This window comes from Pavona decussata, unplaced genomic scaffold (assembly GCF_977016875.1).
Source record: "Pavona decussata unplaced genomic scaffold, jaPavDecu1.1 SCAFFOLD_78, whole genome shotgun sequence".
Classification (NCBI taxonomy): Eukaryota; Metazoa; Cnidaria; class Anthozoa; order Scleractinia; family Agariciidae; genus Pavona; species Pavona decussata.
In genome coordinates, this window is record NW_028145496.1 from 2494883 (window position 1) to 2550000 (window position 55118).

General features: G+C 38.4%; 6 protein-coding genes across 11 annotated transcripts in view; 5 read left to right on the plus strand and 1 right to left on the minus strand.

The window, feature by feature from the left end:
- Positions 1–1454: 1454 nt before the first annotated feature.
- LOC146476329 (uncharacterized) lies at positions 1455–7284 on the minus strand. 3 transcript variants are annotated; one of them, XM_085114914.1, is made up of 4 exons: positions 7213–7284; positions 5873–6447; positions 3043–3869; positions 1455–2319 (listed from the first exon to the last, which is right to left on the minus strand). In XM_085114914.1, exons 2-4 carry the CDS (start codon positions 6429–6431, stop codon positions 2116–2118), a joined length of 1590 nt encoding a protein of 529 aa, XP_084971040.1. In that variant the 5' UTR covers positions 6432–6447; positions 7213–7284; the 3' UTR covers positions 1455–2115. The 3 variants fall into 3 exon arrangements, with proteins under 3 accessions (XP_084971040.1, XP_084971038.1, XP_084971039.1); XM_085114912.1 differs by having other exon boundaries at positions 5873–6451; positions 6969–7281; XM_085114913.1 differs by having other exon boundaries at positions 6965–7281.
- A 75-nt stretch (positions 7285–7359) lies between these two features.
- LOC146476330 (uncharacterized) lies at positions 7360–16907 on the plus strand. 2 transcript variants are annotated; one of them, XM_085114907.1, is made up of 4 exons: positions 7360–8177; positions 10007–10157; positions 11995–13298; positions 14485–16907. In XM_085114907.1, the coding sequence occupies exons 1-4, from the start codon at positions 7704–7706 to the stop codon at positions 14692–14694; spliced, it is 2139 nt and encodes a 712-aa protein (XP_084971033.1). In that variant the 5' UTR covers positions 7360–7703; the 3' UTR covers positions 14695–16907. The 2 variants fall into 2 exon arrangements, with proteins under 2 accessions (XP_084971033.1, XP_084971032.1); XM_085114906.1 differs by having other exon boundaries at positions 7362–8177; positions 11992–13298.
- A 9079-nt stretch (positions 16908–25986) lies between these two features.
- On the plus strand, positions 25987–27847 carry LOC146476331 (uncharacterized). The gene is made up of 2 exons (XM_085114925.1): positions 25987–27310; positions 27763–27847. Exons 1-2 carry the CDS (start codon positions 26647–26649, stop codon positions 27831–27833), a joined length of 735 nt encoding a protein of 244 aa, XP_084971051.1. The 5' UTR covers positions 25987–26646; the 3' UTR covers positions 27834–27847.
- Positions 27848–28736: 889 nt separating this feature from the next.
- LOC146476332 (uncharacterized) lies at positions 28737–32071 on the plus strand. Its single transcript, XM_085114678.1, has 11 exons — positions 28737–28910; positions 28987–29034; positions 29143–29232; positions 29376–29444; positions 29568–29656; positions 29819–29945; positions 30079–30123; positions 30460–30533; positions 30876–31032; positions 31127–31191; positions 31792–32071. Exons 1-11 carry the CDS (start codon positions 28737–28739, stop codon positions 32069–32071), a joined length of 1218 nt encoding a protein of 405 aa, XP_084970804.1.
- A 14237-nt stretch (positions 32072–46308) lies between these two features.
- LOC146476333 (uncharacterized) overlaps positions 46309–55118 on the plus strand; it is a 38107-nt gene continuing 29297 nt past the window's right edge. The window contains exon 1 of one of the 3 annotated variants that reach the window (XM_085114918.1): positions 46309–46464. The gene's annotated coding sequence lies outside the window, so the exon portion shown is untranslated. The other 2 variants (XM_085114919.1, XM_085114920.1) reach the window with 2 other exon arrangements.
- The window catches only part of LOC146476334 (uncharacterized), a 7816-nt gene continuing 4977 nt past the window's right edge, over positions 52280–55118 (plus strand). The window contains exons 1-3 of the mRNA XM_085114679.1: positions 52280–52390; positions 53269–53451; positions 53650–53827. Of these exons, the coding sequence (XP_084970805.1) occupies positions 52280–52390; positions 53269–53451; positions 53650–53827 (472 nt within the window). The remainder of the gene's footprint in view (positions 52391–53268; positions 53452–53649; positions 53828–55118) is intronic.

Genomic DNA, 55118 nt, shown 5'->3' on the forward strand with positions numbered 1-55118 from the left:
ACATCATCACTTAAATCTCTTTAAGGACGTTTTTGTTACTGCGCATACGCTTTGCGCATCTCAAGATACTCGGGTTTCCTGTGGCTGGTGCCTACTAATACAGGGATATTTTTGCGCTGTTTAAAACTATGCGGAGAAAACAGAACTTAGCAAGTGCGCTTAGTATCCAAAAGAAAATGGGGGGTAACCATGCATTTTTCAGAGATAATCAAGTTTCAATTTGGAAAACAAATGCCATACTTTGCTTTGTATTTTACTGCTTTTTAGAATAATTGTTGCTTAATTATCTCTAAAAAATGTGTGGTTACCCCCAATTTTCTCTTGAATTCCAATAGCCCTTGCTAAGATCTGCTTTTCCCGCAGTCATAAACCGCACAAAAATACTGTGGTATTAGTAGGCACCCCCTTAGGGTGGCCAAATTACCTTTTATAGTTAGCAAACCAATAATTGGCTCAATTATTGAAACATTCATTTCCACTCTCCCACCAACACAGCACCACAGGTCCTTTGGGAACTATAAACCCTCTTATCTACTGTAGCTATTGGTACTCAAAGCACCAGAAAAATTGGGGCCTGGGGAGAGCGTTGGTCATGATCCCTCCTTTCCAGTGCCCCTCTTTCTCTGTCTGAGTTGCGCAGTTGCAAAAGGACGCAGCATCCTTAATCAAATCATTGATAATAAAACCCTTTGGACATGTCCTTTTTGTATGAACAATTGCTGGTCAATTTTTGCCTTCAGGGTTTACATGATATTGTATAATAATAATTATTATTAGTATTCTAAAGGAACAGTATTATTTAACTCTTGATACTTGTTCAATAGGAGAGTTCCTTTGTAATCAACCACTGTCATCACCAGCGAAGGTAATACCCATTGTTAACCAAAGATGATCACTTTTGAGAGATTCTTAAAACACAAGATTTAAATATGAGAGTTGATCCTTTAAAGATTTCTTGAGATGGTCTTCTCAGAGAGATGGTTGACAACATACTTCTTCAGCTGACCCAGATTACAATGTTGGTGCTTGTAACATCATTATACCAGACTATATACCATCCAACTGTGGTCCAATAAAATTCATGCTCACTAATCCTGTTTCATCATTCCTAAAACAGTCCTTTTAAATATCCTGGAAAAAATAGATGAACTTACATTAATTAGTTCACTGCTCAGGCACCAAGGAACCTGACACAACCAACTATAACTACATACCTCTTACTAAAGAAAAAAAAAACAGAGTTTGAGAGACCGAGAACTCCTAGAGTGCTTTGAATTTCTTCAATATGGCGCATACAATTTTTCCAGTATGAATTTCCAAGAGTTTGTAGGAACTGGCCATCAAATGGCGCACTCCATTTACCAACTAACTATTCTGGCCGGCTAGTTCTTACAGATGGGAATCGCCCTTAGTGGCACATATCCGATTTAAATCTTATCAAAGCTTTACTCTACCAGATTTTGAGTATTTAATACGTTTTATTTACAGCCTACATTATAACATATTAAAATGCACATCACTTTTGAATTTCTAGTTGTTATCATTCTATTTATTATTATCAGTTTCCCTGATTAGTTGACCAGTGCCACTGAAATGGTCCTCTACAACAACAACCTTTATTTGGACCCTTTCCTTGTGTGAAGTTCATTGCAAAAATATAAGAAATAAAATTAGAGTACTGGCTGCCTGGAATAACCGTAGGGGCTAGCAGAGCCAGGCAGCCAGTTGACATCAGCATTAAATGAAAATAAATTACAGGTCAGACTTGACACTTTAATTAAGTTGTTGCTGTTTTTGTTAAAAAGCATGAAGGACCTATAACTATTACTTCTTCCTCAGGTTTGGATGCCAGGTCCTGTGACGAGTGTCCTTGCATTTTGTCGTGCTGGGAACCCACATAGAGCTGGAGAGAGATATAATGCCCATCTGTATGAATAGTTCAGGTTACTCCTTACACAGTCGCTGTTCGAATCATTGCCCAGAAACACTGAATAATAATCCTGGGCTAAGACTTTTGCACAATCGTGGCCATCTCCGAGAATAACTGGGTCACTCTATAAGGAATGGAAAGGAGAGAGACCCTGGGAATGAGCAGTGGTTTTCAAACGTTCTTTATTATTTGATGAAGTCTGAATCCAAATCACCAATGATGTCTTCCACGTTTGGTCTAGCCAAAGGATCTGATTGAAGACAGCGCCGTATGAGGGTCCGAAACTTGTGACTTGCTACCAAGGCAACTTGTTCTGCACGCTGTTTGGGATCTGGCAGTTCCCGGATGCACATCTCACAGAGGAGGACGCCAAAACTGTAAACATCAATCTATCAGACAGCAATAAATTAATTTCTATAAAACACCAATTTATTGTCTCTGCAGTATGGATACAGTTGAATCTCTTTTTACATTCCTTAAGGTCATTTACACAGGCCATTTTGGCTGCAATGGTTGTTGTACTTTTTAATACCACTTTTCTTATCCTTAAGCTTATGATTAAAAGTGACAAGTGTAAACTAAATAATTAAAATCACTTTATTTAACTGTAGAGTACTAATTGGGGACACTTTCCTGATCGAATTGGAATTTGGAGATCAGATGGTTTTTGAACATGAGTGGTCTTCTGGAACAAAAGTGAGAAAGCATCTTGAACAAAACTAATCGCAGCTGAGGAGATATTTTGAGCTTAATATCATAATTTTTGTTAAATAGAGTTCTGAGGGGAGTGGGGTTCCAGTGACAGAAAGCAAGTTAGCCTCTTAACCCTCTAAGACCTAACTGTGATCAGCATCAAATTTCTCCTTGTGATATCAATGCTTATTCAACCCCTGGGGTCATGGGAATTAAATATATAATCACTCAAGGTAAATGTAAATAACAACTTCTCCCCAGTACTTTTATCAACCTCCTTCCCAGGGTCTCTCCACTTCACACCCAAGGAAAGAGGTTGTAATTTTATAACAAAAGTATGGGGACAAGACAGGAGAATTTGTTCTTTGATATCAGAGGTTAAAATGTTAATTTTGTACTTTAGGATAACATCAACCTACCTTGACAGTTTGATTTGATGTTAGCGCTTCAGGTGCACTGTAGATCATAGCTCCAGGAGCCACTGTCATGGTCTGCTGCATGAAATTAGCAGTGCCGTAATCTGACACTTTGCCTCTCCATTGGTCACCCTGTTGCCATAGCAAAACATTAGCACTGCTGATGTCACGGTGAATGATGGGAGGTTCATTCTTGTGTAAGTAATTCAGTGCCAGAGCTACATCCAGAGAAATGATGGAGATTTCAGTTTCATGGAGTTTCCTCCGCTCTAACAATGCCCGTAAACTAGTTTCCATGAGCTCAGTGACAAACAAAGGGCTACCCTCGTCATTTGTTGCTCCAATGAATTGCAATAAACAAGGATGACGGCATCTTGAAGCAATGTTCATCTCTCTCTCAAACAAACGTCTGTTATGAGGTGAGAGAATAAGTTCATGAATTTGTTTCACCGCTACTTTGCAGCCTCTAAATCTACCCAGGATAACTGTTCCCCACCCTCCCACCCCTAGACATTTATCAGTCATTTGAACTTCATCTCGGCAAATGACCCAATCACAAGGTTCTTTGTGTCGATACTCCTCCAATGCTTGTCGAGCTGTGGACAGAGTTGTTTCAAGTTCACGCACATGCTCTTCCTGAGCTCTCAACTCTGTCCGTAAGCTGACCATTTGCCGTTCGACTTCCTCCTTAGCTTGCTGGACCTGCTCCAGTTCTTCTTCAAGATATTCTTGTTGTGAGAGTAAATCACTTTGCTCTTTCTGCCACTTAAACTGTTCAAGTTTTAATGTTTTAATTTCATCTCTTAGCTTCTGCACATCTAAGGATACATCTGTAAAGAAATTATTGCAATTTAGCTCAGTCAGCATTGACAGTAGCATCCGAAGCAGACGTTCTTTGGCTCAGCACATCATGCACTCGAGCTAAAGAATGTCTGTGTAGAAGGCTACATTGACATATCCTCCAGATTGCCTGCCATTAGCTTTCTGCCTCCTTCGACAAATTATGGAGGTAAAATAATAAAATATCTAAGAACACTGTGTTGGCCCTAATTTACAGCTAGGGTGGTCAACTGACCTTCTTTTCCCTAAAATTAACATTTTATAACAGTTTGAATGATTATATTATTGAAAACATTGATTCATGTGCAAACACAACTAATTTTCTTTTGTAGTGAGGTTCAAAACAATTCAGAAAAGTTCATCCACAGACCCATGCCAACCAAAGATTAGAACAATCTTGTACAGCACACTCAACAGTAGTAATAATGATGAAATCAAAAATATCACAGGCCAGTAGCACAACTTAGTAGCTTTTAATTCAATGGTTACAGTTTAGATTCTATTCATGAGTTCAAAAATTAGAGCCACCTTGTTCAGCAAAACAAACCAGGGTCTGAAATTAACTTTTTCCTAAGTGAGCTAACTGGCAACTAACCTAAAAATTTTGGTCGCCAGATGGAAGGGTTTGGTCACCAAAAGCGAGTGTTATTGTTTTTTTTTGGTTTCTTGCTTGCCACGCCACAATCGCCGCTTCGCCTCTTAATTTGCCACAAACTAAAGAAACCAATCTTTCTGGCCAGGGTATAATTTACCTTAATTTATAGTAAAGCACAAAATTAAACCTTTCAAGAAAATGTTATCATTTAACACAACAAACATACAGCTATAAAAGCAGACTCACAAAAGCCGTGTAACGGTAACAGAGTCTTACAGCTCAAAAAGCATGTTTGCCAATGTTCTTGCGAAGGCTTGGATTTCTTTCTCTTATTATTTCCATTTAGTTGGAAGTATGCTGGTATCCTATTAAGTTCTATGTTCAACACATGGGGGCCCTCTTTCTATACCTAGACTCAACTAAGAGTGCAATTAACGTATCAGTTATTTATTCTGTTCTTCGCCGAATGCAACGACGATCAATAAGCTAGTGCCAGACCCTCACACTTTTTCTGTTGCTCAAGCCAGTCCGCACCGCGCAGGCCTGTCACTATTGATAAAATAAGGATTACGCGCCAATGCTTTTGATCTTGCCGGATCTCGCCAGGTCATGTTTTCGCCCGCGATATCCGTATTGGGACAAGCCGCTAAAACAATATGGCGCCAGGTAAATATGGCGATCGTAAAATCGTCACTTCGTTTTACTACAACTGTCCACCGGAGCTTTTTATTTTTTCTTTTAGAAAGAGTCCTTTTACCTTGGAGTGTCAAATGCCGATGGGACGAAAGATTAGTTGCCTGCTGGCGACCAGTTCTAAATTTCTGGTCACCAACACCTAATTTTTGGTCGCATTGGCGACCAGTCAGTTGCAATTTCGGACCCTGCAAACGAACTGCTCAATAACTCCATAGTTCACAGTTATTGAGCCACATGTATAATTTAGTTTAGTTTCCAATGAAAGTTACCAGGTAACTAACAAATCTCTGTGCCTTATAAGTGGGGCATAGGACCTCATTGTAGTGTAAATGTATCATACTGGTTGAATTTTCTCAAGTTCACCTCATAAAATTAATGTTGTATGAAAAAGCCCCAATCATTACAAACAAAACCAGTTCAATGACTATGCATGATCACAATAACAACAACAATATGTTTTTCCACTGAGCCCATTCTTCTTACTGTAAGTTCAGTGGAGCAGTATACAAATAATGGAAAGATGTAATAAAAAGGGCAAGGCAATGCAAGTCACTGCTTCCAGTGGTCCATTATCACTAAAGAGTGAGATGTTATAAAATTAGTATGATTGATCCTGTGCAGATTTTCTAAACTGAATTTTGGCTATATATTATACAGCAGTCATTTCATTGAGTGGCTAATGTAAAATAATCCAATACAAACCTGAGTTCAAATCTTGCATCAGCTTTTCAGCATCTTGTTTGTTTAATAACTGCATCCACTGTGGCACAGATGTGGGTGATGTAATTGGACCTGTCACACCAACCGTACCAGTCATACCAAGAAATGGAAGCAGAGACAATGTTTTCATGCTATTAGAGTTTGTCACTTTATTGTATGCATTTGAAGAGTCACTTGGAGTAAATGATGAATAACATGAGACACGTTCAGCACTGTTTGTTGAATTTGCTTCTGGCTGTATATTTCCCATAAGCGAATAAAGTGTACCATTATGACCACTGCTGCTGCTGCTTACTAAAGATTCTGTTTCATTTGTTAATTTAGCTTCCAAACCTTCATTTTGTACTGGTGGAAACTTTGAACTTTTCATGGTTTCACTAACCATTGCCTGTTCAAAAATACTATCATGGGAAGAAACCGATGACAAATTGGATTCTTTGTCCCATTCTCTCCTTCTCCACATGTGTCCAGGTTTTTGCCGTCGCCCTCTCTGGGAATCTGCTGTTTCTGGCTTTTGCATCTCTCGCCACCCTCTCGGCATCGTTTCTGTGATGTTTCTGCCTGTTTGACAAGTTCACAAAAAAAAAATACAGGAATTTGATAATTAGATCAAGTATAGAAATTACCAGTTGCATGGTAACCTACCAGCAGTCAGCAGTCACCTACTTGTGATTTCAGGTGAATGCAGAACCAATGTTGGTTAAAATAGTTACCTGCTCATGACTCAGAAACTAAGAACATTAGCCGTTTTCACACTAGAGACGGATAATCCATCTATAAAACGGATAACCCGTCTGATGCATTTCCCGTCTAGGTGTGAATTCGAAGACGAATTATCCGTCTTTAAATAGACGAATAATTCGTCTTCAAAATCCGTCTATATAGACGGATAATCAGACGGATGAAATCAGACGGATTATCCGTCCAAATTGAGGACCGTCCCGTTTTCACATCAAGACGGATTATCCGTCTCTAGTGTGAAAACGGCCATTGAGAATGAAAAGAAGATTGTTATTGAGGATGAGCATATATATAGCTTGAAAGAAAGTGTAGGGAATGGGTAGATCATCACACTTACCGGTATAAAGTTTTACATTCTGTGTGGCTAGCAAGGTCTACCTTGCGAACAGTGTTTCTCCGATCTTCGTAGAATCATTAGTACGAGGAAGGGATTCTTCCCAATTTTTCTCGGAAAATCGAAGACTCTGCTCCCAGCCTGAAGGCGTTACTGTGATTATTTCTATCGTGCAAATATTCTCAGCTTCACAGCATGTGTTAAGGGACGAGCCAACAGATATAAATTATAACCACAAAACTTCTACCAGCCGCTTAAGATGAATAAAAGTGAATAAACAGTTTGGTATGTTGACAAACCAGCGCCATCTTGTACAAGGAGCAAGTAGGTTGTGTCCAGGGCCTTCTCTGATAAGGCTGGACTTAGGTTGTTGTCCTCAGTCTTCTCGCGGTTAATTTATTCATTATGGCGGAAGGAGTGGCCAAGATGGATGTGCACTGGGTTTGTACTTTTTTCGCACGCGTATCACGTCAAATGCTCAAGGTTCATTCTTAATTTTTTTTTTAACTAAAGGAGATTGCAAGTGGAGAGATCTTGAGGTTTACTAAAAACAATTGCTAAACATTTCCAATACTGCATCCATGCCAAACACTACGATTTCGCTATGTCATCATCATCATTGGCAGTTTTGTGGCTCATGGGCGACGGTGTCCGCCTAAATTCATAGTGATACATTTATATAATCAGGGCGTGGTAAGTTATTTTCACCTTGCAAGCGTTTAACGTCTCGTCCAAGCGATGGAAAAGAAAACTTATTACATACTTCTTCGCGATTTAGAAGACCCTTTGACTCAAGGGTCCGGTATGTTATGGGGAATGCTGTCCAATTACGTATACGGGACGCTACCACCTTTAGCTCTTAAAGGTGAACTCTTTGAGGTTCTTCCTGCAGATGAACAACCCACTGGAATCGAAGAAAAGCTTGCCCTACGAGGGCTAAAACAAAAGGGTCTGCGCGTAGAATGTCCAAAAGAAGATTTGCAAATCATCAGCGACAAAGATGCTTACATGTTGTTGGCTGTTCAGTCTTATCAGGAGAGGTGTAGGATGATAAAGGATAAACAAAGTCTTCTCAGCTGGAGTGTGACGGAGAATGAAGGATGTCAAGTGTTTGTATGGATGGATGATTTGAAGAAAGATGTTGCCGCTGTTCTTCATTACAAGGGAGCTGTGCCGCCTTATGATGGCGTCATGTTTGGTGTTGAGATTGTGGTATGTACAAAAAATTTTATAGAAGATACCTACGCCACAAGAAGTGGTTTAAAGCTAAAATACAATGTGTTAATTTTACAGTTAAATCTTGACATCCTTAACCTTGCTTAACACTATCAGATTTTCTGTCAACTCCAAAATTTTGTGCAGAGCTTGTTTTTAATAGGTGAATAAAAATGACTAAAGATGTCTTAAGCATGCGACACACTAGGCAATTTAATTAGCCAATCACAGCAAATTTGATCACCTACCGATTGATGCAGACACACTTGGCAATTTAATTAGCTGATCACAGCGAGTTTGATCACCTACCGATTGATGCAGACACACTTGGCAATTGTTTTCGCTGACTGTGGTGATGTGGCACTTCAAGCATGTTCCCAGTTTTCACCTTATCGCTGCTATCCACCATTTTGAAAAGTAATCTGATTGATAAAATAGCCCATCCTGATTGATTGGCGATTTGCAGCGATGAGTGTAGAAAATTGTAGGAATGGGCACACTTGGCGAATGCTGGCAAATTCAATCTAACATGCCAGATATTGGTGATTTTATACGCTGATTGCGGGGATTGGTAAAAATCGCAACCTTGCACTGAGGGCACACCTGCCGATTTTCGCCAATCGCAGCGATCAGTGTATAAAATTGCCAGGTGTGTCACCGGCTTAAGATGTCAGGCAGGATCAAGGCAATTTAGAAGGTGGTGAGGGTTGTTCTTGTCATGAGTTTCTATGTACGGGGAAGGGAGGGGGGGGGGCGTGGTTTGTCACACCAGAAATTTTTGAAAATGTAGGTTGTGAAGTGATTTCTGCAGAACTTTTCATTTTCTGATTGTGAGGATTGCAATGCCCTCAGTCTTTCCTCTTTCCATGGTTGACCAACCAGAGCCAGTGTGCTTCAGGTCCAGACAGTTTGACAGCACTTGCAGCGCATGACTGGCAACCAATAACAATCATTAACATAGTTATATACACAAATTATTTGATTTCAAGCATTGATGATGGTTGCACATAAAACCATACAGCATACTACATGTGGTACAATGTATTTAGTTGTTGTCTGGAGAAAAATTGCCTTTAGCAGAGTGGACGTATTAAACCTAAGGCAAAGTATTTAGAAGGGATAAGCAGTGTTCCAGATCATCTTTGAAGTCATGATTTCAGTGAAGATTTTATTAAGGGGTCAATAAGGGGTCTCGCCAAAATATTCTTAATTTAACCATTCAATTTGTCAGGTTAGAAAGCCAGTTTTATCGGTGTTTGAACCAGGGACCCCTCTGTTAGCTCAGCACTGGGATAACTTTTAATTTTTCAGTGGATAAATCCAGTAATTTGTCAGTGGCTAAATCCAGTATCGACCCGATAAATGTTCTGTCATTATTTTCCATCTTTAACTGCTGCAGTCCTAACTGGTCAATTCATTCTGTTGTAATGAGGAAGTCTAATATCACAAATCTTTTAAGCTTGGTTTTTTTTACCAGGTGCTAATTACTTCCTTTGTGGGATAGCATTAATTGTTTAGAATGATGTTGGCATAATCACAGAAGGAAGGTGGTTGGGGTGTAGAATAGCTACTGACACTTGAAGCGCATAGATGTTTGATCCTCAGAGTGTAACCTTCCCTCCCATACTTCCCATCCCTCCCCCCCAAGAGGTTGGAATTTCCAGGGGGGTGGGGTTCCTTGAAGGCCAAATGATTTATAGGAAGGTATGAAGCTAATTAATTTAGAGATATTTTCAGAAACTATACATCAAATTGAACCATGTAATTTTTAGCATGTGGTGACAGGTATAATCAATACTCACTGTGTGCTTTCTGTTACTCCTCAGGATCCCCGTTTTTGCAATCGCGGTACCACAGATGGAGTTTTTAGGTGTCAGAGGTATTTCCGGTGTCCCCCAGGAGCAGGACTGTTTGTATCGTTAGACAAGATCACTGTTCTGGTGGATGATGAAACAGATGTAAACATCAAGGCTCATGGTAATTTAAAGTATTTTGTCATATGTCTTGAATAATTTTGATGAACAATGAAGCAGATTATTGATTATTGTTAATAATGGTATGGTTAACTTACATTTTGTACTTTGAGGCATCACATGCTATTGCCATTGTACCTAGTTCAATGTGTGTTCATTTTTTAAACCTGTAGATGTAAGAAATAATTAAACAAATAAATAAATAAGTAAATGAATGAATAGGACTTGCTGATCACTATTAACACTGTTATTCATCTTGTACTTTCTTACCATCACTAACCTGATTTAATTTTGACAATGGTAATGCTGAATTCCTTCCCTAGGGATTTTCCAAAATTAGCCATCAAAATAAAATTACCCATTCCTCTTTGGAATTTCCAGGCTTTTGGCACAGAAAACCTAACCCCCCCCCCCCCCCCCCCACCTCCCCCCTGGCAAATTTCACTTCTCATTTGGCAAGAAAAATAAGCAATTATTTTCGGTAATCTGATTACAAAATTGTCATTGATTATTTCTGTAATTTTATATGCTCCTTGCCAACTAATCGAACCAGTCAGAAGGTGCAATTTCATCATGGATAATTTTTCAAAATTGTTGGACACCAACAATTAGTGGAGTCCAAAATTGCCATGATCAGTGTACAAAATTGCCTAGTGTACCTGAAACAAGAGGTGATGTGATTTACTTGTGATCATTCACCACTCAGGGCTCGAGACTAACTTTTTAGTTCAGTAGCCCAGTGAGTAGTAATAGGTGTGATCTCACTAGCCAAAGCAAAATTTGCATAAGCCGCAGCGCTGTCTGATAGCACTCCAGTGCTTTACAATATGGCTAGTGGAAGCACAAACCCTACAAGCCAAAACGGAATTTTTTCCTGTTTGTTAAAAGTTGGTTACCGTTAGTCTCGAGCCCTGACCACTATTGGCAAATAAAATCACGTGCAGGTAGTTATTGTGGTGTGAATTATGTTTGATTTTGTGAACCAAAAATTTAATAGGAAAATTTACTGACTTAGCCACATGTTTATTACATAGAAGATCAGGCAGGCTCAGTCCTGGTTACATAGGAGTAGGGGTACTCCCATAAATAATGTTGAGGATGCTCCCTGTATGTTTTTGGGGATTTGAATCTAAAAATTCCCTTATTTAGTGGAGAAGCATGGTAAAATATTAAACACAAATTGCCTGTACAGGTTGTAAGAAGGAATTGGAGAAGTGATAATGGAATCAGGCCACATCGATGGAGAAAGTGTGAAGCTGTTCTAATACACAGTCCCACAAGTTTGTTTTCTGTACCTTTGTATTCACAGTAAAACTCATAGCTTGGAAGCAGTAGGGTAAAATACTGTACCATTAAAATGTAGTTGTCCTATTTTACAGTACTGTACCAGCTCACCCAGGCCAGGGTGGGGGGAACTTCCATATAAAACGATGAGGGTGGTCATCGGAAATTTTGAAAAGAACCAAGGTACCAGAATTCTTTTTTTGTGGGTGTGGTCCAAACAATGTTTTACCCCTTAGAAGTACAGTTTGTACCAACTCCAAAACAATAAACTAAATGACAATGAATATGAATATAGCATATAAAAGCTATTCCTTTGAATGTCTTCCATTTGTAAAGATTTTTGAAAGCATTGTCATAAAATTATCTCTATTCAATTTATATGGCTCAATACCCTAAAAGGAACTACCAAACCTCTGATGGAAGTCATGTTAGATTTTAGTACCTTAAAAAGATATGAAGATTACCCTCGTCACTTTTATATGGGAGTCCCTCCTTCCCTGGGCCAGCTCATTTACATAAAATTTGATCTGTGTTTTGTTCTCATTTGTTTCTAGAAGAGAGCATTCAAGATGATTACACACATATATCGAATGAAGAAAAGCCAAACGAAGAAGATTCTGGGATGGAGAGCTCAGGGCACTCCATGGTGGAAGCCGAACTTCTTGAGGAAAAAACCTGTGCCTCAGTCTTGGATGAAAATAGGCCTGCAACTTTGGAAATGAATGGCAGTGTTGAGGAAAACTGTAGTGAAAGTATCCTAAAGGAAGAAGCATCCAGTGAAAAAGAGTTAGTGTACTGTAAGCAGTTATACTTTAAAGAGAAGAAACTTTTGGAAGAGACTAAGTATCAGTTAAAGGAGAGCAAGTTTAGGATTTCAAATCTTGAAAAGCATCTCAGTGAGGAACTTGCAGCAAAAGACAAGCTCAACGAGAAACATAATGCTTTACAGAAAGATTTAAGTGAACAAGCACTTCACATATCAGAAGCTGGATTTAAGTTAGAGGAAGAGAAGGCTAAGACTCGGAAAATGCAAAAGTGTTTTGAGCGTGAATGGCAAGAATTTGAGAAGCGTTTAATTGAAGAACGTGCTGCAAAATCAGATATTGAGCAGCAGTTGAATGACTCATTAAAACAGCTAGAGAAGGAAAGGAGCTTAAAGGTGGCTTTGCAAAAAGAGTTAGAAACTTTGAAACAGAGGTTCAGTCAAGAAAAGGAAGAGTTTGAACAGCAAACACAGCAACAGGAAGTCTCCACAACCCTCAGTGAAATGCAGATAAGTGATACTAGGCCAGAATTAAGCTCTTGTGATTGGCTCATCCACCGAAGTGAAGTTGAAGTATTAGAAGAGAGAAGTCTAGGTACTGGTGGTTGGGGCATGGTCAAGGAAGGAAGGTTTCGTGGCTCTAAAGTGGCAGTGAAGCAGATTCATGAACTTATTCTTTCTCCACACAATAGGCGCTTGTTCATGAGAGAGATGAACATTGCCTCCAGATGTCGTCATCCATGTTTGCTGCAATTTGTTGGTGCTACAAATGACGATGGCATACCCCTGTTTGTCACTGAGCTAATGGACATGAGTTTAAGAGATTTACTTGAGAAACAGCCTCTTGCCAAAACAGATATTGTGGCCATTGCATTTGATGTCACCAGAGCTTTGAACTATCTGCACCTGAACAGCCCTCCCATAATCCACCGCGATATAAGCAGTGCGAATGTGTTGCTATGGCGGCGAGACAACCAATGGCGAGCCAAAGTGTCAGACTATGGAACTGCAAATTTTATGAGACAGTGTAGGACTATAAACCCAGGGGCTGCCATTTATTCTGCACCAGAGGCCCTGTCACCTGAACAGTCTCCAAAGGTATGTCACCCTTGAGTTCACAGTGTGTGTTATTCCAGAATTTCATCCCTGCCACTTTCTAGAAATTCCAGGTTGGATTCTTAGTTTCCTTTAAAAATGTTTGCCTTAAGATCCCTTTCAAGTGATTGATTGACTGATTGATTGATTGATTGATTGATTTAAATTTCCAATGGTTGTCTTGGGATGGCCATGGATATTTTCTGGAATTGCATAGTTTTTGGAATGGGTTTTGTTTTGCTACTTTGCTCAATTGCTCCATGTAAACTCAGTCATGTTAAAAAAATAAAAATAATAATTATAATAATAATAATAAATTATTATAATAATAATAATAATATTAATAATAATAATAATAATAATAATAATAATAATAATAATAATAATAATAATAATAATAATGAGAATGATGATTATTCTAGAAAGTGACGCAGGCATACTCGGAAAAAAGAAATCCGAGTGCTCCTATCAGGAGTCGAACCTAAGATCTTCCGATTACTAGTTCGGATGCTCTACCACTGAGCTACAGGAGACTCGTGGGAGCTAAGGCCATTAAACTAGGTTCATGGGACAAACATCCTGCATACTGCTAGGATTTGAATGTCGAACGTGTGGTATATGAAAGAAATGTGATGGTATATTTCCAGCCTGGTGAATGAATGAGAATGATGATTATTCTAGAAAGTGACGCAGGCATACTCGGAAAAAAGAAATCCGAGTGCTCCTATCAGGAGTCGAACCTAAGACCTTAGGTCTTAAAGAAAAAAGAAAAAAAGAAATCCGAGTGCTCCTATCAGCAGGAGTCTAACCTACATGTAAGACCTTAGGTCTTAGGTTCGACTCCTGATAGGAGCACTCGGATTTCTTTTTTCCGAGTATGCCTGCTTCACTTTCTAGAATAATCATCATTCTCATTCATTCACCAGGCTGGAAATATACCATCACATTTCTTTCAATAATAATAATGTTATCAGGGGCAAAGAATTGTTTCTTTATCCTGTCATAATATATCAACAACTGGAAAAAAGTTTCGTTTTCAGGATCGAAAATTTATGTTCAAGCACAAGCTTACGATTCCCTCATGGAATCTTTGTCAAGTGGTGGAATAATAATAGCAATAATAAGTCTTCCAATCTTCCAACTGGGTTCTTTGAAAATGAGGTTAAGTGAAAAACTGTGTTCATTTCAGATTGACGTCTACAGCTTTGGACTGTTGCTATGTGAAATGTGTATCCGAGAACTTCCAGTGCCTCACCAGACTCAAGGCCAGATCTCCGTGATAACAGATCAAGTCCTCAGGGACCTGGTGTCAAGTTGTGTTACAGAAGATCCTAGGGAGAGGCCAACAATGGCAGAAGTAATAAGCAGACTAGAACAAATCGACTTAAAAACGACTTAAGAGTAATCAGGCATTGAGCAGTGCCATGGGATACTAGAAAGAAGGGGAATCTCTTAACTGTGCCCCTGTACCCTGCATTCCCCCCCCCCCTGTACCCCCTCCCCCTCCCCTCAAGAATCATGCATATTTATTCAACAGTGGCATGAAAACAGTGACCACCCCATCACATACAGTTAATTTTGATCCTGCCTTCTCAGGTCCATCCTTCAAATGACTGGCAATTAATTTGAATCTGAAAACATCATGGGACATCCCTGTATTTTGAAGGCATATTACATGGTGGGTTTTTTTTAGCTGTTTCTTGAGATTTTTAAGATTGCAAGTATCTGATAGACTTTATTCCAAAATGGCTACTATTTTAATATTCTTTTGTTGGTATTCAAATTTTAGCCGTTCTTACCTCATTCTTAAGCTCAAAAATTCAAAGAATATTTTACCTTGAATGAGGCAAGAAGGGGTAATTTGAATGCAAACAAAAGAATATATTTGACGTGGAAGCCATTCTTGAATAAGGTTTATGAATTGCGTAAATCCCTTCGCTGCCTTGCTTGAATTAATAATATCATTACTCAAAGATCTTGTTAATGTTGAGTGTACTATCAGTTTCATGGGTATAAACTTCTTAGAAGACTGAACACATTCTGCTGTTATCATCATTAATTAATGGTATAGTACTTTAGTTTTTTTAGACTATCTCTTGTTCCCCCAGTCCAGACTCTTCACTGTCGGTTGAAGTCCTGTAACATTTGTGAATCTTTATTCAGGTGATTATGCATGTACAGGAGGAGTGAGGGGAGTGGGAGGAGGAGTTGAGTCATTTTGGTACATAATTTAAATAGTGAGAGTTTCCTTAGCCTCCCCTCTCCTCCCCATTTGTTGGTAGAGTGTGACATTGCTTAAAGCAACACCAAAATTAAGGGGAGCTGGGGTGCGGAAAGGGGGGCTACCGACAACCTCAGTGTTGCAAGATTTGTCACCTGTTGGCTAGTCTTTTCCAGGCTCTGCGAGAGATGCGAAGGAGAGGGCGAGGTTTTCGTTCCCCTCGCCCACTCCTTCCCGTCTCTCGTAGAGCCTGGAACAGGCTACCTGCTGTTATGTTAATAGATAAAAAGATACGGTGTTTATTCATACCTTAATATTTGAAGTGGGTATAGGAAATTTACAACAAAAAGATGTAAACATTGAAACATGATTAAGGATGTGATGAATTTAACTGTTAAGTGTTAAAAGTATGGACATTTCTGAACAAACAATGTACTTAAAAGAATTACTATTGGAAAATCGTCTACCTTCGCAGTTTAAATTTAGGCGAAAACTTATTTTCAGTTCTTGTAGGTTAAGTGTACTCACGGTAAAAAAAAAAATTACAGTTCTATTCTTGGCGGGGTTGGGGAGGGAGGGGGGGGGGGGTGCCTTGTTAAGACTGTGTTTAACGCTAAGGAAGTTAAAACATATCTCTGTAGTATTAGTACTTATTTTATTATGAGAATTTAACTTGAATCAAATGGGGGTTTCGTTATCCAGTTGTCAAACAATGTCAAAGACTAAGTACTCTTGAAAACCGCATTTGTGAAAGGGTTTTCTTGTTAATCATTGATTTAAAAAAGCCTGTCTGACAGTTGTGATCAATTAACCCTGTTACAACTCTGGAACAGAAAGGCGTCTGGTGTACTTCTCAATTTAAAAGTTTCCTCCCAACAGACAACAAAGTCGTTCCAAATTTCTGCAAAAGAAGAGAATTGCCTGCGTCGAAACCTTTTTACTGAAATTTTTGGCTTAATTCCTCAGGAGGAATGTAATATACTTTAGGTTTCTATAGTTATTGCATTGCGGGTAAATTAAAAGTGCACAACGCAAAAATAATTTTTTTTTTACATATTTAGAGCTTTACCAAAAATTTAATCACATCTTTTTAAAGTAAGGTATTAGTGAATTAAAAATTAGGAACTACATAAGCAGCATTAAGATGTAGATAGGTTTCAAACTAAATTAAGCTTGTAGAATATGATTAAATTTGGTGGGTGAAAGTAGTTTTTGAATCGGAGCACCGATCGCTTGCTGGGGAGGGTGGGAATGAGGGGTTTATAAAGTTGTGAGAGTTAAGTTATGTTATATTTAAGCGTTAAAGACGGGTGTGTAGAGGTGTTAGTTCACAAATGATCTTTCATTAAAGGACATTAATTTTGTGGAGAATAAAAGGTGTTAATTTTGCGCGAAAATAATGCTTTATTCAAGATGCAAATATTACAGTGCATGTACAAAGATGACGAAGTTAACGCTCGAAATCTCAGCACTCGAATCTCTTTACGGTGGCCAATTTACCTTAATTATCAACTGAAAGTACTCTGTTGATAAACCAAACATTCGCTAAATATTCCACAGCCAATTTTTGTATTGTTATCGATGGACTGGCTGATAGACCCAATGATACAAAGAAGGTCTTGGGTGGTCGAACATTTTTCCTCATTGAAGCCAAATTGTAGGGGATATGAAGTAGTTCCAAATAATCATAGAGGCGGTGAAACGATGTTTTACTTAAGATGCAAAACAATTGACACACAGCTTCAGAGCGTTTTTCTTTTAATATCGACCCACACAATATGCCGCGAACGAGTCTTGAAATTTTAAAAATCATTCTACCTTCCATTATCAGGTGTTCGACGCGAATTGTATAACTTCGGTTGCATGCATCAGCGAGAGAGAATTCTCAGCGGGAGTGTAATCAGTCAGTCCAGTAATGTCCACCCGATCCCCCACCCCCCGTGCCCTCGTTCGATCCACGGAAATAATTTAGGATTTATTTTAAAACAACGCGCTAGAAAATATTTTCCGAGGGACACCATCGAATGTATACAAAAACCTTACCCCCTTGTGGTCTGGGCATCACGCCCAATGAAATTCTCTGCGCCAACTGCATTTGTAAGCTCGGCTGCCCGAGCAATGATAGTCTGAAATGTCAGCCGTCTCTTCCCCCTAGCCCTGTGGGTTAGGGGGAAGAGACGGCTGACATTTCAGACTAGAGCAATGATTATTTTACTCCGTGGTAAATTATGACCTCTTTCGTGTCGTGAGAGAAGCAAATCTTACATTTTCCCCAACTTTCGCGACGGGCAATGAGGAAAAACTGCTTCACTAATGCGATTGGTCCTGTCACGGGATTAGAACGAGAAAGTCCTCATAAGAGGTCTTTGGAGTTACTGGAAAGCAAAATGGCTCTTAAATTCTCGTCTATCAGGGAAAGTTTCCAGATTCGTCTTCCCAAATTTTAAAAGAAATGCCAGTAAAGACCGATTTGACGGCCAACAGTATCGACCAGTACACTCTTTCTTTCTTTTTTTTTTTTTATAAGAAAATTGTTTTTCCGGCCCAGGCACCGGAATATTCTTGTTTCCGCCGATGTTAGGCTGAAAATATTCTTGTGAACATTCTTAGATTATAGCGTATGACATTTCCGTTTTACAATGTATTGGGGGTCTCCAAGTCTTTGGTGTCCAGAGCTAGAGCTGTATCCGAGAACTGCCATTAGCATCGAACATTTGGCTACTGTGCAGGTTTTTAGTGCAGCCTCGGGTTTATTCTTAAAATATTCTTAAAATTTTGCAAATTTCAGCCTCGATATTTTTATACTGAAATAAATTCTTAAATTTATATAAAAAAAATTGTATTGGAGCACGAATCGTACATGTATTTTGACATCCGATGTACGGCTCAGTCGCAAAACTTTATGCAGCGAATAAGTCGCTATTCAGTAGACAAAATGTACATGTATTAGTTGGAGTACATCTTATCCACTAGATAAAATTATCAGCTCTTCTGAACAACCTAACGCAGATCCGGCGGAGGAATCCCATATGTAAGTTACATAGGTATGCGCACTCATAAAGGATATGGTTTTTGAGCCGTTTTGGTCTAAGAAATGGTATAGAGGCCAAAAGTCTGAAAACGGGTCCCAGTAGTAATTTATTGCCCGCGCCCGACCTTTCCCCCGAGGGTAGGTTTTTGCTTACCAGCTATACCGAGTAATTGCGGTCGTTTCGCCCACGAAATGTTTCGCTAACGGACAATTCGCCAACGTCGTAAGTCAGTTTGCGAATGAGTTATGTGATTCGCCAGTCGCAATGATAGTTTAAAGAACGAGAAAGGTTTTTGTTTTTGAGTTAGCTAACTGACCTCAGAGCCATACTGGCTATACTGGCTGTTCGGGCTGTTGGCGTAACAACTCGTAGGCGAAACGACCGGTTACCATAACGAACATGAACTCGAACTCGAAACCGAGCACCCAGCCATCATGTGTGTCTGCGTTTTTCTCCAACAACGGGTATGGATCAGTTACAGAAATGAGTATGGATTTTAGAGCCAGGTCTGACAATGTGGTAATCGGTCGTTTCGCCTTCGAGTCGTTTCGTAACCCCCAGTTCGCTAACGTCTTAAGTCAGTTCGCCAACGTCCTAGGTTAGTTCGCAAACGTCCTCTATATGTCAGTTCACTAACGTATTAGTTTAGTGTGGTAAGGACTTGTTTTTAATAATGTCTCCAATGTACATTGCAATGTGTCAGCAAATGACATCAAAAGATGGCTGCGTGAACGTCACTTAGATCGATAATGTGTATGGACTTTACAGGCAGGCCCCAGTTACTCGAAGAGCGGATAACTTTATCCACTGGATAAGTCACTATCCAGCGGAGCAAATGTACTCCAACTAACGCTTTTGACAAGTTTTCCTCACAATCCCATACTTCTACTCTATCCACAAGTTATAGGGCTATCGGCAAAATCTTGCACACATTTCATTTGCGGGATACCGATCTATCCAGTGAATAAAAATGTCCGCCCTTTGAACAACTGGGGCCAGATCTAAAAATGTTGGTCTGAAATAGGTCAGGGGTTTAAAATTTTGATGCATATGAACCGAGCCGCACACCTCCACCAAAAATCCCGAGGTGTACCGCTCACATAAGTAAAGGGCGAAGACAAAAATCGGTCTCGGAGAGGGGGCGAGAAAGAAAGGGAGGAAGGCTCCCTCTATTTCTTTCTCGCCCCCATACTGCGCTCCGCTCGCCCGGCTCACCGATTTTTCTTTTCCCCCGATACCTAGCCTCCCATGCAGACCTCCTTAGGGATTCGTCACGGGATGTTTCGAAAACGAAGACCCCAAAAGCGAAGACCGAAGACCTAAGACCCCCTCATCGAAAACGAAGACCCCTGATCGAAAACGAAGACCCCCTCATCGAAAACGAAGACCCTTTGATCGAAAACGAAGACCCTTTCGCCTCAGCTCAGACCTAAAGACAAATTCTGTCAAGTGGCTTTGTCAGTATTGGCATACACAAGACAGCATTTGTATTAAACTGCGATTTAGGGGAAATTAGGTATCATTACAAATCCTGGGAGGGGAAGGAGTGGGTTGACAATACTCGTGTTCGTTTACCTAAAACACGGAATCCGGAATCCGGAATCCGGAATCCGGAATCCGGAATCCGGAATCCGGAATCCGAAAACCGGAATCGGGAATCCGGAATCCGGAATCCGGATTCTGGAATAAAAAAAAAAAAAACAAAAATGAAAATTCGTCGACATGAAAATTTCAACGAAGGTTAAAGTCACTTGGGAAACAGTTTTTATAGCTCTTGAAAAATTATAATATCAGTCAGGAGCCCAGTGAAATTTTCAAAAGTTTGCCTAAGTGTTAGTATTCTAAGACAGTCCCTTTAAAGCGTAAAACTTTAAAACACACCAAAACGACACCTATCTATTTTTATAAAATCAAATTAACGGAATTCGTAAATCAGGAAAGACTTTCTTTTCTTTCTATTTTTCTTTTTCTGTGCAACTTGCCGTATGCTGATTGGCTTGTGAGTAGGGGATTTTCGTTCTTTCGGAAAAGCTAAGGGAGAGGGATGTGTACGATTGGTGGTGTTTTGACAGGCACAGTAGGCAAATTAGCGCATTCACAATGGTGACGATGGAAATATATCTTTACACATGTCATAACATTGTGACTAACGTATATTACGGTTCAACAAATTGTTTGGGCATAAGGGTGGGAATGGGGCTTAAAATATTTAGACTTATTACCTCTAAATCAAAATCAATAGATCTACCGGCTTCCAAGGTATCTAGAATTAGAGGATATAAAATAATTTGTTATCTACAGCCTGCTATTGTGATTACTAAATTATGGGAAATCGTTCACAGGCTCCTGAAGTTCTAACTGTATTTCAAAAAAGGCCATCGACATAAAACGTTTCCTTTGTACCGGCAGCTCGACACTCTTTTGTAAAAAGGTGCATAAATGAATACATGCATACATGATTGAACGTACGAATGTATGCCGGCAGGCATGACAGAACCACGACCGAGTGAGTGAGTGAGCGAAGGAACGAAGGGAATGAAAGAATGAACGAACGAACGGACGGACGGATGAGTTGATAAATGAATAAATAACTTTGCCCGCTGTCTATCCAGGGGCCCGTTTCTCGAAAGTCCCGGTAACTTATCGGGCCCGAAATCAAATATTCAAATGAAAATCTAAAGAATAAAAGTGCGGTCGTAGCTAACAAACCAGTCCATTTTGTTTTGTTAACTGATAGTTTTGTCATATTATCTGCAAAACTATTGAAACCTCGACCTTGAATGTAAACAACAACAGCTTTCCGGGCCAGTTAATTATCGGGACTTTCGAGAAACGGGCCCCAGGGTCGGTGCCAATTCAAAGCTTTTTTTTTTAAGATGAAATCTAAGCTACCCCAATACGGATTTGTTTCAAGACTTTTTATATTATTATGCAAAGACAGTGAGTCTTGTGAAGAGTTGATGAGTGATAAACGCAACACTGACTCTTTTCTCTAGTTACGTTTCATTGTCTATCTACGTGCTATGGCAGGAGGAAACGTTATCGAGTAGGAAGAGGTGTGGGGGTATTTAAGGGTACGTTTGAAGATTGGGAACCTTTATTCCAAATGAGTGGCTCAACTGCCTAAGGGAAACTTTTGAAAATTTCACTGGGCTCCTGACTGATATTACAATTTTCCAAAAGCTATAAAACCTGTTTCCCAAGTGACTTTAACCTTCGTTGAAATTTTCATGTCGACGAATTTTCATTTTTGTTTTTTCTTTTATTCCGGATTCCGGATTCCGGATTCCGGATTCCGTGTTTTAGGTAAACGAACACGAGTATTGTCCACCCACTCCTTCCCTTCCCAGGATTTGTAATGATACCTAATTTTCCCCTAAATCGCAGTTTAATACAAATGCTGTCTTGTGTATGTCAATACTGACAAAGGCACTTGACAGAATCTGTCTTTAGGTCTGAGCTGAGGCAAAAGGGTCTTCGTTTTCGATCAGGGGGTCTTCGTTTTCGATCAAAGGGTCTTCGTTTTCGATCAGGGGGTCTTTGTTTTCGATCAAAGGGTCTTCGTTTTCGATCAGGGGGTCTTCGTTTTCGATGAGGGGGTCTTCGCTTTCGATCAGGGGGTCTTCGTTTTCGATGAGGGGGTCTTCGTTTTCGATCAGGGGTCTTCGTTTTCGATGAGGGGGTCTTAGGTCTTCGGTCTTCGCTTTTGGGGTCTTCGTTTTCGAAACATCCGTTCGTCACGCGTGAGAGGAAACGCGTGACGAACCCCTAAGGACGTCTGCATAGGTGGCTACCTTTACCCCATTTGAGAGGGAGCCGGTGTCACAGTGATTTGGGCATCCCCGAGTTTTGGGCACCCCCGTACCCAAATCCCTAGTGTTTTGGGTATCCCCTTCCAATATGGCTGCCGTGTTTTCGGTATCCCCCGGTACCCTCCCCCCATGCCCAAAACACTAGCGATTTGGGTATCCCCTCTAACATGCGAGTAGAATTTCGCGGGAAAAAGGGAAAATCTTGGAAAGATGGATTCCACAAAATATAGAAATGTTTTGGAATATGTGAAAAGCCAGGCCTATCCGCCCGGGTTTACTAAACAGGAAAAGTTAGTGTTACGGAAATTCTGCAAAAAATTCGAGTACGACCAACAAAAGGATTCCCTGTTTTACATGGATAAGCAAAAGGATGGCTCGACTTTAAAGCGATTGGTTATAAAGGAAGACGAAAAATCAAGGATTTTTGAAGAATGCCACTCTGCTGATTTTTCTGGCCATGCTGGCAGAGACAACACGCTCAAGAAGGTCAAGCAGCGTTACTACTGGCCAGATTATTACAAGGATACGGTTGAAATGGTAAGAATTGCTTTTCACTGTCATGAACGCTTCTTCCACAGTGATTTCACGGCATCAATTTATATATTTCTAAATTTACAAATATACGCAAGCAAAACAAATTTATAAAAACTTAGGTCAGTTTTGACCAAAATCTAACTTCAAATTTAAAAGCGTCCTTTATCCCCAAAATCTCCCTCTTAATTAAAGGTATCGAACGCAAAATAGGATTTATGCAAGAATCAAGGGTTCTTTTGTCGAGGTCCCGCTGAAGAGTTGATCGGTAATTTAATACTTGTGTCTGACCCACAGTCTGCCTGTCACGCCACTTCCTTTATTTCTCTGAGTGGGAATGGGGGTGGGGGGTAGGGGATGCTCAGCAGTTACCAAAATAAAACATCCTGAACAAGAATCAGTTATTTATGAAAAAAAAAAAATAAATAAATAAATAAATAAATAAATAAATAAAATAAGCTGTTTTGGCAGTCCCGCTTTTAGCACCGTTCACCTTTAAGATTCTGTATAAACGACTGATTCTCTTTTCTTTTTTCATTTATTGCTTTATAAATAAATTTATTTATTCATTAATTTATTAAGTTTATTTTCATTAATTTAGCTATTCAGAATTTTGTGGTTGGCGAGTTATTTTCGTAGCTGGCTTTTTTACACGTAATTACACAACTACCCAACCCAAAAAAGTAATTATCCATCCATCAAGTATCTTTAGGGTTAGAAAACAATCTTGAAAAAATAAACGATGATACAATTTGGACATCAACTAGTCACACTTCGAGGGATACTATCACGGTATGACTTCCAAAAGTTCAAGGGAAAAGTTAAGCCTGGTTTTCACTAGACGCAAGCACAGTGGCAAACACAATCGCAAGCATAAGAATGCTTATTTCACCGTGAAAACGGCCTCGACGCAAGCATTAGTACAGGCGCAAGGATCAAATTTTTTCCTTGACTTGTGCTTGCGCCTGTGCTTGTATCGCTAGTGAAAACCACGCTTTAAAACCCAAAAGATATATTTTCATTGATGGAAACCTGAAAATAATAGTCCAGGCCCCAGTTGTTCAAATAGCGGATACTTTTATCCACTGGATAGGTTACTACCCGGCACTTAAGCTGTGTGCAGTATTTTCCCGATAATCCTAAAATTTGTGAATAGAGTGGAAGCATATGTCAAATTTAAGTATGGGATTGCGTGGAAAACTTGCCAGAAGCGTTGGTTGGAGTACATTTGCTCCGCTAAATAGCAACTTATTCAGTGGATAAAGTTATCCGCTCTTTGAACAACTGGTACCAGGTTTGTTCACAAATGTGATGTAGGTGCACTGAAGAGAGAGATGCTGTGTTGTAATGAGTCACTGTGACGTCAAATTAAACTGAAAAAAGACTTACAGACTTTCTCAAATTCTGTCGTCCTTTCTTGTCCTCCCTTCAACACTTTATTTTGCTGTCCTTGTACGAGTGAAGATACTTAGTCATGTTTTAGCACTATTTCAAGCTACAATGCAGCAAAATCGCCGCCATAGTGTTAATGAATTTGGGTCGATTACAGCAACTTTTTTCTAAACTTTCCCGGGCATGTTGGTTCTCGAACAGAATGACAACGTAGAGGGAATGTAAAATTGAGTTAAGCGCCTGTTGATACATATTTCTCTAGATAAAACATTGTGACAGATGCCAGCGCAATGCCCCCGAAGTGAAGACATTTGATGTTCTTCACCCCGTCAAGGTTGTTCCGAATCCCTGGTATCTTGTCGGCATTGATCTCATCGAAGCCCCCACAACCTCACAGAACGGAAGCAAGTACCTGTTGACACAGACAGATTACTTCACAAAGTACGTAGAGTGTGTTCCGTTACCCGATAAAAGTGCAGATAGTGTGGCAAAGCTCTCTACTCAACCTTCTGCAGACATGGGGCTCCTGTACACATAATTTCTGACCAAGGACGGGAGTTTGTAAATCAGGTAAATTGTGCACTGAATTAGCTCTTAGATTTGAATTTGTTGTTCTCGTTTGATTTTTCTTTGTTTGTTTTCAATTTATCAGGGTCTTTTAGAAGACACATTGAAGCTACGTTGTGGTTATTTTCAGCGATAATCAGTATTCTTCTGTTACGTTACTAAGACATATTTCTCTTTGAACAAAAATCTTTATTTTGAAAGTAAGTTGCTGTGACTGTGAGAAACCTCTCCCATTTCAGCTGTCAGAGAGATTACTTTCAAAGTTTGGAGTCAAGCATCGCATCACTTCGGCCTATCACCCACAAGCTAATGGTTTAGATGAAAGAACCAACCAGTCCATTAAAAGGTAATTTGATTGACAACATGACTGTTGCGTACGATAATGTAATGCATGAAAGAAAATGTAATGAATTATGGCAAATTAACCCTTGGGCGTTTCTTGTTCAAATAGCCAATAATTAATTAATTAATTAATTAAAAAATCGGTCCGTTGAAAGACTGAACATGTGAAGAAATAAGGCTGTTGACAGAGAAACCAATTGATAGATCGCATTCTTAACTGTGCCACGTCATATTTCAAGCATTCACAGTATATTATTCCGTATATTTTTTTAGAACTCTCAGAAAACTCATGGAGGACAACCAAGACACGTGGGATGACTATGTAGAAGGGACGGTGTTCACGATTAACACAAATGAATCCACCACCACAAAATATAGCCCCTTCTTTCTGATGTTTGGGAGAAACCCTAGGCTTCCATTTGAGGTTGAAAAACTTGAGCAACCCCTCACAGGCTTTGAAAACTTAGTTCAACTTGTGGATGATCTAAGCAGTGGGGAAGCCATAAGAGAACACGTCAACGAGATGTCGCGGATAAGGGACACTCTATTCCCACGTGTTGATGCAAACATCAAGCAAGCGCAAGAACGACAGAAACATCAGTACAAGATGAAGAGAGGCCAATCTGTGTGTCCTTTTCTAGTGGGTGATCTTGTGTTGCAACGAAACATGCTACAGATGACGAAGGCAGGGTACAAGTACGAAGACCAGTGGCTTGGTCCGTACAAAATCACCCAAATAAATCCTGATAAGGAGACCTGCAGGCTTGAAAATGGGTCTGGGAAGAAACTGACCAAACAGGTGTCTATCAAACATCTCAAACCATACAGATCGCCTTCCAACAATGGATCTAATGGTTATCATAGTCCGTCTTCATTAAACAGCACTAAACAGTCATCTATGCCAAACACGCAAACTCCTCCTGTGCCAAAACCGAGAACCAAAACTCGTATTCGTACTCCTCCTGTGCCAAAGCCGAGAACCAAACCTCCCTTGAAGCATGCAAATACTGTATCCCCAGGAAAGCAAAGCTTCAACGACAACATGCCTCCTTCAACGACTTCAACAAGTACAGCTACTCAACAGCCAAACCAGAAACCACGTGATCCGCAGCCAACGACTTCAGTGACATCCTCTGGGTCCAGTCCCCGCTCCAAGAAAAGAGAGGTGAAGATTGTCACAATAAGTATCGCTTTTGATTGTTATTTGACCCTTGTTTTATTTACCATGCAAACAATTTTTTTCGCTTCTGATTATGTCTTGTTCCAGACATTTTTTCACTTGTTTGTTTTCCCCTTTTGAGAACAACAGTAGAAAGTAGGTTAAAAATCTTCCAAAATTGTTGTCGTAAAAGGCCTCGCATTATGTCATTAAAATTGCTATTCTTTTACGTTTTTATCTTTTTAAGGTACGCTCAACTGCAACACCAGGCTTGCCTTCTTCTTTTTTCAGCAGCATGATGGCTGTCGCAAAACAAAACCGAGACGAGGAATCCCTCATGCGTTATATGGGCAAAACATATGTCATCAAAAGTATGCCACCCAATGGAGATTGCGGATACGAGCTAATGTGCAGATGGAAGGCAATTTACGCTGCCAGGAAATGTGGCCATTATCTGCTAAAGAAGATGCTAGATGAACCCGTTCCTGTACAAGATATTATGGCGATGCGCTGTGCCATAGCAGACGAACAGGAACGCCAGATTTTTCAAAAGAACAATACTGCCTTAAGAACACTTATTGTTCAAAGCATGTTCGATTGGTGGCATAGTCCTTTGGAAAATAATGGAAGGAATAGCGAAGTAGCAGCTACAATTCAGGCTCGGCCTGTTGGGATGCCTGAAACTGAATGGCTTGATTCCAAACAGTGCTTGGCTCTTCACTCCTCGCTGATAAGGACTGGGAAGAACGAGGTGTTTGCAGAATCCTCGGAAATGGAGGCGTTCAGTCTAATGATTGGGGCTCCTCTCGCAATTTACCTACCTGGTTATTGTGAAATGTACCCCCAATCAAAGTACTGCAAATACGACTCAGAATCTCTGGTTGGAATCTGCAATGGCAACCATTACTATCTTGCGGTACCGAAACATTGGAGTATTGGTGAACAAGCGCACACAAGAGGTATTAAAAGGAATAAAAACCTAATTCTTTGGTTTATAAATGGTACATTCCTGGGTACATTAATACATTGTACTGGCCTGCAGATAGCCAAGCGAATCTAGGCGGGCCAGTCAATGTAATGCAAGGTCCACAATTATTGTTCCATAGGCAAACCCTATAAAAAATAACAATTTCTTTACAACATCCACTATCTCACTATTATTAGTAATATCCTAATAAGAAGGCTTTCTTCAAAAAGCTGGTAATGCGGTGTAGGTACTTGCCTTGTGAGGCGGAGCCCCAAACTTTGTACTCCGTAAAGAAAGTGTGACATTCTTAATGACGCGAAGAGTTTGCGAAATTGATCTTTGGTACTTATCCAAGAAATACCAGATAATAACACTATTATAAAGCATGTCAAGGGCTTACTTCTCATGTAGAACCACTCACTCTGAGTTTCTTTAATTTAACAGAAGCGAAACAAAAGCAAAATAACGAAACTACTACAGCGACCACGGAAACAAAAACACCAGGTATGGTGTGAACACATATTATGAAAGTACCTTTGCCACCAATTAGCAAAAGAAACATTTCTAATATAACCATTGGGTCTAGACATCCCTTTTTTTAACATGAATGGCAATTTTTCCATTGGATTATAGATACGCAAGACAGTGGACGTGGCGATCCGATGTGGCAACCCCTAACTTCAAGCGAAAAGCAAATGGTGAGTTGAAATTCTGTGACCTTTAAAGTGCCCTAACCCTTCAATTTGTTTTCTTTTGGTAGATTTCCATATCTTTCATGAACTCATTTTCGAAAAAAATTTTGAGAAATATTGAATGCTTTTTTTCCTACGAGCGCTAGAAGTGAAGGCAGTCTTGTCGATATTTTCACCTATCGTTCGCCTTAGTCTCCCACTCGGCCAAATATGGAGTGTGACGTAAGAAAAGGACATCGTGCAAAAATATCCGAAGATTCGCGGTAATGCTTCAATTGTAAGCAGAGAAAATGGTTGAAAAATGTGTGGTTTTTGGATGCAGCAACTCTCGAAATGTAGAGAAAGGAATCAGCATGCATAAGATTCCTTCTGAATCCTTCTGGTGTCCTTTTCTTACGTCACAGCTAAGAAAGTGTCAATTATCGGACGCTTCTCATTGGCTCGTTTCTAATGAGCCCACGAGACAAAAATTTGCCCAGCGGGGCTTAAAGGGCGCAAAAATTTAAAAATTTCAGTAACTTTTAGCGCTCGTAAAATAAAAAGGATTCAATATTTCTAAAAAAAATTTTCGAAAATGAGATCTTCACAGATATGGAAATCTACCAAAAGAAAACAACTTAAAGGGTTAGGGGCACTTTAAGATTTTAAATATCATTGGATTTTCAAGAATGTCTCCTTTGACTATAGGGCTATTTTCCCACATTATAGGTGGAGGGCACATGGAAAATGTCTAGCATTACTAATGTTGATGAGGAAATTGTGAGGCGATTTAACATCCCGCTGACCTGGATGGACTTGAAACGAGTGCAATATCCGGTAGAACCTTGTGACAGAAGTAAAATAAACGACACCACCACTAGGAAAGAGGCGAAGTTCGTACCAGGTTGGCTCAATGACGAGGTAAAGCTGAATTGGTTGCCCTTAGTATACCTAAAAGGGGAATAAAGATGTTGATGATTCCTTTCGTTTCTCATAGGTCATGAACTTCTATTTTGCCCTTCTCGAAGAGGTGTTTTCTCAATCGGTAAGTACAGAGAACAGCCTTCGTTTTTCCAGTGTCACTTGAACTGGAACGCCAGCACTTTATTTTGTCTTGTAATTTTTAATTTCATTATGATCTACATTATGACAGGAACACCGTATTGTGCATTTTCCGTCGTTTTTTTACAACAAACTGACAACTGGAAATACCCAGGATATTGTACGTTGGCGAAGGAATAAGGTAAAAAAAATTCTTGCTATTCCTCAGTTATGTGCATACCGTGGTAATAAAGCAAAACTAAATATTTAATGGCAGGGTATTGAGGGTGAGATCATTATTCAATGTGAATGACCGTTTCCGTTTTTGTTTGTTTGTTTTTTCAGGAGAAACTTATGGAAACGAGCAAGATCATCTTTCCGGTAAATGTGAGGGGTAATCACTGGTGCCTCGGGGTAAGCTACTAGCGACACCTGTAAAAAAAGGCGCGACTTACGGAGAATTCTCTGAGTTACATTTAACAAGACATTGCAGTGCTATCTTTTTTTTTTATAAATCCATGATTTGGTTTCTTGCAGATCATTATGTACGAGGCAAAGACAATTGTGTTCTATGATCCACGAGGAAAAAGCGACAATCATGAAATGGGATTCTTTGATAACATCAGGTTGGAACTGACTGTGCACAGGAAATAAAGCCTGTTAGCATACGAGTTTATTTCCTTCAATAGTATGATAATACTACAGAGGTTGCGTTACTAACAGCATCAGTAGTATGGTAGTATTTGGTGTCGTAGTGACATTGTCCTAATTTGATTCGGCTTTTTTAGGATATACCTTAAAGCCAAGGCCATAGACGAAGGCTGGGATCCCTCTTCCGTAGACAGCTGGGCGGAAGAGATTTGGGGAAACCCCGTCCAACCCGACTGGACTAGTTGCGGTGTCTATGTTTGCATGGTAATGTATCCAGTTAGTCTAAAATTCAAAGCAATAACACCGTTAACTAGCGTTGGTTTGTCAGTATCTTATTTTCATGTGTGGAAGTCGTTGTAACTAAATTTGCTAAATTATTGTTATCATCTTTAAACAGATGGCTCAGAGTGTTTGTGGGAATTGTGACTCTCCATTCAATAAGGTTGATAAAATTGCAATTGCGATGAAACTGAAAAACGTTTCGTTGCCTTCCATACTTTGGCATCGACAATAATAGGAAAATGATCATAACTAGTTGAATACACTACAATGATCAAAAACTGATGATACACGTTGTTATCATTATCATCAAATAACAATATAATAATAATAATAATAATATTATTATTATTATTATTGTTAATAATATTATTATTATTGTTAATAATATTATTATTATTATTATTATTAATAATAATAATAATAATAATATTATTATTATTATTATTATTATTATTATTATTATATACATATCAAGGCTAATGTGTATTTCTTTCAGATTAGCGTCGGAAACCTGAGAAGCCTGATAATACGGAACGTGTTAAAATGTGATGAGATCATTCATCTTTGCCGGTAGGGGAAAGTGAAATCACAACGTTTGTTGGTCAGTTCTAACAATAATAGGGTGGGGGGGGGGGGGTTGCTAATATTTTAATACTCTTTTGTTTGCATTCAAATAAGCCCTACTAACCTCGTTCTTGATTTCGAAAATCAAAGGAATATTTCACCTGGAACAAGGCTAGTGACGGCTAGTTGAATCTGATGCACACCAAATAACACAATGTTCTCCATTTTTGCACAGGGCGTATGTCTCAGCTTAAACACCTTTTGCGCTTTCTGAACAGATGCCACTGTAGAGACTTATGTATTGGTGGGCAAAGGAAAAACATTGCTTTGGTTTGTTTATTAATTCAGGAACCAATACTCTCAGATTGAAGAAAAAGAAGACCTGGTGGACTCTGATCCAGATAATGAAGAGCAGCAACAGACATCGCTTCCCGAAGCTGTCAGTCCTTCGGTTGGAAAAAAAAAAGGAAAAACAATGCAACTACGACGCAGATCTCAGCTTAAAGTAAATGATTTTATTTGCACGATAGTTTTGAAGATGATTCTTTTCTTTTCTCGGCTCTGTGGTTTTAATTTAAAAAACCTTTCAATTTTGACAGAGAAAATATAAGTCTTTAGAATGGTTGATGCCAGAACGCCTAAAAGCAAAGCGACAAAATCTAGGGTAAGCCATCAACAGGGTGAATTCTGCTATCGTAATGGTAGAGGTGGCAGTGCTAGTTGAGGTGTAGTGGAAGCTGTAGCGTCAGTGGCAGTAGTAGTGGTATTGTAGGTTGAAGGATAAGTAGTTAGTGATTCTGCTAGCTTGTATAAATTCCACGGATAATAGCTGCAGGAGATGATTTATTTTTCTCGCCAAGAGGGGGCGATTATTCTGATTGTTAAAGACTCAGACAACTTAGGTCTGGATTTTAAGAAACTGTACCTCCAACAGAGAATTAAACAGCCAGCAGCCGTATTATTTGTCGATACTTGTACATATATACAACGTTGTTAAGCTGTAAAATTAACCTGACTTTCGTTTAACTTGTTTAATCAAATGAGAATATTTTTTGGTGCCACGACATTCCTTAGCAGGTCTGTGACCTCATCAAATACGTTCTATGAAATAAGGAGAGGTTATGCAGCAAAGTTTGTCAAACAAAATTGGAGCATTGTGCATCTGCCTTTTAAGCATGTATTTGAAGATAAGAATAAAATTTTCGCAGGTGTCGCAACAGTGTAAATTATACTAAATATACCATAATTTTCCCTCCCAAACCAGTGAAACGGAAGATGAAGTAACGCAGAAGCAAGTAAAAGCAATGATTGACGAGCTGGAACAAAAAGGAGAGATCGAAACGATCATCAAGCAAGCTGGTGAATTGAGTGAAGAAGCGCACTCAGACTTTGGTCGGGGTGGTAAACGAGGTTTTCAGGCTTTCATAAACCTTACGAGAGAGAACGCAGGGGAAGATCAAAAGGGAGCAAGCTTCCGACAAAGTTTAAACGCGCGGTTAAATGCCTCAGAAGAAGTCTCAAGTGCCCTTGAACAAGAGTTATAACGTCGTTTTCCGGTCCACTTGCGCTGGGACAGAAAGGCAGATTCTGGCCCAACGGTCAAAACGATAGCCAATCGTATGACTTACGTCACTGGTGAAATTTTGCGGCGCTACGCAAAGTGAATTTACTACCTTGCAAATAATAATTATCTCAGTTTAAAGTTTCCCAAATTAAACCTGAAAGTAGCTTGGGTAGCGGTAATGTATGAATGCAAAAGACTTGATTTGCTAATCCCGGGCGAATCCGATTGTTTCAAAAAATAGGCTGGTGTAGAAATGCTAAAATTTGCTGGAAATAACGGTTTTCAACACTTTTCAGCACTTCTTCTTTGATGAAACAATACTGTTTTTCAGTTTATGCTATAATAATGCGTCAAACAATTTCCCAATGATTGGTAAACAAGTTCTTGACACAAATTAACCTAATAAAAACACATTTAATTTTAGCTTTAAGTTTTAGCAATTTGAAAACGAGCTCGGTAATCATCTTTTTTTCGTCCCATTGTAATTAGCATGTTAAAATACAACTTTTTGCTAAGTTCGAAAACGCATGAAATTGTTTTCAGAGTTAGTTTAATTCTTCGAAAATGTAAGGTGGCTCGGAAACCGCTCCTACAAGTGTTGAAAGTTGAATCTTGACATGCTGAGTACAATTCAATAGTTATGGATGTTTCTCCCACGTAATAACGTTGCTATGGTAACTTGTAACGTGAAGAAAGACTATGACTTGCTCACCAATGATTGGAAATTTATTTGATACCATTATTGTAGCGTTAACTGAAAAAGAGTGGTAGTATTGATCCATCAGAGTAGAAGTACTGAAGAATGCTGGAAACTGTTACCAGTCACCTTAAATTCAAAAGAAATAAGATGTTAAACAGAAGTTAAATGGTTAAATAACTGTGAGGGTCTTTCCTATATTAAATCTTTCATCCGCAGTTCAAATGTATATTCAAGGAGATGCTACTTAAGACAATTACGTATGCTATGTTTTGCAGCGAAAGAAATGTGCCATTGTTGTGCATAGTTTACTCTTACGTCTTTAATCTTTCCGACCTTGAGCACATCTTTATTTATGTATGGCTCCCTTGGGTAGAGGAATTGTATTGGTTAATGTACTGACCTATCAAGCCTCTATAAAATTTTACATTTATAACCTATTCTATTGATTTCAGATTTTTCTTGTCATGTGCTTCTGGAAGTTTAATGATTACTGATTTCCCATTCGACAGACATATGAGATGGGGATAGCCATATCACTACCCAATAGAGGCACTAGCCCAATCTTTCACTCCCTCTTACTTCATAAAGCTGATGTGTACAACAGCTAGGTTTTTCGTTTTCAATGAAGCGATAATTTGAATTTTTTTGTTTTGGCGTTTCTGCGATGAAGGGGACTACCACAAACTATAGTATACATATGCATTACACTAATACTGACATATCGCTAGGGATTTAGGTATCCCATATATTTCATTCTCAGTTGACTTTCTATAGCCGATTTTTAAAGCGGTTTTCCTTTCTTGAGTATTCATGTGAACGTTTTTAGTCTACACAGTCTATGAAGCCTCACAGGCTTTTTTTCTTGTCGGCCGATTCCAGTACGAAGCCATATTGGAAAGGGATACCCATATCACTAGGGATTTAGGTATCCCATATATTTCATTCTCAGTTGACTTTCTATAGCCGATTTTCAAAGCTGATTTCCTTTCTTGAGTATTCATGTCAACGTTTTCAGTTTATACAGTCTATGTTACCCTGCAGATTTTTTTTTCCCGTCTGAGGATTCCACTACGAAGCTATATTGGAAGGGGATACCCATATCACTAGCGATTTAGGTATCCCATATATTTCATTCTCAGTTGACTTTCTATAGCCGATTTGTAAAGCAGATTTCTTTTCTTGAGAAATCGTGTGAGCTTCACAATCTATACAGTCTATGTTACCCTGCAGATTTTTTTTTTCTTGTCCGCCGATTCCACTACGAAGCCATATTGGAAGGGGATACCCATATCACTAGGGATTTAGGTATCCCATATATTTCATTCTCAGTTGACTTTCTATAGCCGATTTGTAAAGCAGATTTCCTTTCTTGAGTATTCATGTCAACGTTTTCAGTTTATACAGTCTATGTTACCCTGCAGATTTTTTTTTTCCTGTCCGCCGATTCCACTACGAAGCCATATTGGAAGGGGATACCTACATCACTAGAGATTTAGGTATCAAATATATTTCACTCTCCTTTACCTTATAAAGCCGATTTATAAAGCTGATTTCATTTTTTGAGTAACCTTCCAGATTTTGTTCCTGTTGGCCGATTCCACCATGAAGCGACTGATATGGGACCGAAATATCACTAGCTAGGCTTCACTTCAGGTATTTAGGTCTCCCGATTCTTTCAGTTTGCCCTACTTTATGTTATTATACTCATTTAATCAGTTTAATTGCCTATATTGTTTTATTTTCGTTTTTTTTTTTTTGTTCTTTGTACGATATAGTGGACGGCTTTATCTCATTCTCGTCTTTACCCGTAGCGATTTATATTATTTCAGGCGAATGAGTAAACATCAATTTGAGAACAGAAAACTTGACATTCAGGCGACCTTCATATTGCGTGACAGCTGTACCGATAGTTATCATGTTCTCACTGATCAATGATTAAATTTTGAATTGCTTAACAAAGCGGGCTTTGAAATTCCCAGCTTTATCTATGTTTACCTGCATTGGAAAGATTTTGTACGAAACACATTTTTGCACAAGTCAAATTCAGTGCGTAGTAGGGAAAAAAGACATTTTGCAGATGAGGGTCAGATGAAACTGTGACTATATTCAGCGACGTCTTATTTTCATTTCGCGTAAAATAATGTCTACAACAGGATAAGATACTGTACATATGGTGGTGCTGCTCGGTGGGAAACGAATTGGACACGGTGAAGACATTCGAGTGATTACGTATAGAGAGTTGGCCCCTCGTCAGACGTAAGCACTCGAATCTCTTTATGGTGGCCAATTTACATTTAGTCATCGACTCTGTTGATTAAAACAAATATTTAGAGAACACTTCGTCTTTAAAACTTCGAATTGACTTGCCCCAGTCTGCTGTATTTTACGCTGTCAGTGTTTTGTGCATCCCTACCGGGGATACCCATATCACTAGGGATTTGGGTACGGGGTGCCCAAAACTCGGGGATGCCCAAATCACTGTGACACCGGTTCAAAGCCTACGCAATGAAGTGTGAGAAAACCTGGGTACGAAATTACGAGGCGGAAGAGAAAAGCCGCTTGAGAAGTGGTCATACACGTACGCCTACTTGACCGCTGTAAACAGACTGCTGATATTCACTGGCCAGGAGGATGGAGGAGGACAGAGAGGAGGAGAAGTAAGAGTGCATATTTTATTCTTTGTGGTCTGGTTTCACTTAACATGACAGACATATGCAAAACCGAACTGTTGGACTGAAAAGTAGGCGGCATTCTCGTCGAAGCCACTCACATTCTACCTTGGCGAGACTGTTTGTTATATTAAATCGCAGGGCGTAACATGTCGATAATTTCGAAAGTCGATAAAAATCGATCGTTGTCGATCGAATTCGGTACTAGTCAATCGTCAAATATCGGAAATCGATGAAAATCGATCACAGGATTTCTTGTTATCGATTTTGATCGAGGTATCAACATATGAAAAAGATGTATGGCAGGAGATAAGACTGCAGTCAAATACGGACTAACCAAGTGCGAGCCGATCGACTATAGCAAAGTTTCATTAAATCTGGATTCAGTACACTGTATGCTTTTTTCACTGTTAGAAGCGATAGAAGCTCAAACAAGCATGAGGAGCAGCAAAAGCAGCAAAATAACTCCATTCACATCAAATATCCGAAAAACTCTCGGAAGTCGCGGCTCAGGGCACAGGTAGCCCAAGCTCGAAATGTGAGCGCTGGTTACGCAACGGTTGAAAAATATATGGATTTGTATGGGAGAAAAACGGTTTATTTTAGAGGATAAAAATATGAACGAATTTTTAAATAAAAATCACCCATTTTACTTCTCTTGTGTATTTCTTGCCTCCTATGTGGTTTTTAGGGCAATTTAGCGCGATTCCAGTGAGTTTTAGAGAGAGCGATGGAACTAAAACTCACTGGAATCGCGCTAAATCGCCCTAAAAACCACATAGGAGGCAAGAAATACATAAGAGAAGTAAAATGGGTGATTTTTATTTAAAAATTCGTTCATATTTTTATCCTCTAAAATAAACCGTTTTTCTCCCATACAAATCCTTATATTTTTCAATATTTTTTTTCAAATATCTTACTTGAAAAGCTGCTCCCGTAGTCCCGCTGTCGTGTTCTTTAATGCTGCTCCCGCAGTCCCACAGTCGTTGCGCTACACACGAATATACCTTGTTCTTTAATCCATGAACCGAAACAAGCACGCTACACATGAATATAACTTGTTCTTTAATCCATGAACCGAAACAAGGAAATCCATGAGCTGAAACAAGCTTAGATTTAAGTACCCATCGACTCTGGGACTGCGGGACTGCGGGACTGCGGGAGCACTCGTTTTACTCACTTCGTTTAAATATCTATCGACTCTGGGACTGCGGGACTGCGGGAGCACTCATTTTACTCACTTCAGTTAAATATTCATCGACTCTGGGACTGCGGGACTGCGGGAGCACTCGTTTTACTCACTTCAGTTAAATATTCATCGACTCTGGGACTGCGGGACTGCGGGAGCACTCGTTTTACTCACTTCATTTAAATATTCATCGACTCTGGGACCGCGGGACTGCGGGAGCACTCGTTTTACTCACTTCATTTAAATATTCATCGACTCTGGGACTGCGTGAGCACTCCTTTTTCAAGTAAGATATTTAGTGGGCCAGGTATTCTGCAATCGCTCCTGGTTATGTTACAGGGAACGAAAATGGGAACGGTTTAGCACGGCTGAACGAGGTAAACATCCTATTCTACGTTGAATAACAACAACACTTATAACAAACCACTTGGTTGGTCAGTTTTTATTAAACTCAGTGTTAAACTTTATTGCCATACAGATTTACTTTTATTCTGTTTACGCTTCTATAAATTGCTGTTCAAGCTATCGGATTACTATTGGTTTTCGCAGCCGATTGAAATTTGGCTCAATTTCTGTCGATAACAACCATCATTTGGTTTCAAGTCTTGTGATTATCGACTTTTATTGACAAATTAAACTTGTCAATTGACAATTTTCGACAAATATCGAGTACTTGCGACTTATTGACTACATTTTTGATGATTGATTTCGATCGACATGTTATGCCCTGTTATTGGTGAAAATGGTAAATTTGACAAATTGTTGTTTTTTTTTCCAACATTTAGTGTTGCAGAATTATTTGCTTTTTTGTCACAAATTGATCGATCTTTTGAGTTTGGACACCTTAATGCACCTATCAATGGTTTGCCACAGGATAGGGGGGCGGGGGAGGGCATAAACCCACGGGAATTTGACATTTTTAGGTTTCTAAATGTCAATTTCCCCACCCTAATGGGTCTCCATTAAGAGTCAAATAAACTAAATCAGGCACTTACAGTACTTTATTGCAGAACTCAGGGGCAATTGTGGATGTCACAATCCCTACCCAGGTAGACCTTCATGAAGTCAACTTCCCATGGGTCCCCCCCCCCCCCCCCATCCTAGTAAAACAAAAATTTTTGATAGGTGCATAATTAAGGGCAATTGTTTTTTCTCCTCTGGCGAAGTTTATAAATAAATAAATAAATAAATAAATTCCTCCTTTCGCTACTGCGCATACATTCTGCTCATCTTGGGATGGTCAGAGAAACTCTTATTGTTGCTTCACTACCTCTGAAAAATGCGTGGTTACCTCCAGTTGAGTAGCTATATCTAAGATCTGCTTTTCCTGCATAATGATACAGCCTCACAAAAATACCTCTGCATTAGCTGAGGCGCCAACTGCAACCAATGATATAAGCTTACATTTAAAGTGGAGTATTTTACTGCCGAATTATACAGGCAAATTATCTTTCTTTAAAGGATTGATTTTATAAGGGAATTTGAGGAAGTAATCTTGATATGATTTTACTTGATGTGAGCTTGTTTTGTGTAAGAGATATGATAATGTTTTCTCATAATTTACCATATCATTTTAAGTTTTAATTAATAACATAAATTCAAGGGTAAATAAAGTTTATGCTTTGTTTACCATCATCCAAATTCTCTTAGCCAGTGCATGTACACCTGAAATGTTTGCTGATAACATACACATACATTACGGTTTCTCATTTTGACATAGATGTGATTGAGAGATGCTTATATACTGATCTGGTAAAAAACAGAAGAATGGATTGTAGTAGCCTGTAAGTAAGCTCTTGGGAGAGAGGGGGGAGGGGAGGAGCCCCCCTCCACCTCCTCCCCCGAGAGCTTGCTTGCAGGCTAGGCTAAACAAATGATGTTTGGTTCAAGGTACAGGTTAAACCAACTAATGATGACTATCACAATACCACCCACTTTTGCAACATTGAGCATCATTGAGCAACTTCAAAATTTCAAACTTCTTGGTGTTTTTGTGATCGAAAATCTAAGTTTAAAAATCACCAAGTTGATGTATATTAGCAGTCTCAGTTACGTGGCTTAAAATGCTGTATTGTACAAGGTAATATCTAGATGATAGAAATACAAATTGTTGTGTGCCTAATCATTCTTTTCTGAAACCTTATTTTGATTAACTTACAGTACTGTTGAGGTGATTGCAGTAAGTGTTTGCATGAGAAACTGTAAAAGCTCTAAATATAACTGTGAGGTTTATTGCTATTTAAAAGGGGTAACAGTGTACATGTAAGCACCCAAAACATATGCAAAGAACTACACTGGCTATCTTAAGACCAATGTAGAGCTAAGGCCTTTTAAGAAAATAAATGATGGTTAAAATGGCTAACGTTCTATTTCTAGAATTTTACCTAACTACATAAACGCATCTCTGAGAACTCCAACGCCCACTCAAGAAACACTAGATCAATTTATTGTACCCCCTTTAATTACGGAAACACCACAGATGGGGGAAGCACCTTTGCTGTAAAAACTGTAAAAGATTGGAACAGTTTGTCCAAAACACTAAGAACAAAGAAGTCCCTCAAATCTTTCGAGTGATAAAAATCTGCGAGTCAGCGAGCCATGCGAGCCAAGGTATGAGCCATGCGAGCCGTGCGAGCCATGCGAGCCGTGCGAGCCATGCGAGCCATGCGAGTCATGCGAGCCACAGTATAAATGTTAACAACTTTTATTTGTTGTATTTACATTCATACAAGAACAAGAACAAGAGCATCGGAACAAGATGAATAACATCGCAATACTTAATTCTTACAGTGGGACAACGCAAACCATCATATTTCAGTTTTTTGTTAATTGACACGTCAGGACTGATTGTCAGTGTCATTCCAATCTTGTAAGGTATGATAAATGAGTAAAAGATGAGCGAAATCAATATTGTCGCACTTAATTCAATTTGACAAGAAGCAGCGTAACAGAAGCATTTGCCGTCAGCTGGTGGGTCGAATGCTATCTCGAAACCAGCCTCGGCCACTCTAGTGGCGAGTTTTGAAGAAAGACTTGCATGTCTAAGGGAAAGGACAACGACATGCAGCAGTCAGCCAACCGACAGAGTTCTGATAACTCTGATTCTCGACTAAAGACCAAACCTGTTAAAATGGCGCGATTTACTCACCATTCTTGACACCAACACACGGAGATCGAAGTACTGTTCTTTTCTTTTCTTCTTTTTTTTTTTTTCTTGAATGAAGTTCCAGGTGGATATCATCGAATGACATGTGTCAATAGATACCTGATTCGAGTAGCGGTGCAGCCGTATGTTTTTCTCGGATTTTTTTTTTTTCTGAAGTCTTTTACCTTAATAAATTTTTGCGTATTGTTTTTATTTTTTTGCGCATCTTGGGCGATATTGAATAGGCAAAATTCTCTCCAAAATTATAACAAAAACGAAAGAAAAAAAAAACAAAGAAAAAAATTCTTCCAAAATTTTCTCACGCGAATGTAAATAAAACAAATAAAAATTCTTAACATTTGCACTGTGGCTCGCAAGACTCGCATGACTCGCATGACTCGCATGGCTCGCGTGACTCGCATGGCTCGCACGGTGGCTCGCATGGCTCGCTGGCTCGCAGATTTCGCAGACCCAAATCTTTCAAGACAGTCAATCATTGAAATTAATATTGATTTCTCAGAATACAAGGGGATCGTTTGTTATAGAATAAGACAATACCGATCTTACCGATATTTGCTGTTGACGCAATTTTAATAACCCACGTGGAATTAGGTTTGTAAATAATAAGCTTTCTTAACCTTTTTGAAATATTTTTGTCGAATATTTTTTAAAAATTTTAACTTTTATTGTAAATATTTTACTGTAAATAGCTATATAGTAAACGCAGGTTTTGATTTCGATTTAATTTGTATTTTTGCTTTTTTAGAGGGTCACACGTTTGTCAGTTACTTTAGTTACTGTTAAGTGTTACTCTCGTAAAATAAAGGCTTAACTTACCTTATCAAGTCGCAAGGTCACCGGATTGCTGATTATATTTAATTATAATTACACGCCTTGGTGATGTCAAGTGATGCCAATTAAGTGATGCCACTTAATCTGCATATGTACTAATATTAATACTTGTCAATCCATATAACTGTGTTTTCTTTCAAAAATCTCCTTTTACAGTAAAACTAGTTGGATAAACCACTTTTAATGATTGATTTTGTCTTTCTCCTTTCTATGTCGTCATAATATGGGGATTCATCAGCTTGTGTCTTCTTACTTTACTGAATACATGCTTGGCGTTTGTCAAGTAACTGGGCGCATTTTTTTATTCACAATTCTGGAATGTGAATGGACAGAATGTAAAATGTGCGCGTTTTTCTATTCCGCATTCTTATTCCGGAATGGACAGAATGCCATTCCATCCATTCTGCTCCCAGGGGCAGAATGATTAGAATGTTGCGAATGAAATCCAAGATGGCGGACGGCGAGATGAGCGCTGCGGGTTCAAATACGTCTCTACAAGGGAAAAAATCAGGTTACACTTTTGGACAAAATGAAACATTGCTTCTAATTTCATTGTACCAAAAGTACAAGGAAAATTGCTGCGATAACGGCTGCAATGGCAGCCTCTTTGTCGGCCGCCATATTTGTTACGCAATGTTTACTTGGCCAGGACTGACGGGGTTTTTTTATGCAGACAATCCGAATTATTCCTAGCATTAGGTACGAACCATTCTTATTCCAGAATTGTGGATAAAAAAACGCACCCTTAGTTATCAGTGATTGTAAAGCTCCTGTATATCACTTACATGCATTAATTATTACGGTACCTGACCGAATACTCTACATGTAGAAAAACTAAAAACATTAAGATGAAGTAATGCTTGTTACATCTGGGTGATAAATTAACAAAATGCTTCTTAGCATTGATCTACTAAGAAGTATACCACTCCTAACGATTGATTTCATTTATTCCTTTCCATGTTGACTTTTGGCTATAAATGTAAATGTGTTTTTAATTCACTCAATGAACACTTGACTTTGCTAAGTTAATCTGTACGTTAAATAACTTGTCTTGATTGTCCAATGGTGCACAGGTAATACAGATTTACCAATACTTGCGTTAGTCTGGTTTGTGATAGTTTATGTTCTTGCAGTTGAGCTAGCTAAGTATACTTCTCCTAATGATTGCTTTGTGTTTTTCCTTTGCATGTCGACTTTTGGGGATAAATCAGGCGGTAAGTCTCTTTTTACTTCACTCAATACAATTAATTGATTTGTCGTTTTCTTTCCATGTCGACTTTTGGGGATAAATCAGCGTGTAAGTGTCGTTTTACTTCACTCAATACACGCTTGACTTTTGTTACATTATTAAATGTATTAAATTACTTGTCTTGATTGCAGAAATGTGCACAGATAATACAGATTAACCAATAGTTGCGTTAGTCTGGTTTGAGATAGTTTCTCTTCGTTCATGTGAGCTAGCTAAGTATACTTCTCCTAATGATTGATTTGTCTTTTTCCTTTGCATGTTGACTTCTGGGGATAAATTAGACGGTAAGTGTCTTTTCACCTCACTCAATACACGCTTGACGTTTGTTAAGTTATTAAATGTATTTTAATACATTTAATAACTTATTTAAAAATAAATCTTCTTGATTGTACAAAGGTGCACAGGTAATACAGATTTACCAATACTTGCGTTAGTCTGGTTTGTGATAGTTTCTCTTCTTGCAGTTGAGCTAGCTAAGTATACTTCTCCTAATGATTGATTTGTCGTTTTCTTTCCATGTTGACTTTTGGGGATAAATCAGAGCGTAAGTGTCTTTTTATTTCACCAAATGCACACTTGACTTTTGTTAAGTTATTAAATGTATTAAATAACTTGTCTTGATTGTCCAAAAGTGCACAGGTAAATAAATACAGACTTACCAATACTTGGGTTAGTCTGGTTTGTGATAGTTTCTCTTCTTGCAGTTGAGCTAGCTAAGTATACTTCTCCTAATGATTGCTTTGTATTTTTCCTTTGCATGTCGACTTTTGGGGATAAATCAGGCGGTAAGTGTCTTTTTACTTCACTCAATACACACTTGACTTTTGTTACGTTATTATATGTATTAAATAACTTGTCTTGATTGTACAAAGGTGCACAGGTAATACAGATTTACCAATACTTGCATTAGTCTGGTTTGTGATAGTTTCTCTTCTTGCAGTTGAGCTAGCTAAGTATACTTCTCCTAATGATTGATTTGTCGTTTTCTTTCCATGTTGACTTTTGGGGATAAATCAGAGCGTAAGTGTCTTTTTATTTCACCAAATGCACACTTGACTTTTGTTACGTTATTATATATATTAAATAACTTGTCTTGATTATCCAATGGTGCACAGGCAATACACATTTACCAATACTTGCGTTAGTCTGGTTTGTGATAGTTTCTCTTCTTGCAGTTGAGCTAGCTAAGTATACTTCTCCTAATGATTGCTTTGTATTTTTCCTTTGCATGTCGACTTTTGGGGATAAATCAGGCGGTGTCTTTTTACTTCACTCAATACACACTTGACTTTTGTTACGTTATTATATATATTAAATAACTTGTCTTGATTGTACAAAGGTGCACAGGTAATACAGATTTACCAATACTTGGGTTAGTCTGGTTTGTGATAGTTTCTCTTCTTGCAGTTGAGCTAGCTAAGTATACTTCTCCTAATGATTGATTTGTCTTTTTCTTTCCATGTTGACTTTTGGGGATAAATCAGAGTGTAAGTGTCTTTTTATTCCACCAAATGCACACTTGACTTTTGTTAAGTTATTAAATGTATTAAATAACTTGTCTTGATTGTCCAAAAGTGCACAGGTAAATAAATACAGACTTACCAATACTTGGGTTAGTCTGGTTTGTGATAGTTTCTCTTCTTGCAGTTGAGCTAGCTAAGTATACTTCTCCTAATGATTGCTTTGTATTTTTCCTTTGCATGTCGACTTTTGGGGATAAATCAGGCGGTAAGTGTCTTTTTACTTCACTCAATACACACTTGACTTTTGTTAAGTTATTAAATGTATTAAATAACTTGTCTTGATTGTCCAAAAGTGCAGAGGTAAATAAATACAGACTTACCAATACTTGGGTTAGTCTGGTTTGTGATAGTTTCTCTTCTTGCAGTTGAGCTAGCTAAGTATACTTCTCCTAATGATTGCTTTGTATTTTTCCTTTGCATGTCGACTTTTGGGGATAAATCAGGCGGTAAGTGTCTTTTTACTTCACTCAATACACACTTGACTTTTGTTACGTTATTATATATATTAAATAACTTGTCTTGATTGTACAAAGGTGCACAGGTAATACAGATTTACCAATACTTGCATTAGTCTGGTTTGTGATAGTTTCTCTTCTTGCAGTTGAGCTAGCTAAGTATACTTCTCCTAATGATTGATTTGTCGTTTTCTTTCCATGTTGACTTTTGGGGATAAATCAGAGCGTAAGTGTCTTTTTATTTCACCAAATGCACACTTGACTTTTGTTAAGTTATTAAATGTATTAAATAACTTGTCTTGATTATCCAATGGTGCACAGGCAATACACATTTACCAATACTTGCGTTAGTCTGGTTTGTGATAGTTTCTCTTCTTGCAGTTGAGCTAGCTAAGTATACTTCTCCTAATGATTGCTTTGTATTTTTCCTTTGCATGTCGACTTTTGGGGATAAATCAGGCGGTGTCTTTCTACTTTACTCAATACACACTTGACTTTTGTTACGTTATTATATATATTAAATAACTTGTCTTGATTGTACAAAGGTGCACAGGTAATACAGATTTACCAATACTTGGGTTAGTCTGGTTTGTGATAGTTTCTCTTCTTGCAGTTGAGCTAGCTAAGTATACTTCTCCTAATGATTGATTTGTCTTTTTCTTTCCATGTTGACTTTTCGGGATAAATCAGAGTGTAAGTGTCTTTTTATTCCACCAAATGCACACTTGACTTTTGTTAAGTTATTAAATGTATTAAATAACTTGTCTTGATTGTCCAAAAGTGCACAGGTAAATAAATACAGACTTACCAATACTTGGGTTAGTCTGGTTTGTGATAGTTTCTCTTCTTGCAGTTGAGCTAGCTAAGTATACTTCTCCTAATGATTGCTTTGTATTTTTCCTTTGCATGTCGACTTTTGGGGATAAATCAGGCGGTAAGTGTCTTTTTACTTCACTCAATACACACTTGACTTTTGTTAAGTTATTAAATGTATTAAATAACTTGTCTTGATTGTCCAAAAGTGCAGAGGTAAATAAATACAGACTTACCAATACTTGGGTTAGTCTGGTTTGTGATAGTTTCTCTTCTTGCAGTTGAGCTAGCTAAGTATACTTCTCCTAATGATTGCTTTGTATTTTTCCTTTGCATGTTGACTTTTGGGGATAAATCAGGCGGTAAGTGTCTTTTTACTTCACTCAATACACACTTGACTTTTGTTACGTTATTATATATATTAAATAACTTGTCTTGATTGTACAAAGGTGCACAGGTAATACAGATTTACCAATACTTGCATTAGTCTCGTTTGTGATAGTTTCTCTTCTTGCAGTTGAGCTAGCTAAGTATACTTCTCCTAATGATTGATTTGTCGTTTTCTTTCCATGTTGACTTTTGGGGATAAATCAGAGCGTAAGTGTCTTTTTATTTCACCAAATGCACACTTGACTTTTGTTAAGTTATTAAATGTATTAAATAACTTGTCTTGATTATCCAATGGTGCACAGGCAATACACATTTACCAATAATTGCGTTAGTCTGGTTTGTGATAGTTTCTCTTCTTGCAGTTGAGCTAGCTAAGTATACTTCTCCTAATGATTGCTTTGTATTTTTCCTTTGCATGTCGACTTTTGGGGATAAATCAGGCGGTGTCTTTTTACTTCACTCAATACACACTTGACTTTTGTTACGTTATTATATATATTAAATAACTTGTCTTGATTGTACAAAGGTGCACAGGTAATACAGATTTACCAATACTTGCATTAGTCTGGTTTGTGATAGTTTCTCTTCTTGCAGTTGAGCTAGCTAAGTATACTTCTCCTAATGATTGATTTGTCGTTTTCTTTCCATGTTGACTTTTGGGGATAAATCAGAGCGTAAGTGTCTTTTTATTTCACCAAATGCACACTTGACTTTTGTTAAGTTATTAAATGTATTAAATAACTTGTCTTGATTATCCAATGGTGCACAGGCAATACACATTTACCAATACTTGCGTTAGTCTGGTTTGTGATAGTTTCTCTTCTTGCAGTTGAGCTAGCTAAGTATACTTCTCCTAATGATTGCTTTGTATTTTTCCTTTGCATGTCGACTTTTGGGGATAAATCAGGCTGTAAGTGTCTTTTTACTTCACTCAATACACACTTGACTTTTGTTAACTTATTATATGTATTAAGTAATTTGTCTTTATTGTTCAAAGGTGCACATGTAATACAGATTTACCAATACTTGAGTTAGACTGGTTTGTGATAGTTTCTTTTCTTGCAGTTGAGGTAGCTAAGTATACTTCTCCTAATGATTGATTTGTGTTTTTCCTTTGCATGTCGACGTTTGGGGATAAATCAGGCGGTAAGTGTCTTTTTACTTCACTCAATGCACACTTGACTTTTGTTAAGTTATTAAATGTATTAAATAACTTTTCTTGATTGTACAAAGGTGCACAAGTAATACAGATTTATCAATACTTGCGTTAGTCTGGTTTGTGATAGTTTCTCTTCTTGCAGTTGAGCTAGCTAAGTATACTTCTCCTAATGATTGATTTGTGTTTTTTCTTTGCATGTCGACGTTTGGGGATAAATCAGGATGTAAGTGTCTTTTTACTTCAGTCAATACACGCTTGACTTTTGTGAACTTATTATATGTATTAAATAACTTGTCTTGATTGTCCAATGGTGCACAGGCAATACACATTTACCAATACTTGCGTTAGTCTGGTTTGTGATAGTTTCTCTTCTTGCAGTTGAGCTAGCTAAGTATACTTCTCCTAATGATTGATTTGTGTTTTTCCTGTGCATGTCGACGTTTGGGGATAAATCAGACCGTAAGTCTCTTTTTACTTCACTCAATACACGCTTGACGTTTGTTAAGTTATTACAAGTATCAAATAACTTGTCTTGATTGTCCAATGGTGCACAGGCAATACACATTTACCAATACTTGCGTTAGTCTGGTTTGTGATAGTTTCTCTTCTTGCAGTTGAGCTAGCTAAGTATACTTCTCCTAATGATTGATTTGTGTTTTTCCTTTGCATGTCGACGTTTGGGGATAAATCAGACCGTAAGTGTCTTTTTACTTCACCCAATACACGCTTGACGTTTGTTAAGTTATTAAATGTATTAAAGAACTTGTCTTGATTGTACAAAGGTGCACAGGCAATACAGATTAACCAATACTTGCGTTAGTCTGGTTTGTGGTAGTTTCTCTTCTTGCTGTTGAGCTAGCTAAGTATACTTCTACTAATGATTGCTTTGTATTTTTCCTTTGCATGTCGACGTTTGGGGATAAATCAGGCAGTAAGTGTCTTTTTACTTCAATCAATACGCGCTTGACTTTTGTTAAGTTATTACAAGTATTAAATACTTGTCTTGATTGTCCAATGGTGCACAGGTAATACAGGTTAACCAATACTTGCGTTAGTCTGGTTTGTGATAGTTTCTCTTCTTGCAGTTCTGCTAGCTAAGTATGCTTCTCCTAATGATTGATTTGTTTAAGACAATTTAATAAAATTATTTAATAAAAACTAAACTAGTGAGCAGCACTCTGCGAACTGTAGTTGTATAACTTCTTTATTTCTCCTACGCGTTTCGTGTGACTAGTGCACACTTCGTCAGGGAGTTTAACAATACAACATGATGTGCCTGTATATATACCTAACTCATGTTTAGAGTTTACATATTTTCGTAAAAACACACCTACGGAATTGCATATAGGAAAGACAAACCTCGCGGTAATGTGTCTAGGAAACAGCGATAGATTTCGGCAAGGCGTGACATACTTTGTGGGTGATATAATTTTGGGGCCCACAGTTTTAGCTAAAACTGTGGGCCCCCCAAAAAATAACTTACTTACAAATATTAGCTAATGTCCCAGTTTTCTTGTAACATAGAGTACAATCTAATTCTGGTAAGATAGTGCTAACAACACTCTTAATACGTGCGTGACTACAGTTAAAGGTAGTCTTAAAAACAATAGTCCTACCCAAGCTAGACGTATTCTTAGGTTTCTGGTAAAGCCATTTCTTTCCGTCACTGTATCGTATTTCACGAAACAATGGAAGCAGAAAGCTGAAAGGATACCCCCTAACTCATAGTCGCTTCCAGAACTTTTCCCTAGTTTCATTAAATGAATTAAAGGAAGAACTGTTCCTATCGTATCTCATTAATTCCCCTTTGATAAAGGCTTTCTTATTGCTAGAAGGGTGAAACGACTCGAAGGGTATGTACAGATATTTGTTAAGAGGCTTTTGAAAGGTGGAAAATTGCAGCACGTTCGAAGAGGTATTTCTATAGAGAAACAAATCCAGAAAAGAAATGCTACTTTCGCTAATACAATAAGTAAGTTTGATTCGATCAGTTTTGCTATTGAGAGCGTTAAGAAATTCAAAGAGGGTACCTTTGGGCCCACACCAGATAGCAAAAATGTCATCAATAAAACGCTTGTATAGCATTAGATATTGGGCGTAATATTCCACAATATCCTTCTCGTGATGAAACATAAAAGCGTTAGCTACCGTGACTGCGAAAGGCGTGCCCATAGCGATTCCAAACACTTGGTGAAAACTATCCGGGCTAAATTCTGAATATATGTAATTATTATCAAAAACCAGTCGGGCAAACTGAATCAACAATAGAGTCTCGGGAACCCTTGCTTCCCGAAGGAGCACGTCGAGCGCGATTAGTGCTTTCTTCGTATCCACGTTTGGATACAGGGATACGACATCCGCTGTAACCAGAAAGCAATCGGTATTGGGTAAAATCATGTTCTCCAATAATTGAATAAGCTCACCCGAGTCCCTAAGAACAGTAGGCATACGTATTTTAGGCTTAACAAGCTCGTCGATAAAAATACTAATAGGCCTAGTAATATATGAATGAGAAGCGGCAATAGGTCTTCCCACAGTTTTAGCTAAAACTCTGGGCCCCAAAATTATATCACGCACAAAGTATGTCACGCCTTGCCGAAATCTACCGCCTGTTTCCTAGACGCATTACCGCGGGGTTTGTCTTTCCTATATGCAATTCCGTAGGTGTGTTTTTACGAAAATATGTAAACTCTAAACATGAGTTAGGTATATATACAGGCACATCATGTTGTATTGTTAAACTCCCTGACGAAGTGTGCGCTAGTCACACGAAACGCGTAGGAGAAATAAAGAAGTTATACAACTACAGTTCGCAGAGTGCTGCTCACTAGTTTAGTTTTTATTAAATTATTAATTTGTTTTTTTACTTTGCATGTCTACTTTTGGGGATAAATCAGACCGTAAGTGTCTTTTTACTTCACTCAATACATGCTTGACTTTTGTTAAGTTATTATATGTATTAAATAACTTGTCTTGATTGTACAAAGGTGCACATGCAGGTAATACAGATTTACCAATACTTGCGTTAGTCTGGTTTGTGATAGTTTCTCTCAGTTCAGTTGAGCTAGCTAAGTATACTTCTCCTAATGATTGATTTGTTGCTACTTGTAATGTTTGATTTTTTTTCCTTTCCATCCATTTCGACTTTTGGGGACAAATAAGGCTGTAAGTGTCTTTTTTTGTTTTGCACATCTTGAGAATGTCTTAGATTGAAATTGATTTGTTTAGGACGGTGTCTCTTAATTCAAAGGAATTTTTTTCGCGGTTTATGACTATGTGGGGAAAGAGGGTCTAGGTAAACGTTATTGAGATCTAAAAAGAAAATTAGCTAAATTTTTTTTTCTCACATAGGTATTAACTAGGCAAAAACATATCTCTATTTGGAGGCAGCGTCTTTAATGCACGTATTTCCTTTGTTAATAATAATAATAATAATAATAATAATAATAATAATAATAGTAATAACTATAATAATTAATAACTTATATTGCGCCGTCTAGCGTAATAAGATCAAAGGCGCATTACAGCATGAAATCTAAAGTTTGATAAATAGGCAACAAAAGCTAAGTTAAAAAGATAAGTTTTCAGTAAGTATTTAAAATGGCTGAATTGATCTAGATTTCCATATCACAAGAGGTAAAGCATTCCAGATTAAAAGCCACCAAATGATTGTAACATTTAAAATTGTAACATTAAAATTACATCATTTGAGCGCGTAAGTGATAGACAGATTGTCTCCTAATTAATATTAAATTACTGATATTTTGAGGGTACTGACCAAGCAAAGTCTTATAAACGATCGAAAGTATCTTAAAAAGAAATTCGCATCTCACTGGCAACCAGTCCCAACAAACATCACACAATGAGTATTTAGTGGTAAGAAACGTGGTTAAGAAATGTGCGGACAAATTGTATCTGTTTTGCGTGGTGACACAATCTGTGCGATTTGGCAAAACAGCCACCCTTAGGAATAAAACGTTGCTGCTCCGTAAAGTGATATTCGTCTCCAATGGTGGGAAAAGTGACATCGCGTATCTGTTATTTGTCTTGGTGTTGTTGATTGCACCTGCCTTGTGAAAAACTAAGAGGGTGTCCGTGATTGCAAAGAGGGGTGTCCTTGTTTACACATCTACAGCTTTGCTCCTAACCTCTCTAGGTGCTGGCAAGTTGCCTGCATCTACCTACCATCTATCATCTACCACCTATCTACCTACCATCCACCTTACAGTTTATTGTAACATGAGATATGCATCTTTTTTTATCTTATGAACAAATAAAGATTGTTAAGATTGATAAGACCTACCATCGATAATAAGATATACCCTCATTTGCCTACAATTTATGAAAGACTGTTATCGCTCTCGGTATTTCTTTGTGCGTACTTTGCAAACTAACTACACGTGCATATATCCACCACCGAAAACAAATATTCATTCCACATCTCTTAATAATGGCCTTTATTTCAATATCCCAAAATTTCACTTTTTACGGCAAGGCCATGAAGGGCATGGCTATGACCTGAGGATGGCCAACTACTTAGCGAAGTTCTTACCAAAGCTCTCAGACGTCTCCGCACCACTGCCGTAGTTAACAGGAAAAGAGAATGAATTTTGCTGGTCTGCAATTTACGGCAAGGCATTCGATGAGATCAAGGACCTAGTATCAAGCTCGCTGTTGTTGAAATATTTTGAACCTGACAAGCAACTGGTTTTGTAATGCGATGCAGGTGGGAATGGATTGGACGTATCGTTATTACGGGGCAGGAAGCTACTCGCTTATGCAAGTAGGGTGCTCACAATTAGCGAAAAAAAAATTTTCCATAGGTCGAAATGGAACTTTTGGCCATTGTCTTTGTGGTAGAACGTTTTCGCAAATACACTGACGAAGGAGAAGTCGTTGTGGACTCAGATCACAAAGCCTTCGGAGACGATATGTGGAAAACCCCTAACCTCAGCCCCTAGACAGCTACAAAAGATGTTTATGCGTCTTCAGCGTTACGACATCGACGTTCAGTACAAGAGAGGGTTAGAGATGCACCTGGCGGACACATTCAGTGGGCCTTTCACCGGTGATGGAGTACACTTGATTAGGTCAGATTCAGGAAAAATGGATAAAAATGGAGTCCTCCAGGCTGTGAGGGCTATTTTTAAAGCGGATATCCTGAGAGCAAGAACAGCTTGATCGCAAATGTGACGCCATATCTCCTGAGAAAAGGTAGCAACGAACCTTTATCAGTTTGAGAACGAAGAATTCCTCGAGACGATTGATTACTTTTCCAATTTCTTCGATTTAGACCGAATGTACAGCACGACTTTAGAATAAACAGCTGTAAAGAAGCTGAAGGGGCACTTCGCAAGATTTAGCGTACCTTATGAGTTAGTCTGAGATAACGGACCACTGTTTGTCGTAGAGAGGTTATGTAATTTTGCTCAAGTTTATGACTTTGGGCATATGAGTACCAGCCATCACTACCCTCAGTCCAATGGGAAGGCTGAATTAGCTGTAAAGGAAGACGAGAAAACCATACGAATGTCAAAAGTGAGCGGCAATGATTTCTATGGGACTGGGTAATTTGCGAGTTGTGGAGTTGCGAGTTGCAGTTGCGAGATGCGTATTGCGAGTTGCGAGTTGCAGTTGCGAGTTGCCAAAACTAGAAAATGAAAATTTGTAGTGAAGATAACGTTATATAAAAGTTAGGGATCGCAAGGACGTAAGAACAGAAAAGGGTACTTAAATCTTTGTTGAGTTCAGTTTTAATATATACCAAAGTTACAACCAGAGAATAACCTTTTTGAGCAAAGCAAGTGTTAGGGGTCGATGTTTCTGGTTTATAAATCTCAGATAAGTTATAACATTGGACGACAAAGACCACAAATTTGGATTCTCGTACTTTAGGGGTTCTTTTGGAAACTTCAGATAAGCATTTAATGCGTCACATTTAGATATACTGAGGAGTACCCCCAAAGTCTGTTTTATTTTGTGATGGCGATGGAGGATCTAATTTCAGTTATTAAAGAAATCCTCCAAATTAAAATGAAGATAAGATGCCAAATAAGTTTAATTCGCTAAGCCCACCAACACATTTTGACTGTGTTGGAATGGCAAGCGCAGAAACGAGATTCAAGCAAGTTTCGCCCGAGAATAGCAGTGCCAAGGTTTGTGGTGGATTTCTTTGCTAAATAAATTTAGAGCCTTGGGTACTCCCATGCATAAAAGTGACGCAAATTCTCGTGTGAAATTTTGACAACAACCCCCTAAGAGTGGCCTCTTTTTTGCCCGTGGGTTCTTACTTTTTTTTACCCTTAAAAAGGTACGAAAGAAAAATAATCGGATTCGTCCATTTTTTACCATTGTCTGAGCTTTGTAAAGCAATGGCATAGGTCCCTAACACTTCTTTTACCCAAACATGTAACCCTCTGGGTGTAACTAGGCAGATATTAAAACTGAACTCCAGAAAAAGAGTGCCCACCCAGGGGTTATTGTTTATTTTTCCCAAAATGTTCTTTTTAAAGTCTGCGCGATTCCTACCTTATTATCTTACCTTGACTAGGATTACAAATATCTTTATTTTGTCTTTTTGTAACTCGCAACTCGCAACTGCAACTCGCAACTCCACAACTCGCATTCTTCCCAGAACCGATTTCAATGGCGGCTGATTTATTATTATTTTCAATAAAATATGAATTAGCCCTTGTAACCTCATTTTGGAGTAAAAATTCTATTGAATTTTGCACATGCTAGCGAGGCTAGTAACACTAATTTTCCTGAAAAAAAAAAAGTTATCAGCCGCTAGTTATGAAAGCGGTTTATAGTTTCTTGCTTTCTGGACCTCACAACAACTATATTCTTTATGAAATTCAGCATTTTTAGTTATTGTTAGATTTGTAATCTATTTTTTAATTATTTCACTTTCTTCTAAGTTGTAGTATTTTGGTATTGTTCTACGAAGCACATGTGATCATGGCTCTTCTGTGTGAGACAGAGAGAGAGAGAGAGAGTTATATACATTATCGTTTTTTGATTACTCATCTCTTTTGTCATCTTTTGTAGTGGTGTACATTTGATTGCCTTTGCATTGGGATCTGTAACGCTTTGGAACAATGAAAAAAAAACATGGGAGTACTTACCCGTTGGTCGATCAGAATTACACGTGGTCAATCTTTGTCATCATCCCAGCAACAACACATATAGCATCCTCGCCGTTCAAGGTGTCAAGGTATGTGAAGGAGTGTTAGAAATGCTGCTTCATTTAGAAACTTTTTGTATCATTGTAAAATTCGTAGTGGATACTAGATACTTTATCACTTTATAGACTATAGACAGACAGTGGGACAGATAGATAAACAGACAGATGGAATGATAATTTAAGTTGGCAAATGAGATGTGTTTATTAATTGAATTTATTTAATGGCAGGTGGTTATAGACTTTGCATTGACAAAGGATTCAAAATACAATGAAGCTACAGAAGTGTTTCACCAAATAAAAGGCCAAAGACAGGTCTATGGTTTCAAATTTGAAACCAAAGAAAGCGCGGAACTTTTTGGACGGGCTGTTCATGCTGCTTTGGAAAACCTTCGTAGTGACATCTCAGGTATGTCGTTACTGAGAGACCTTTAGATTTTGGTATACGAGTGCGAGTTGAGCCAGTGTCTATTTGACGGGGAAACGAGAAAGCCGTCGTCATTTTACAATGAGTGGTGTCGAAACAAGTCCTCGCAGTGTAGTTGATCTCGTCCCTTTGCAATCTCAAAAGGGCTTAGCTATTGCTGCTATTATCATTCAAAACAACTGTAAAGTTTTCATTTACAAAAAGTAAAATTAATCTTCCTGGGATATATCCCTTATAAGTACTGAAGGCACACAACTCATATTCATATTCGTACTAGCTAGTACGTATACTAGAATCTAAAAATGATGTGCTACCATCAACTCTAAAATTGATAAAGGATTTCGTTCAGGGATACTTTTAGTATCCCTAATAACTTGTTGAGTTTTTACAGCGGTTACCAATAACACGCGACCTACGGCATTCAAAAGAGTCGGATAAAGTTGCGTTTTGGTGGACGTCAATCAAACAAAAGCCGTTGAAATTATTTTGAATTCTGACAAGATTCCAAGGTAACCCGGCAAGAAACTAAGAAATTTACCTCGCTAAGAGAAGGTAAACTTTATTTAAATTGATTCTCGAGCCAGATCAAGCGCAAACAAAAGGTATTTTTGAATTAAAAATTTCAATTTTCACTGCACGTGATAATTTACTCACTTGCACGCATCGCTGATTTATTATCAGGTGTAGCGATTTCAAATGTTTCATAAAAAAAATACGGCTTCGTCTAAACAATGCCCATTTTTTAGATAATCTGGCTTGGAAATTAACTTTCATAAAGTTTACCATCCGTCAGCGGATAAAACTGTCAATTTCTTGGTTCTGTTGCCTTGAAATGTTCTCAGAATTCAAAATTCTAAACCCGACCGTAAATATTCCCATACAAACTCTTATATTTGAACCGTAACCGCTATTACGCAAGATGATCACCAATCACAGCTTGAGCTTGGGCGTCCTGTACGTCAATAAGCTGTGTTCTGGGGTTTTCCGACCAATGCTTTTAAAATAGAGTTCGAGTAATGGAAGTCAATTTGATTCCAGGAAAAGTAAAATTAGTTTGAGTTAGCAGGGAATTCCAGGTTCGAGTTAGCTGGTAGTAAATGACTGAAAAATGGACCAGATCCAGGAGAAATCGGATTTTGGTGTGGGAGGGGTAGGATAGATCCCTGAAGATTGTTAAGTCATTGCTAGTTACTACAAACATGACTTCCACTCAACACAATTTGTGTGGTAACAATAACTGAATTTCAAAGCGGAGTAACCTCTGACAATTTGT

Bases quoted from the DNA above. Each gene is read 5' to 3' on its own strand.
- LOC146476329 (XM_085114914.1), bottom strand. From the start codon at position 6,431: ATGCCGAGAGGGTGGCGAGAGATGCAAAAGCCAGAAACAGCAGATTCC. The intron at 3,870-5,872 runs GTTTGTATTGGA...ATTTCTTTACAG, and splicing joins GATGCAAGATTTGAACTCAG to ATGTATCCTTAGATGTGCAG. The intron at 2,320-3,042 runs GTAGGTTGATGT...GCTGTCTGATAG, and splicing joins CATCAAATCAAACTGTCAAG to ATTGATGTTTACAGTTTTGG.
- LOC146476330 (XM_085114906.1), top strand. From the start codon at position 7,704: ATGGAAAAGAAAACTTATTACATACTTCTTCGCGATTTAGAAGACCCT. The intron at 8,178-10,006 runs GTATGTACAAAA...GTTACTCCTCAG, and splicing joins TGTTTGGTGTTGAGATTGTG to GATCCCCGTTTTTGCAATCG. The intron at 10,158-11,991 runs GTAATTTAAAGT...ATTTGTTTCTAG, and splicing joins TGTAAACATCAAGGCTCATG to AAGAGAGCATTCAAGATGAT.
- LOC146476331 (XM_085114925.1), top strand. From the start codon at position 26,647: ATGATGGCTGTCGCAAAACAAAACCGAGACGAGGAATCCCTCATGCGT. The intron at 27,311-27,762 runs GTATTAAAAGGA...TTAATTTAACAG, and splicing joins TGAACAAGCGCACACAAGAG to AAGCGAAACAAAAGCAAAAT.
- LOC146476332 (XM_085114678.1), top strand. From the start codon at position 28,737: ATGTCTAGCATTACTAATGTTGATGAGGAAATTGTGAGGCGATTTAAC. The intron at 28,911-28,986 runs GTAAAGCTGAAT...CGTTTCTCATAG, and splicing joins CAGGTTGGCTCAATGACGAG to GTCATGAACTTCTATTTTGC. The intron at 30,534-30,875 runs GTAGGGGAAAGT...TTATTAATTCAG, and splicing joins GAGATCATTCATCTTTGCCG to GAACCAATACTCTCAGATTG.